Source organism: Arachis hypogaea, chromosome 18 (genome assembly GCF_003086295.3).
Source record: "Arachis hypogaea cultivar Tifrunner chromosome 18, arahy.Tifrunner.gnm2.J5K5, whole genome shotgun sequence".
Lineage (NCBI taxonomy): Eukaryota > Viridiplantae > Streptophyta > Magnoliopsida > Fabales > Fabaceae > Arachis > Arachis hypogaea.
This window is the reverse complement of record NC_092053.1, coordinates 6,042,495-6,095,938: the sequence shown is the minus strand read 5'-3', so window position 1 is coordinate 6,095,938 and position 53,444 is coordinate 6,042,495. Positions and strand designations below refer to the sequence as shown.

The window sequence follows — 53,444 nt, the reverse complement described above, 5'->3', positions numbered from 1 at the left end:
TTTTACTCAATGCAAAAATTCATGACGAGTATCTTATGTTGTGTTGTTAAATTCTCTCCATAAATAATTTTATAATTAATGCAAAATTTTTGATCAACTCTCCTCAACAAAAAAAATCGATTTAAGAGCTTGTCATCCACTCCTATAGGTTATAAGATGTTTGTCTCTCCTTTTAAAACATGTATTTGCGACGAGAAGGTCAAATGTTGAGAAAAAGTCCAAAATAGTTTTATCCTCGATATTGACCACCCCAAAATCATGGCCTCCATGAATACTTCCACATCCAGTCATTTCTCTTCTAACATGGCCAATTAAATATCCTCCTAAGAAAATCTTATCTCTCGAAAGTGTGTCTTGGACCAAACTCTCTAAATTCTCCCAAAACCTTATCTTGTATTGCTCGTCCAAACCCACTTGCGGTGCATAGGCGCTAATCACATGAAAAGTACCTCCTACCACTATAAATTTGATAGAGATGATTCGATCTCCTACTCTCTTGACATCCACTACGTCCTTCTTCCACTGCTTATCCACGATAATACCTATCTCATTCCTATTCTTCACCTTTTTTGTATACCCAAGTTTAAACCCGAAAGTATCCAACTCCCTAACTTTCGCATCAACCCATTTTGTTTCTTGTAGGCACATGATGTTAATTTCCTCCTTGTCATGGTATCCACCATCTCCATGGATTTTCCTATTAAAGTGCTTATGTTCCATGTCCCAAATCTCAACCTTATATTGCTCCGATCTTTACCTTTATATTTTTCTTTGTAAATTAGTTTATTTACCCTCGTTCGTTCACGAAACTGCAGGAATCCTTACTCATTTAATACTATATCCGGGTACCAATGCAATAGCTCTAACTCATTTGACACTGTACGCGAACCATACTAATTATTATAATTTTATTCAAATGTTCTCGTGTAATAAAACAATCAGTTTGCATATATATAAAATTGTTAATGAATCCTGTTTAATTAAAAGATGCTGTATTTATTGCGTGCAACAATAAGATGCTGCCCAAAATTAATAACTGTAATTAAAATCAACATTAATTAGTCTTGACTCTTAATCCGATAAATTACGGTTGATATCACATATCAGTTTTTTCTCGCTATATATATATAGGAGCATTCCGTGGCAGTTATTGACAGAGCCAAACTACATAAAATTTAGTAAGCGTTTTCATATACGGTTAGTTACTAGTTACTACAGCTATTTATTATTTCAATTAGCTATGGCAGAGTTCACAAGTAATAGTGTTGAGGAGTATTTCAAGGGAAAGACCATTTTAGTCACTGGTGCAACTGGATTCTTAACCAAAGGTTATTACCGCTGCATCTATATCCATTCATTAACGTTTTCATGGCGGTTTTTTAAACTTGTAATTTTGTTTACAGTCTTTGTGGAGAAGATTCTGAGGGTTCAACCCAACATAAAAAGGTTATACCTTCTTGTCAGAGCATCAAATCCAGATGTAGCTCTCCAACGCTTGCACACTGAGGTTGCCATTTTCTGTTAAATTTAGTTGTTTCATGATCAATTGCACACTGAGTTTGCACACACACACACACACCGACTCCTTAACCTTTTCAATATATATTCTAACTTATTTTATATTAGATATATCTTTAACTATATGGATCTATTATAGGAATAAAATTAGACAAAATTTATATTGATATATATAGGTTTTTGGGAAGGAATTGTTCAAAATACAAAGAGAAAAGTGGGGTGAAAAATTCAGCTCCTTTTTGTCCGAGAAAGTGGTGGCAGTTGCAGGTGATGTTTCTCTTCACAATTTCGGAATCAAAGATCAAATCCTCGTTAAAGAGATGTTGGAGGAGATTGAAATCATAGTGCACTCTGCCGCAACGGTCACATTTGATGAAAGGTAGGTAGTAAGCTATGCAATAATAATTAACTAGATTTACAATCGTGTAAGGCTCAAAAAACTAATATTTATAAACTTTTTTACATCATCGTAAGAGATAATTAAAATAATAGATAAATTTTTATTTCATAATTAGTTATAAAATAATTTATATCATTCTTGAACTAAAGAATTATATCAAAATAAATTCTATGATAATTAGTATAGTTATATTTGACTATTTATAATTAAAAGTTTGTTATTATTATTATTACAATTTTAATATAGAGAGATGTTAATTACATTAGCCATTGCATTATTGTAATTAAAATACACAACGATATGTAGTAAATATAATTAATTAAGAGTATTGATTAAAGGAATATATTTTTTCATTTTAAAAAAAACATAAGGGATAAGTATTGTTTTGGTCCCTCATGTTGAGGGTTGGAATCGAATCCGTCCTGGTGTATATTTTGATTTAAAATCATCCTTAAAGTCGTATTTGAATTTAAAATCGTCCTTTTTAATAAATTTTTTTAATTTATTCCTAAACTACCCCTATAATAAAAAAAATTATAAAATAAAAAAAAACGCGTTGGTTGGAGGGGGAAGAAAAGGGTATACGAAGGGGGAAGGGGGGAAGGGGAAGGGGGAAGGGGAAGGGGATGGGGGGACGGCGGGGGGACGGCGCCGGCGGCGAAGAGAGGGAGGAGGGGAAGTGGAAGAAGCCGGAGAAGAAGAGGAAGAAAATGAAAGGGACGCGGGTTCAGGGTGGGGGGAAGGGGAAAGGGGGGAGGGGGACGGCGGCGGCGAAGGAGGAAGGGGGAAAGGACGCGGGGTGGGGTGGGGGTGGGGGGAAGGGGAGAGGGGGAGGAGGAGGGGGAAGGGGAAAGGGGGGAGGGGGACGGCGGCGCGAAGGGGGAAGGGGGAAGGGGGAAAGGACGCGGGGTGGGGGTGGGGGTGGGGGTGGGGGGAAGGGGAAAGGGGGAGGGGGACGGCGAGCCACTGCCGTTGGAGTCCGCCTCACGCCTCGCCGCCTCCGCCTTGCGTCTGCCACCTCACGCCTCGCCGCCTCCGCCTCACGCCTTGCTTCTACTTTCTTGCTTTCTATTTTTGTTTGGTGTTGTTTCTGTTTCTGTTTGGTGTTGTTTCCTGCTTTCTTGGCGGTGGTCTTGGTGGTGGTGGTGCTGGTGGTTGGTGGTGGTTGTGGTTGTGGTTGTGGTTGTGGTTGTTGGTGTTGGTGTTGGTGGTGGTGCTGGTGGTGGTGCTGGTGGAGGAGGTAATTGTGTTGGTAGTGGTGAGGGTATTTTTATCCAAAAAGAATTAAAAGGACGATTTTAATACGAAAAAAAACGTTAAGTATGATTTTAAATCGGAAATTACGTTTGGGACGGTTTCGATTCCGACCCTCAACGTAAGGGACCAAAACAATACTTATCCCAAAACATAATCATAAATTTTTTTTAATAATTATCACCTATTTAAAATAGTTGACATGATAAAAAAAAATAATTATGTAATATTAGCTTATTTCATGATAAATAACTTAGTATTAATTTTTATATAATAAAAACAGATAAGCTGTTGTATTTATTTCGTTGGTTATTGTTATGTTGTTTAATCTTTGCAGATATGATATTGCAATGGGTACCAATACAATGGGAGCTTATAACGCTATAAACTTTGCTAAAATGTGTCCTAGAATCGAAGTTTTTCTTTTCGTATCTACGGGTTTGTATATCTCAACTTTATCAATATGTGTAATAACATACACGATATATATGATCTCTACTAGCTAGCTAGTTGAAATCCTACATACAACACATAACAAAAATGTTATTTTCAACAAAAAACATTAGAACTTGGGGAGAAAAAATAATTAAAAAACCCTAAATTTAATTTCATGTTTCTAATTTACATGTAAATATGAGACTAGTGCAAAAGGGGAAAAAAAGAAAATGGCTAAAAACAATTTTTATGAGTATATTTAAATAATGACTCGACTTTTACGAGAAAAAATATATTTCTTTTATATTCTTTTAGTTTCTATAATATGAAAGTGTTCTTTTAAAAATATAAATTTGTGAGTATGTTTGCTAATGTAACGAGATACATAATAAAATATAAAAGTATAATTTTTTTTTAGTTTGTATCATATATTTATTAGTAAAATCTAAAATCAAGATTATTTTTATAGTGTTTTATTTGTAAAGCTAACTCTATGATGGTTGTCGTACCTGGCCTAGTCACTATGATTATGGTAGTTATGAAATTCTAATAATACTTAAAAAAGATAAAACTAAATGTTTTTAAGTGTGCTAGTTCTAATGATACGGAATTTTCGAATTCAATACAAAATGACTTTGCACAGAATCTTAATTTTACAACTACTTTTGTTCAAGACTAAAAAAATCTATTTGACAAATTTTTATTTTTCGATTTATTAAGCTTATGTTTGTGGGAATAAGGCAAAAGGACTAATACCTGAAGAACCATTCCGTATGGGTCAAACAATAAAAACTTCTTCAAAATTGGACATTAGCTTAGAAAAGCAGTTGATTGAGGAAAAATTGAGTGATATCCAAACACGGAATGCAAATGAAAAAACAATCACCTCAATGATGAAAGAACTTGGAACAACAAGGTAAATTGTGCGCGCGCATATATATATATATATATATATATATATATATATAAAAGGTAAAACACACTAATAAATCATTTCAATCTCAAAATTATGTCAATGTTTTATTTGATTTTTATTACAAATATATCCTAAATGATTCTATGTAAATCGAATCAATTATATTCAATTTAGCATGTATATCAATATATGTTATAACAGTAGTAAATCGAATCAACTAGATTCGATTTATTATTAATACAACATATATATGTAAATTAAATCTAGTTGATTCGATTTATATTGAAAAAGTGTAAATCGAATTTAATTGATTCGAAAAAGTATAATATAACACCATCTTTATTTTTTGAGCTAACTTTTGTCCAAAGTTAGATCTACTTAATTTCTTTTATATATATATTTCTTGAATAAATTTTATGGGTAACATTGCGTATGAAATTTATCCAAGAAAAATTTACAAGTCGTAAAAATTTGATTTCCGTATGCAGTGATTGTATTGATAATCCATAGCGTTATTTATTCCTTTATAGCCCCCTAATTTTCTGGTTAAGTTTATAAATATTTTAGGGCAAATTTGCATGGGTGGCAAGATACGTATGCATTTACAAAAGCAATGGGAGAAATGGTTGTGACGAGCACGAAGGGAAATATACCATTGATCATCACACGCCCTACTGCTATAATCGGTACTCATTCAGAACCCTTTGAGGGTTGGATTGAAGGTGTTAGGTAAATAGTTACTTAATTTAATTCCTATATATATTTGAGTGACTAAGCTAAATGATGATATATTTTTGTGATTACAGAACTATAGACTTTGTGTTTGTCGAGTATTTCAAAGGAGCAATAACTAGTTTTGTTGGTAATCCAGAGATAATTCTGGACCTGGTGAGTATGACTCTTCAAATAAACTATTTTAACTTTGAATTCTTTTTATCCATTTGTTTAAATATCACACAAAAATAATAGTGTATGAAGATGTGAAGCTAGTTTAATTTCTATCTTATAATTATTGTGTTTGGAGTATGTTATTAGTTTGATGTTTGAATTAAAGTAGATAGGTTTCTGATCTCTTAATTATGCTTCATTTTTCTTCTCTCACTTGATTAATATTTATATAATAAAAAATATCAAATTGTGGAATTGAAATGATGATGCAGATACCAGTAGACATGGTGGCAAATTCGATGATCATAGCACTATTGGTTCATTCTAAGAATAATTCTTCGAACAATTTGATCTACCATATTGGCACTTCGTTAAGAAATCCAATTAAATCTTCGGATCTTCAAGATATAATGCATCTTTATATTACAAAAAATCCATGGCTAAAAAATTATGCAAAGTCCAGTGCTTTGTATGAAAAATTTACATTCAACCCCAATTATACGGAGGATCATGAATTTCCCCAACACAAGGTATTGGCTCAAATAAATTAAGTTATCATAATTTGTATATAATGGAACTATTTTTTATATATATAATTCTTAATTAACGTTGAATTTTTATTCTATGTTTTAACTAATAATATATTTTCCCCTTGATTGTGATGGTGTAAAGATATCAAGATTGAAGAGGATAATTAACCTTTATCGTCCTTATTTTCGCGACTTCGAGGGCGTGTACGTACCCCAGTACGATATGTAATTGATTATGTTATTGATGTATATATAAAATGAAATAATTTTAATTTATTTGTAACAGGTTTGATGATAAGAACACGGAGAAGCTGCGGATGGCAATAAAGGGAGTTGGCAGTGTTGAAAGGGAATTTAACTTGGATCCCAAGAGCATTGATTGGAAGGACTACCTGATGAATGTTCATTTTCCAGGTCTAGTCAAGTACAGTATGCAACCTAAGATGTAACCTTACAACAACACTAGTCCCTTAGCTTGGTTGGGATCGCATAAGAATGATTAGATGTCTGCAGGAATTGCATTAGAAATTTCGAATTGCCATAGTGTTATTTCAGATTGCTAGTTACGCCCTTTTTGTATGTTTGTAGTGGCAGTAGTATGAAGAAAATAGAATTGGAAATCAAAGTATGAAACTATATATGTTTGTCACGCAAGATCTTAGTCTTGTGGTAATGATGATCTTTGTTTTGCATTATGTGCATCTAAGTTCGAGATTTAACCGAAGCCAATAGTGGATGTGAATCCTTAGTATTTGGTGTGTGAATGTGTAGTGTACATCAACATTGTGATGTGAGATGCTTAAGGTTAGGGATTATCCAACTCATCCTATTGGAAAAAAAAACTATGTTTGGAATTAAAATAAAAAAAAAAAGGAAATCTTTTAATATTTGGTAAAGTGATAAAGTGGAAAATTAGTCACTTTTAAATTAAAATAGTAGAACATATATTTCATAGAAGTTACAAAATAAATGGTGATTAACCTTTTACTTTATCAATTTTTTCGCTTTAGATATAATTACATCAATGAGATTAAATTATTAAAAAATAAAACATGTTCTGTGAAAGGATACGTTTCCGAGATATAACACCAGTGTGGACCAATCAGCAACTCGGAAGCTCTTCCCAGTGGAACCGGATCCTCGGCGTGGAACCTACAAAAGGGAATCCGACGCCCAAGTCAGCTATGGATATAATAATGATAGAATGGGAGCTATAAAATTACGGAAACAGATTGATGTTGTATTGGGTTCGAAGTATTTGTTTTTCGTCCTTTATTTTCGCCCCTTCTGATGAGGTTTGGTCGTCCCTTTATGGATGGTATTTGGAGAATATCCGTTGAGTTTCCATTTGAGTAGTGATATGTTTTTTAGGGATTTTGGATATAAGTTAGGTTACGAGTATTAGTGTTACGAGATTCTCGGTGATGGAGGTTCGCTCGGATGGTTGAGTCTTTCTCGGTTGCTTTGTTATTGGCCGAGGATATCGGTATGGTACACAGCCCCCAAGCTCGGCATGGAGGACATGTTGAGCTTCTATATCCTCCGTCATTAGTAGTTTGATACTGGAGGTGATTTTGTTATTGGTGAAGCCCCCAAGCTCAACGTGTCTCTGCTGCTGGGCTTTCGTTGGGTTTGTTTAATGGGTTTTGGAGTTTGGGTCCCGCTTCTTTTTTTTTTTTTTTTAGCGGGAAGTAAGGTTTTGTACGAAATTTGTGTAGTAAATGGGAGGTGGAGAGGCTTCGTGGGGTTGTGTGTCCTAGTAACTCCTTGTCTGCTGACCGTTTGGCTTCTTGTGATCTTTTGTGTTGTGAAAAAGGATTAGTAAAAAAGGTAAGTGCTTTTGTTTTCTTCTTGTTCCTCCTTGTTTCTTTGTATTTTCTGGTTATGGGGAAAGAGAATGTGGCTGTGGTTGACGAAAATGATCTGTACAATTGGGTTGACAGTGACGTTAGGTCTCGTGTTTCAATTTCCAGTACTGTTGAGATGGTTTCTCAGTTAAGTGAGTCCAGGTGGGTGAGGGGTGGTGAGGACTTGGAAGTTAGGTTTTTACCATGTGGAAAGGAGGATAGGGTATGTGAAAAAAGGTCTGATTGGGCTTATTTTTATGTTTATACCTGCATGTTAGCTGAGTTAGGGATTCGGTTCCCTTTTTCAGACTTTCAGTGTGGTATTTTGTCTTTGTTGAATTGTGCTTCTACACAACTTTATCCTAACTCGTGGGCTTTTGTCCATGCATTTGATGAGTGCTTGATGGAGCACTTGGGGTGCTACCCCTCTCTTGGAGTCTTCTTTTCCCTATTTCAAGCAAAGGGTGTGTAGAAAGGGGGTTGGGTGAATTTGAATAGTCACCCCGGCCGTGCTGTGTTTAGTCTGTATAAGTCCTCCTTTAAGGACTTTAAAGAAATGTTTGTGAAAGTTGTAGTATCTGAGAATTTTTATCCATTTTTCCTTGATTCGATAATGGAGGAGAGATTCCCTGTTTTCTGGTCTCCTGAGCCGAAACAAATTCTGGAGTGTGAGGATAGAGTAGGTAGTGAAGACTATGTTATTGGGTTTTTGATGTCTGCTTTATCTTCGTCTGATCTTTTATCGGTTCCTTCTTTGCTGAGGCTTGAAGGTGATACTGAGACTTTAAATGAGTATTTAGGTAACTGGGGTTATTGCTATTTTTGATGGGTTGTTTTATGGGGATTCTGTTTGATGAATGTGTTTTTTTTTTCAAGTGAGAAGGCTCCCACTCTGACTACTGCAAACCTAAAGGCTTTCGTTTCGAAGGCTAAAAAAAAGGAAAAAGAGGGGTCATCGACGAATGTGACGAAGGAAAGTGAGGTTATTGTAAATCAGGAGGTGCCGTTGAAAAGAAAAAGCAATGGTGGATCATCCAGGGTTGTGGACTTAACCGACTCGAAAGAGGATGATGCTACCTTTACAGCGGAAGAGATTACTGCTGCCCACCAAAGCCAGGTGGTTCTGCATGGGTATAAGGATGGGCCGAAGAATTCTATTTGGTCCCTTTTATGGCCGTTGCGGATGAGGTTGCTCAAGTAGATGCCGATGTGAAAACTATTCACGAGGCTGGAAAGATTGGTGTTGTGTGTTGTGTTGTGTTACACGCTATTAGTGTTGGGGGTTTTGTGAATTATGATTGTTGCTTCTTCGCTTTGTAGGTTATTGGTACTCGTCTACTCTCTATTGGTCGAACATCCAAACTTGACACCATCTTGGAGGGAGACAACAATGCTGCTATTAAGAAGCTCAAAGAGTTTCTGCAGGAAAAAGACTCCCATCTGGAAAGGTCGAGAGCTGAGGTTAGGAGTTTGAAGGAGAAGGTTAAGGATTCCAAGGCCGAGACCAGTAAATTAGAGGGGACTTGGAAGCTAGTGTTGCTGAGAATGAGAGATTGAAGGCTAGAATACCTGAGTTGGAGGAGGAGGTGTTATCAGCTTTTACGATGGGCTTTGACCGAGCTGTGGCTCAGGTTGGCGTTGTTGCTCCTGATGCCGACATTAGTCGTCTGGATGTGACAAAGATTGTCAGCAGTGGTTGACTTATGGATGATGAGACTTTAGCCGAGGATCAAGATGAGAGTGTTTCGGTTGATAAGGGAGCGAATTAGCTCATATGTTTGTTTGTCTTTTGAATTTTTGAATTATATTTGTAGATTGCTTTTGGTATGGTTTTGTTCCATGGAACTCATTTGAACGGCTTATGCGTTTAACCCATGTTGGGTTTGTGTTTTGTATATATATGCTGTTAGACAATTGGATTTGCAGATAAGAGATATAATATTTGCATTTATTGTTTGTAGATTAGACCGTAAATACATGAAAATGATAAGGGGTGGGGGACCTCATTAAAACCTCTCCAAGTAAAACCTAGGGTGGGAAAAACCTTGTGAGTAGGAAAAATAGTGTCTCCCCTAGTCCCCATGCCTATATCATTTTAAAGTAAATAACTTTTTAACGATGATACATTCCAAATACCAGGGACACTTTTGCCTTGTAAAGTTTGAAGGGTGTATGCCCCTTTTCCTATTATCTTTGCGACCATGTATGGTCCTTCCCACGTTGTGGCTAACTTGCCATGTGATTGTTGTTTCCTTGCCTCTTCTGTTCGTCGGAGGACGAGGTCTTCTTCAGCAAATGACCTTGGTTTCACGTGCTTGTTGTATTTTCTTTGTATTATTGCTTGCATTGCCTTTTGTTTCATTTCTGCTCTATTTCTGTCTTCGTCTATTGTGTCAAGCTCTAGTTGTCTTATGTTGTTATTCTTGGTTGTTGTCGTATACTCGACACATCTAGATGTTATGGCGATCTCAACTGGGATCATGGCGTCTGCTCCGTAGACCAATTTGAAAGGTGTCTCCTAGGCTGTTGATTGTTTTGTAGTATTATAACTCCACAATATCTCAGGAATAAGGTTGGCCCATTCTCCTTTGGCGTCCCCTAGCTTTTTCTTTAGTGCATTAAGGATGACTTTATTAGCGGCCTCGGCGAGTCCGTTTGTCTATGGATGCTCTACTGATGAGAAATGGTGTTTTACCCTGCAAGAATTCTGCTAAGCTTTGGTCGGTAAATTGCTGGCCGTTGTCAGTGATTATAGCATGCGGTAATCCAAAACGACAGATAATATTTTTCTAAATAAACGACTTGACCTTTTCAGCCCCAATTTTTGCTAAAGGTACGGCTTCAATCCATTTTGAGAAATAATCGATTGCTACAAGCAAGTATTTTACCTGTCCGGGGGCTCTCGGGAATGGTCCGAGGATGTCGAGCCCCCATTCGTAGAATGGCCAACTTACCTCCAAGGTGTGAAGGAGCTCGGATGGATTGTGTATTGTTGGGGAGTGCTTTTGGCAATTGTCACATCTCCTAACCTTGTTGATGCAATCTTGTTTCATCGTGGGCCAGTAGTAGCCGGCCTGAGCTATCTTCGAAGCTAGGCTGATTCCTCTGATTTGGTTGTCGCATACTCCTTCATGGACCTCGTTCATGACGACCTTACCTTCCTCGTTGTTTAGGCATCGCAAAAGTGGCTGGGAGAACCCTCTCTTGTATAGGTCATTCCCAATCAGTGTGAAAGATGCGGCTCATCTTCTGAATGCTTTATGGTCCGTTATTTCTACTGGTACTTTCCCTGTTTGTAGGTATTATTTGTAAGCTGTCCTCCAGTCATGTCCCTGTGATATAGATAGAATGGTCTTGCTGCTAAAGCTCGGCTCAGCAAGAGTTAGTTGAGATATAACAGATTCAATCATTATTTTTCTGGTTGTTGCCAGTTTTGATAGTGCGTCTGCTCGGGTGCTTTGCTCCCGAGCTACGTGTGTGATCTTGAATGAATGAAATTGGGATATAAGGTCTTTTACCATTGAATGATATTTTTATAATAATGGGTCTTTTACCTGAAACTGTCATGTTACCTACTGAACAATGAGTTGGGAGTCGCAGTATACCTGTAAGTTGGTGATATTCAAGGACTGAGCCAACCTTAATCCTGCGAGTAGTGCTTCATACTCAGCTTGATTATTGCTCGTTTGGAAATTAAAGCGTATTGATTGCTCGGTCTGTAGGTCATCTTTGTTGGTCAATAGTACCCCAGCTCCTGATCCCTCTGTATTTGCGGCACCATCGATGTATAACTCCCAGTTGTAACAACGCTCGGATTGATCTGCCAGTTCAGCTAAGAAGTCAGCTAAAAACTGTGCCTTGATAGCTGTTCTGGGCTCGTAGAGTACGTCGAATTCGGACAACTCTATTGACCATTTGATAAGTCTCCCAAAGACTTCGGGCCTTGTGAGGATTTGTCGCAGGGGCTGGTTCGTCTTGACCACAATTGTGTGGATTTGGAAGTAGGGTCTTAATCTCCTTGCTGTAATTACTAATGCATAGGCTAGCTTCTCCATCGGTGGGTATCGGAGCTCGGCATTCTGCAATGTCTTGCTAACAAAATAAACTAGCTCCTGCTTCCCTTTTTTCTCTGTTACCAGGACAGAGCTTATTGCATTAGATGAGATAGATAAATAAAGAAATATAGGTTTACCTGAACTTAATTTCTGTAAGATCGATGGAGAAGATAATATTGTTTTTAGCTTTTGAAAGGCTGTTTCGCATTCTGTATTCCAATCAAATTTTTGTTGCTTCTTGAGTATGCTGAAAAAATGTTGTGAATGCGTTGCTATTGCTGGCAAGAATCGGGATAGTACGGCTAGCCTCCCATTGAGTTGTTGCACTTCCTTCACTGTCCGAGGACTTCGCATCTTGATAATCGCCTCACATTTTTTGGGATTTGCCTCGATTCCTCTGGAGGTTAGCATAAAGCCGAGAAATTTGCCACCCTTTACCCCGAAGGCACACTTTTCAGGGTTTAGCCTCATGTTATGTTGTCTTACTTGTTTGAATATTTCTTCCAGGTCCGCCCCGTGGTCATTACTTTGATTTGTCTTGACAACCATGTCGTCGACGTAAACCTCCAGGTTCCTCCCTATTTGCTTGCTAAAGACCTTATCCATGAGCCGTTGATAGGTTGCACCTGCGTAACTCTATAACAATAATTTCTTAGTTCAGTAATGAAAGCTATTTTATTCTCATCTTCGGGGTGCATTAAGTTTTGGTTGTAGCCTGAATATGGGTCTAGAAAACTTAAAATATCATATCCTGATGCATTGTCTACTAACTTATCAATACAAGGGAAGGGGTAGGCATCTTTAGGGCAAGCTTTGTTTAAGTTGGTAAAATATACACACATACGCCATTTACCTGATGCTTTTCTTACCATTACCACGTTTGAGAGCCATGTTGTGAAGTGTAGTTCCTTTATGAATCCTGCTTGTAGGAGTTTCTGTGTCTCCTCTAGGCAGGCCGCTCTTTTCTCGTCCCCCATATTTCGTTTCTTTTGTGCGATAGGTCAGACTCGGGGGTCGATTTGTAACTTGTGGCATATAAGGTTCGGGTCTATGCTCGGCATGTCCGCGGGGTCCATGCGAAGAGGTCGGCATTGCCTCTAAGTATATTGGTGATTCATTGTTTAGTCCCTGAAAGGAGAGAACAGCTTATGTAAGTATAATGATTTTCATTGTCATCTATGGTTACCTTTTCGAGGTCATCGGCTGGCGTGGGCCTGTCGCACAGGTCTTCTCTGGGATCAAGTTCGGCTGTGTCCGGGATGTTCGCCACATTGAAAGCTTCCTTTTTGGTTTTTTGTTTGCTTTTCAATCTTATTTTCATGCTTTTGTTGTAGCATCGCCGAGCTTCCATCTGGTCGGAATGTATGGTTGCCACTTGGTAATCCTATACCTGAAATTTTACACAAAGGTGAACAGTGGGTACTATTTACGGGCTAGGGCAATCAACTACTAGAAACTGTATGTCTTTCGTCTCGAACAAGGGAGGCTCTCCCATCGTTATTTTTAACCAGACGCTCCCGAGGATAGATACCCGCTCCCCTGAGAATCCCACTAGTTCCCCTGAGGATGGGGTCATTGTGTTTGCGCTTAACTTCATCTTCTGGAAGGTGGAGTAGAATAGGACATCTGCACTGCTGCCAGGATCGAGTAGCACTTTCTTGACCAGGAGATCACCTGCTTGAATTGAAATGACCACAAGGTCGTCGAGGTTGGTGGCCTTTGCCTGAAGGTCGGACCGTTCAAATGATATGGTAGGTACAGGCGTCTTAGGTGTAGCTATTTCGTCTGTACTTTGGACCATTAACATCGCCCTGTAGCTACGCTTTCTTGTTGAGTTAGTATGTCCTCCTCCTGCAAAACCTCCTGAGATGCAGTTAATGACTCCTCTTGTTGGTGGAGGTTGGCACCTGATCTTTTCGGTGGTGTTCGGGTTTTGTTCTGTTTGAAGTTCGGCTGTGTTCTTCTGACTTTGCTGTATCCTCTTTCCTATGTATTTGTCGAGGTGGCCTTGTCGGGCCAGTCTTTCAAGTAGATCTTCGGCGATTACGCACTCGTCGGTGGTGTGGCCAAACTTTTGATGGAAAGCACAGTGTTTTGACTTATCAACATATCTTTGATCTTGATATGAACAAGCTCTGCTCGGTGGCTTGATGATCTTAGCATTTAATATCTCCTTGATGATGTCTTCCCTTTTGGTATTGAATTGGGTGTAAGCATCGAATTTTGGTGTTAACTTGAATGGCTTCTTGTGCTCCTTTTGATTCGGTGCTTTGTTATGTTTTTCTTCTTCCCGGCGAGGTTGTTGCTTATCAACTCGCCGAGCTTCTCTAAGTTCTTCGATCTCCATCTGGCCAGCCATCTTTTCACGAAACTCCTCCAATGTCCTCGGCTTAGTTATGGCTATTGTGTCCTGGAATTTGCCTAGTCTAAAGCCACTCTTCAACGCATGGAGATGCACTTTGGGGTCGAGGTCTGGGATTTCCATGGTCACCTTGGTGAACCGTGTCATGTAGTCCTTTAGGCTTTCATGTTGACCTTGCTTAATGGTGTTGAGATAGTCTGAGCCGTGCACGTATATTCTCGAGGCTGCAAAATAGTCAATGAAGGATCTTGCCAATTCCTCAAAGTAAGAGATTGAACCTGCAGGAATTTTAGAAAACCAAAGTAAAGCAGTCCCATCCAAATAAGTCGGAAAAGATCGACAAAGTACAGGGTCAGAGGCACCGTTAAAGAACATCATGGATTGAAACTTCTTGATGTGGACACGAGGATCGCCGAATCCTTCGTAAGGCTTAAGCCCGGCGGGCAGCACGAAGTTCTTCGGCATTTGAAAGTTCATGACACTTTCCGAAAAGGGGTTATCGAGCGTGAGCTTCTCCTTTGGCGGAATGATCTCGTCTGTTTCTCCAGCATGTGTATTGCTTCCTCCAGGGTTTTTGGGGTCTTCAACGCCACGGTTCTTGGACGATTGTTCGGCTATTTTTCAAACCTCGGCTTGAAGTTCTGCCATCATCGTCATCAGTTCAGCTGTGGTGGGTTGTTGGACACTGTTGTCTGCCATATAGGCGAACCTGAAAGTAGGGGTGTTCATGGTTCAGTTTTTTCATAAACTGAACTAAAACTGTACTAAATCATTTTAAATGGTTTAGAAACTGAACCAAACTACTTTGTCAAATAAGAAACTGGTTTTAAACCAGTTTACAATACAGTTCACTAATTTAAACCAGTTCATAAAAATAAAACCAGTTTTAATTGAAAAAACCAGTTTAAACTGGTTTACAGGCTAAAACTAGTTTTAACTTTTAACATATATAAAATTAGTTTTTACATTTTCTCTCTCCCCCTCTCTCTCTCCTTCTCTCCCTCTCTCCCCCCTCTCTCTCCCCCTCTCCTTCTCTCTCTCTCTCTCTCTCTCTCTCTCTCTCTCTCTCTCTCTCTCCCCCCCTCTCCCTACTCTCTCTATCTCTCTCCTTCCCTTCTCCACTCTCTCTCTTCTTCTTTCCCTCTCTCCCCTTCCTTTCTCTCTCTCCCACTCTCTCTCTCTCCTTCTCTCCCTCTCTCTCTATCTCTATCTCCCTTCTCTCCCTTTCTCTCCTTCCCCTCTTCCTCTCTCTCTTCTTCTCTCCCTCTCTCTCTTTTCCTTTTTTCTCTCTCCCCCTTCCCCTATTTCTCCCCTCCTCTCTCCCTCTCTCTCTTTCTCTCTTTCTCTCTCTCTCTCTCTATCCCTTCCTCTCATTCTCTCTCTCCCCTATCTCTCTTTCTCTCTCTCTCTCTCTCTCCCTCTTCTCTTTTCCTCTCCCCCTCCTATCTATCTTTCTCTCCCCCTCTCTCTCTCACTCCTTCTTTCTCTTAACATATATAAAATTAGATTTTACATTCTCTTTCTTATCCTCTCTCTCTCCCTCCCCCTCTCTCTCCTTCTCTCCCTCCTCTCTCTCTCTCTTTCTCTCTCTCTCTCCCTTCTCTCCCTTTTTCTCTTTTCTTTCCCTCTTCCTCTCTTCTCTCCCTCTCTCTCCCTCCTTTCTCTCTCTCTTCTTTTCTCCCTTTTTCTCTCTCTCCTTCCCCTCTCACTCTTCCTCTTCTCTCTCTCTCCCCCTCTTTCTCCCCTTCTCCTCTCTTTGTCTTCCTCTCTCTCTCCCCCTTTTTCTTTTCTCTCTCTTTCCCTCCTCTCTCTCTCTCTCTCCCCTGCCCCTCTTTCTCTCCCTCCCCTTTCTTTCTCTCTCCCTTTTTTCCCTCTTTCCTTTTCTCTCATTCTCTCTCCCTTATCCCTCTTCCTCTCTATCTCTCTCTCTCCCTCTCTCTCCTTCCCTCTTCCCCTCCTCTCTCTCTATCTCACTTTCTCTCCCTCTCTCTTGCTCTCTCTCTCACGCTCTTTCTCCCCCTCCCTTCTCTCTCTTTCTCTCTCTCTCCTCCTCCGCTCTCTTTCTTTTTCCTATCTCTCTTTCTACCCTCTTTTTTTCTTTTCTCTCTTCCTCCTTCTCTCTCTTGTTTTGGAGAAAAGAGGGGAGAGAGAAAGAGAGAAGAGGGATATAGAGTGAGAGAAGGTTGAGAGAGAAAGAAAGGGAAGAAAGAGGAGAAAGAGAGAGAGGAGGGAGAAGAAAGAGGGAGAAGAGGAGAGAGAAAGAAGGGAAGGGAGAGAGAGTAAGGGAGAAAATGGAAAAAAGAGAGAGAGAAAGAGGAAGAGAGAAGGGAGGGAGAGAGAGAGAGACGAGGGAGAGGAGAGAGAGAAACAAAAGGGGAGAGAGAGGGAAAAGAGGGGGAGAGAGAGAGAGAGAGAGAGAGGAGGGAGAGGAGAGAAAGAGAAAGAAAGGAAAAGAGAGAGGAAAAGGAGGAAAAGAGAGAGGAGAGGGAGAAAGAGGAGGAGAGAGAGAGAGAGAGGAAGAGAGACGGGAAGGGAGAGGGAAAGAGAGAGCGAGGGAAAGAAGAGAGAGAAGGGGGAAAGAGGAAAAGGAGAGAGAGAGAGAGAGAGAGAGAGAGAGAGAGAGAGAGAGGGGGAAAGAGAGGGAGAAGGGAGAGAGGAGGGTGAGAAAGAGGAGAGAGGGAGGAAGGGGAGAGAGAGAGAGAGTGAAGGAAGAGAGAGATAAAGAGTATGTAAAAACTAATTTTAGAGTTTAAATAAAACCAGATTTAATTTGGTTTAAAATTAAACTGAACCATAAAAACTGGTTTTTAATAAACTGGTTTTCATAAAAACTATGGTTTCAGTTCAATTTTTTATTTAAAAAAACTGATTTATTTAAAACAGTTTCAATTCAGTTTCAATTCAGTTTAGTGAAACCAGTTTTTTTGCACACCCCTACCTAAAAGGAAAAGAAAGGAAGTAGAGGGTGAAGTGTGGGTCAACTAAGTCGGCCCCACGGTGGGCGCCAAATGTTCCGTGAAAGGATACGTTTCCGAGATATAACACCAGTATCGACCGATCAGCAACTTGAAAGCTCTTCTCAGTGGAACCGGATCCCCGGTGTAGAACCTGCAAAAGGGACTCCGACGCCCAAGTCAGCTATGGATATAATAAAGATAGAACGGGAACTATAAAATTATGGAAACAAATTGATGTTGTATTGGGTCTGAAGTATTTGTTTTTCGTCCTTTGTTCTCGCCCCTTCTGATGAGGTTTGGTCGTCCCTTTATAGATGGTATATTTGGAGAATATCCGTTGAGTTTCCGTTTGAGTAGTGCTCTATTTTTTAGGGATTCTGGATATAGGTTAGGTTATGAGTATTAGTGTTACGAGATTCTCGGTGATGGAGGCTTGCTCGGATAGTTGAGTCTTTCTCGGTTGCTTTGTTATTGGCCGAGGATATCGGTATGGTACAAAACTCCTCCTTTAAGTTGATTTAAAATTATTGCAAATGTAGCACCTTAACTTCAAACAGAATCATTCACGTTGAGAGATTTATCGCAAAGGAGGAGACCTCTCTTTTCTTTACCAATCAAGAAAGTTGAATTGTTCTCTTCAACTTGGGAATCCATGATACTAACACTACCATTTGAAAATTCTTGTGGCCCCTTGGCATCCGTTGTGCTATGGTGATTGAAGTTAGGAGTATCCACACTATTGCAAATATTAGCTAGCTTCGGCATCCTGAGAACTTTGACAGGTAATACACAGCTAAGTTCTTGACGGGTAATACGCAGCACACTCACGTTTTACGATCTTTTTTAATCTTGATGAGTTTTTAACATGTAACATAAATTAGAATAGTCTTTTGACAGAATTAATAATTCGCTGCAAGTTTATTATATGGGATGAAACTCCTATGGTCAATAGACTTTGTATCGAAGTATTTGACAGGACAATGAAAAATATATGTGTTAATAGTCTTGAGCAATCTTTTGGAGAAAAGACATTTGTATTTGGCAATTTTTTTCATTAAATACTACCTATCATATTGAAAGGCAACAAGAAAGATATTGTCAATGCAACAATCTAACTCATCATATATATAGGATATAAGGATATTTGCAAAAGTTGTTGTCATTAACAAAGAACATACGACTCAAAGCGGATGATTCCGATAAAAGCAATAATGATCTAAAATAGTTTGCTAAATAGATTTTGTCAATTGAAAATGACAAGTGTGGTGATTCCTTGGATATGCAAAGCAACATACCGAAAATTGTTTGTTGGAAAAAATTGTTTATTGCATATCAAGAAAAGAACTATATTTACACACACTCTTTAAATGGCGGATAAAATCAACAATTTCATGATGAGTTTGAATCCTGCAGAATCTAAAATTTATTATAATTCTAACACCACATATCAATCAGAAGTGCACAATGACATTTTGCCATCAGTACATACTCCTGAGTTCCTAAATAGTATTAGATGTTCTCATAGATAACATGTTAAAATGAGTTACATTGTTATTTATTCAGGATAAGTATGTGATTGATGCTGATTTATCTATTTTTTTCTTTTTTTTCTTTTTCTCTTTTTTTTTTTTTTTTTTTTTTTGCAGCTGTGACAACTGATAATAATCAACTTGGGAGTAATGACTGAATATTAGAATACAGCAGCAATATTTAGTTGATGTTCAAGGTGATTTGTGCCTGTCCTTATTTAATCTTCCAGGTACATGTACGTTTGGTCACTTCTAATATTGAACCATTTTCATTTGTAATTTGAATTTTTTGGAGGGAGATGTTTGCTCTGTTCCTGGTGAATATATGATAAGCTAATTGTTTACATATTAGGGTGGACAATAGGACAAGCTATCATGTACTTATTTGTGTTAGGGTTGGAAGTGAGTCAAGCCAACTCATGAGTCAGTTTGAGCTCGATTCGTTAATAGTTCGATAAGCTAAACTCGTGAACTGGTGAGTCAAGCTTGAGTCTGGAATTGAGCTCATAAATTAAATGAGTCGAGCTTAAACTTGGATAAGTTTAGCTCATTAGCTCGTGAGCTGGCTCGATTTTATATATATATAATACACATATTCTATATGCATTTAATCTATACTTTTAATATTATATATATTAATGATCTTAATTATTTAAAATTTTATATTTGTTTTTTATATATAATTTTGATGTGAAACATAAATAAAAAATTTATAATTTATTGATAGATAAACAATATATAAAATTAATTTTTTAAATTAAAATATATAAATTATAATTTATTGATATAGAATTATATATTATGTTTCTATTATTTGAGTCATCTCGTGAGCTCGAGCCAGTTCATGAGTTTTCGGCAAGTCAAACTTGAACTTAAGAACTATGCTCGATTGTTAATGAGTTGAACTTAAATTTGGTCTAACTCGACTCAACTCGATTCACTTCCTACTCTAATTTTTCGCTAACATCTGGATTTATGTTTTATACTAAGAATTCACCATCAATTAACCACGTGTCTCAAAAATTGAAGTACAACCTGATAATCAGAGGTGACTAATACTTCACGGTTATGTTAGAAAAACATAAAAAAAAATAGTCAGAATTTATTTTATTTAACATTTATTTATTATTATAAAAATTAATGAATACTAAATAAGATAAATTTTTTTTAGCTAATTATTTTTAGTCATTAAATATTTCAAATATTTAATGTTGGTAGATACTATCATGAAAATTTTATAATTATCTTTATATAAAGATAAATCTTTTTTACTATTAGATGATAAATTACAAGGTTTAATTTTAATATGTTATCAAAATATTTTTTTTAAATGTGATTATTTAAATAAATAAGATATACTTTTAACACAAAAATCTTTAAAAAAAATATTTTTAATATCTTCATTTGAGTAAGTACTTTTAATGTTTGCCTATTTTGCTCACAGATAAGCCCATAGTCAATAAGAGTTTGGAGATGCATATTTATTAGTAGATTCTGTTGATAGTTGCCTATATGCTCGATGGTAATACCTGTAATTATAGCATTCAATTGAACTGCAAGAAGTTATTTTTTTTCCCTATAATACATTTAAAAGCTACAGCTACTCTTGGCAAAATGAAATCATAGAATAATTAGTAACTATAATATAGCCTTTTAATTCATTATGTTATCCACTTGTACATAAACATATATAATATTCGACATATGGTAGTGAACAAATCACTAACTGGGAATGTATGCAAGTGTTCCGGTATGTCCAACAAGCGCCACAATGTCAGCATTGAGATAGTGTTCTGGCAGGTAAAAAATTATCCAATGGTGATCAGTTAATCACCAACTAATAATGTGTAGACGCAGAATAGTAAAGTTTAGTGTTTCTCTTGTGAAACAACTAATACTACCGGTATTGCTAACTGCTAAGTCAAAGATTGGGGAATATACTAAAAATCAGTATTTATGGTGTTTGTCCAATCCAACTCCAATTTTATTGTTGGGTTTATTGGGTGGATTTTACCTTTTATTTTTTCTGAAATAGGCTAAATTGGACTTGTATGCTCCAAAAATATTTAAAAAAAAAAAAAACTAACTTTAAAAGTTGGTGTGTATTTTGAAGAGTTAGCCTAGCATTTTTTCTCCAAGTCAAACAAATCAAAGTTATTAAATTTTTTTATTTTCACAATATAATTTATTTGGCCGTCGCTCGGAAGCAATGCGCTATATGGCTCAATAGTATAGTATCAAATGAGCAAGAGTCGCTACATCGGTACCCGGATGTAGTGTTAAATGAGCAAGCGTTCTTGCGTTTTCGTAAACGGACTAGGGTAAATAAACTAGTTCACAAAGAAAAAGGTAAAGGTAAAGGTCGGAGCGACAGAAGATTGAGATTTGGAACATGGAATATAGACACTCTAACAGAAAAATTCATGGAGGTGGTAGATACCAAGACAAGGAGGAAGATCAGCATCATGTGCCTACAAGAAACAAAATGGGTCGGCGCGAAAGATAGAGAGTTTGATACCTCCGAATTCAAATTTTACAGAAAATGTGAAGAATAGGAATGGGATAGGTATTATCGTGGATAAGCAGTGGAAGAAGGATGTAGTGGATGTTAAGAGGGTGGGTGATTGGATCATCTCTATCAAACTTGTGGTGGAAGGAGGTACTTTTCATGTGATTAGCGCCTATGTACCGCAAGTGGGTTCGAATGAGCGACACAAAATAAGGTTTTGGGAAGATCTAGAGAGTTTGAGTCAAGACATACCTTCGAGAGATAAGATTTTCTTAGGAGGGCAAAACTATTTTAGACTTTTCCTCGACCTTTGACCTTTTCATCGCAAATATATGTCTTAAAAAGAGAGACGAACATCTTATAACCTATAGGAGTGGCATAACAAGCTCTCAAATCGATTTCTTCTTGTTGAGGAGAGTCGACCGAAAATTTTACATTAATTGTAAAATTATTTCGAGAGAGAGTTTAACAACACAATGTACGATGCTCGTTATGGATTTTTGCATTGAACAAAAGTTGAGGAAAAGACATCATACGAAGAACTCAAGGACGAGGTGGTGGCAGATAAAAGGTGAGGAATAAAGAAGCTTCCTAAGATGGGTAGGAGAAGAGGCAAAGTGGGAAGGGAGTGGAAGCACGGAGGAGATGTGGAGGGAGATGAAGAAGTTATTAGAAGAACAACAAAAGAAAGTTTTGGTGAATCTAGAGGGATATGACCAAGAGACAAGGAGTCCTGGTGGTGGAATGCGAGTGAACAAGAAAAAGATAAAGACAAAAAGGGAGTGCTTTAAATAGTGGTCTTTGTGCCGCAACGCAGATAATTGGGAAAAATATAAGGTGACTAAGAAATAGACAAAAGTGGTTGTAAGTGAAGCAAGAACAAGAGCATATGAGGGTTTCTACCAGTCTTTAGGCACGAACGAAGGAGAAAAAGGTATATATAGAATTGCAAAGAGCCGTGAAAGAAGAACGAGAAACTTGGATCAGGTTAAGTGCATAAAGGATAAAGATGGAGAGGTTTTGGCTCAAGATGAGAAGATCAATGAATGGTTGAAGAGTTACTTCTACGAGTTATTTAATGAAGGACAGAAGACTCTTCCGAGCGTTGGTCTGTTATGCACGAGGTTAGAAGATCAAAACTTCGACTCTAAAGCGGATGAAAAATGGCAGGGCAGTAAGACCTAATAATATTCCGATTGAAATTTGGAAGGACATTGGAGATAAATGCATCAATTTGTTAACCAACCTTTTTAATGATATTTTAAGGTCAAAGAAGATGACAAATGAGTGGAAAAGAGCACCTTGCTACCTATCTACAAGAATAAGGGGATATACAGAATTGTGAAAACTATAGAGGAATCAAACTCGTGAGTCATACTATGAAATTATGAAAAAGAATGATAGAACGGAGGCTGAGACAAGAGACACAAGTAACAGAGAACCATTTTAGTTTTATGCCAGCAGGCAGATCCACCATTGAAGCTACATACCTGTTAAGAAGGATAACGAAGATATATCGTAGTAATAAAAAGGATCTACATATGGTATTATTGATTTGAAAAAATCGTACGATAGGATGCCAAGGGAGGTCTTATGAAAGGTTTTGAAAAGGAAGAAAGTAAGGATCGCATATATTCGTGGAATTAAGGACATGTATGATGGGGCTACAACTAGTGTGAAGACTCAAAGTGGTGTGACAGAGAAATTTTCTATTTGTATAGGATTACACCAGGGATCATCCTTAAGTCCCTATTTTTTCACATTAGTTTTGAAAGTACTCATAGAGCATATCCAAGAGCCTGTGCTATGGTGCATGTTTTTTGCCGATGATATCGTCCTTATAGGAGAGTCAAAAGAAGACCTATATAAGAAATTGGATTTATGGAGAGAAGCTCTAGAAGTGTATAGTTTGCGCATAAACCATAGCAAGACAGAATATATGGAATGTAAGTTCGGCTGCCGAAGGAGAAACCCTAATAATAGAGAGGTGATGATTGGAGAAAACATCATACGAAAAGTTAAATGTTTTAAGTATCTTAGATGTATCATACAAAATAATGGAGAGATTGAACAGGATGTAAATCATAGGATCCAAGCAAGTTGGTCAAAATGGCAGAGTGCGTCTGGTTTTAAGTGGTTGTAAGTGAAGCAAGAACAAGAGCATATGAGGGTTTCTACCAGTCTTTAGGCACGAACGAAGGAGAAAAAGGTATATATATAATTGCAAAGAGTCGTGAAAGAAGAACGAGAAACGTGGATCAGGTTAAGTGCATAAAGGATAAAAACGGAGAGGTTTTGGCTCAAGATGAGAAGATCAATGAATGGTGGAAGAGTTACTTCTACGAGTTATTTAATGAAGGACAGAAGAATCTTCCGAGCGTTGGTCTGTTATGCACGAGGTTAGAAGATCAAAACTTCGACTACTATCGAAGGATTCGAGACTTCAAAGTAAAAGAGGCTCTAAAGCGGATGAAAAATGGCAGGGCAGTAAGACCCAATAATATTCCGATTGAAATTTGGAAGGACAAGAGATAAATGCATCAATTTGTTAACCAATCTTTTTAATGATATTTTAAGGTCAAAGAAGATGACAAATGAGTGGAAAAAGAGCACCTTGTTACCTATCTACAAGAATAAGGGGATATACAGAATTGTGAAAACTATAGAGGAATCAAACTCGTGAGTCATACCATGAAATTATGGAAAAGAATGATAGAACGGAGGCTAAGACAAGAGATACAAGTAACAGAGAACAATTTTAGTTTTATGCCAGCAGGCAGATCCACCATTGAAGCTACATACCTGTTAAGAAAGATAATGGAGATGTATCGTAGTAATAAAAAGGATCTACATATGGTATTTATTGATTTAAAAAAAGCGTACGATAGGATGCCAAAGGAGGTCTTATGAAAGGTTTTGGAAAGGAAGAAAGTAAGGATCGCATATATTCGTGGAATTAAAGACATGTATGATGGGGCTACAACTAGTGTGAAGACTCAAGGTGGTGTGATAGAGGAATTTTCTATTTGTATAAGATTACACCAGGGATCATCCTTAAGTCCCTATTTTTTCACATTAGTTTTGAAAGTACTCACAGAGCATATCCAAGAGCCTGTGATATGGTGCATGCTTTTTGCCAATGATATCGTCCTTATGGGAGAGTCAAGAGAAGACCTATATAAGAAATTGGATTTATGGAGAGAAACTCTAGAAGTGTATGGTTTGCGCATAAACCATAGCAAGACAGAATATATGGAATGTAAATTCGGCTGCCGAATGAGAAACCCTAATAATAGAGAGGTGATGATTGGAGAAAACATCCGACGAAAAGTTAAAAGTTTTAAGTATCTTGGATGTATCATACAGAATAATGGAGAGATTGAACAGGATGTAAATCATAGGATCCAAGCAAGTTGGTCAAAATGGCAGAGTGCGTCTGGTTTTATATGTGACAAAAAAGTGCCTTTAAAACTTAAAAGTAAATTCTATCGCACTGCTACCATACCGGTTATGTTTTATGGTATAGAGAATTGGGCGGGCAAAGGGGAGCACGGACATAATTTAAGTATGACAGAGATGAAGATGTTGAGATGGATGAGTGGTCATACAGATAGAATAAAGAACGAAGATGAGAGAGAGATAGAGAGAGAGAGAGAGAGAGAGAGAGAGAGTTGGAGTAGCACCTATTGTGAAAAAAATGGTAAAATCGCGTCTCATGTAGTTTGAACATGTGAGAAGAAGACCGACAGAGCAACCAGTCAGGAGGGTGAATGAGATGGAAGATGGATAAGAAGTGAAAGGTAGATGAAGACCTAGAAATACCGTATCATCCATAAGGTAGTTAAACGAGATCTACATATAAACAGTCTTTCTGTAGACATGATACATGATAGAGTTCAATAATATTGTTTGATCCATGTAGTCGATCCTATCTAATGAGATAAGACTTCGTTATTGTTTTTTTTTTTTTTTTGTTAATATATTAAAATATAAAGCGTTCAGTATATTTGGCAAATATTATGGTTGTGGATAAAATAAGGTGAAGCTAGTGTCCTATTTGTTAAACCATAGAAACAGAAGTACACACTAAACAAATCCACACAAATTCATTATTAACGAGGACCACGAAATGACATGCAAACACCAACAATAATAATACAAAGTGCACATCATTTATATATAAGATAGAAAAATTTTAAATATATCTAATTTTAACTGTTAATTTTAATTATTAAAAATATATATAATATATATTAATCGAAATCAATAGTTAAAATTACTGAAATACCGATATTTTAGATATATTTAAAAAAATTTCTATAAGATATATAAAGCTCATAAAAGATTGAGAAGAACACTTAGGGACTTAAAAAAAAGAAAATTAAAGATACATAATAGGAAAAAGAGTGGACGTGGCTAATTTGCTAGGATATTCATATTGGTTCGTGCTTGACTTTTCTTGCACATATATACAACGATAACTCATTTAGAGATAATGTGATTTACTTATACAATAATATACATTATCAAAATTTAATTTGATCGATTTTGACGGTTTTATTTAGATTTATGTATGCTTATATATATATTTCTGAGGTAGTTTGAGTTGATTTTCAGGGTTTTTATCATTTTTTTGTTCTCTCACACAATTTCGTAAAAATAATTTTCAAATGATTAATATAAAAAGTCATACTTAATTAATTCTTTTAAGTTATACTCATTATGAATTTTTTGTCCATTGAACTATAATTTTTAGTTTTGTTTATTGCGTAATATAATTAAAGGGATAAACAATAAAAATACGACGTAACAAGCATGGAGTATCCAACTAAATACTAATTTTAACAATATATTTTAAAATAACAAAAAAGGTGAAACTAGTGTCTTATTTGTTCAATATCGGAAAAATCACAAAAAGGCAACTACACACTAAAAAAAAATTCCACAGTTTAGTATATATATCTATATATATAAAACAAGGACTAAGTAATAATGACACTACACACAAAATAAATCTACAAAGTGGACTTCATTTTATAGAGAAAACAAATACACGGTAAAAGAATTCCACAATTTAGTATACAAATTACAAAGTCTCCATCATTTTTTATGGATAAAACAAAATACGCACTAAAAATTCCACAATTTAGCATACAAACATTATTAACAAGGACTGAGAAATAATGACACAGAAAACCCACAAAATTAAAAAGTGCACATCAGTTATATCGATAAATACTATAAAAATTCTACGATTTAGTCTACAAATAACTACAAAGTGCCCGTCATTTTTTATAGATAAAATAAATACACACTAAAAAATTCCACAATTTAGTATACAGACATTAATAAGGACTAAAAATATTCCACAATTTTGCATACAAACATTTATAAGGATTAAGAAATGAGACACCTCAAAATTAAAAAAAAAAAAAAGCTACAAAATGCACATAAATCATAATCTTTTATAGATAAAACAAATACAAAGTAAAAAATTCCACAATTTTCTACTATATACAAAGATTAATAAAGGTTAAAAAAATAATCCAATTATATTAATTATATACTAAAATTAATTATTAAAATTATTCATTAGAGTATAATACATATACATTAAAAATTAATTAAATTATATATATTTATATATAAATATATAATAATTAATTTTTGTGGCTAATTTTAATATATAAATAACATTTTTAAAATGACCTCACAAAGAAAAATAAAAAACTACGAAATGCACGTCACTTTAAATGGATAAAAGTCATGATCGTGCATTTATTTTTTGGGAGTGAAATTGAGACTGAATTGAAATTGAGCTATGAAGCATGACACTTTGTTGAGTTGTTATGTTAGTATGTTAGACACATTTTAAACACGATATTCATCGACATTCGTCATCTGACACGCGTGTCTGTTGTGTCTAATCATGTCTTAATATATAAAAAATAAAAAATTCTTTTTCGGACACGCTTGGACACACTTAAATACCATTACGTATCAGCGTGTCTAATTTTATTCTTAACATATATTCTTGAAATAAATTTAAATATAGTATATATTATTATTTATTAAAACAAAAAATATTTTAAATACTTAATATAATTAAAATAAGACATTAAAAATAATTGAAAAAGTTAATTTATATTTTAATATCAATAAAATATCAAAATATCATTACGATTTATCTAAAAAATACTTTATATTTTATATGTATACGTGTCCCCGTGTCTTATAAGATTTTAAAATTTGTGTGTCGGTGTGTCCTGTGTCGTGTCGTGTCCCGTGTCCGTATCAGTGTCCATGCATCATAGAAATTGAGTATTATATTTGGTATTTAGAGACCGAAACTAAAATTTTAATCCCGAGAGACATAATTTTAATCTCTTCAAGTTTAATTTCAGTATTTCTAGAAAGTATGAATATATGGGACGACTAAAATTTTTAAGAATGATGATTAAAATTTTAATAATATTTTTTTTAAAATACTCTTATTTAATTTTTTAAATTTTAAATTTATCCTTCAACTTCTATATTTATCTTAAATCAAATATGATACTAAGATATAACTCATTTTAGTATATTTTATACTAAACATAATACAAAAACTTAATTTAATTTTTATTTCTCAATTTTCGTCTCTTAGTCTCAGTGTCTCTCACAAACGCAACATATAATCCTATAGCAACCTCAAATAAGAAAATTGAAGATACGTTGTAAGGAAAAAAAAATTGTTCCAGTATTTTTTAGAAATTGGAGGATAAATTATCTTAGCTTGGATTTATCATTTATTATTGCATAATAAATCTAATAACGATTCACATATCTAACACGTGAAATTAATCTATTTATATATTTTATTTAAATATAATATATGAAATATCGTGTTTAAATTAAATTTTAAATAGTTAATTTATCTATATCATTTCTATTCTAAATAGACAACTATTTTGAATGGAATGGGGGAAAGAAATTTGAAAAGTAGTACAAATTAAAGCTCCTAATTAACTAAAAAAGCCAACCCTACTTTGTCTCCTAGTCCCACTTAGCTTGGACTAGTGAATTATTCTAAGGTTTAATTATTCTATGACTTCTTATGATTTTATTAAATTTATAATTAAATTTTTATATTATTTTTAATTTTATAATCAAGTTTTTATTAGTAAAAAAAATATTAGAATCAATAAAATATTTATCTGTAAATTAAAAATAATTATAATTAAAAATATAATTATATTAAAACTTTGATTATATATTTTTTAAAAGAAATATTTGATTAATTTTAATATTTTTTACATAAAAAAAATCTAATTACAAAATTAAAAAATTATTTATAATATTAAGAATTAGAATTCACTCAAAAATTTAAGTTCTTTTCTTTACTTTAGAACAATTAAAAATAAATTATTTGAGTTTTTTTAAAATTTTTTTTTTTATTTGTGAATCAGACTAAAATGAGTCTGATTTCCAAATCAATTCTCACACCCCTCAAATTTAATATGTTAAATGTAAAAAATATTTTTATTATATTTATAACTATTAGTAAAATAACTTTATTAAAGATAAAATTGTAAAAAAAAGAATTTTTAATTCATATAAAAATTATTCCAAACTAAATAATTAAATTCTATTCTATTAATATATTAAAATCATTCTGAAACATGGAATTGAGTTTGAAATAAAAATAAATTCTTTTCTTAAAAAAAATAACATTCTGTTCTCATATTAAAAATTTTTTAAACAAGTTCTAAAAATAGTGTAAGAAATCAATTTAAAAAATAAATAAAAATTTAATTATTTTATAAAATTATAAGAGAGACTAAAAGAATAATTAAACATTTTGCTAAGACTATCATTGTTTACCCGCCTTTTTAGATCCCACCGCAAGTATAGGGTACCAACATATTATCTGCTAACTTCTACCAACTCTTATTTATAATTGTGTTTCATGGAAGTATGTTCGTGGATGTGTCTAATAATTAATATATTTTAAATACATATGTAAAGAGACACATCTAGAAAATATATTTATAAAGACACTTCTATTAAACACAGATATAAAAAAGATATTTTTATTAGACACATCCACGAACACACTTCTATAAAATACAATTATAAATAAGAGTTGGCAGAAATTGGCAGATATGCTGTTGGTAACGTAGCAAAACCGAAGTCTATAAGTACTAATTTCTAATTCGAAAATGTTTGGTAACCAAAGAAAATTAGACAAAAACAGCCATAACTTATTTTATTTAACATTTATTAATTGGTGGGATAATTAATAAATGCTAAATAAGACAAATTCTGACGGTATTTTTTGTCTCCCTAGCATTACTCTTTCTAATTATAGATTCATTGCTTTTGGATGAGAGAAAAAACTCAACATTAATGTGTATTAACTATTAACTCTTAATCCTACAAATTACGGCTGATATAAGACTCTTTTTTTTTTTCTTGCTATTATATATAGGGAGTGGATCCTCTCCAGTAAAAAAAAGATGGTGTCAATTGTGATCTTTCACCCTTTATTACACTCTCTTTCATATTTAATTTTGGCCATATTTATAAAATTAATGGTGAGAGATCACACTGCATTTTTTCAAGTGTTAAAAAAACTGGAGATGATTCATTTCCTTATATATATATATATGCATGACCATTCCGTGGCATGCAGTTATTGACATACAGAATCAAACTGCATAAAATTTAGTACGCGTTTTCATATACCGTTAGTTATTTATTATTTCATTCAGCTATGGCAGAGTTGAGAAGTAATAATGTTGAGGAGTATTTCAAGGGAAAGACCATTTTAGTTACTGGTGCAACTGGATTCTTAGCCAAAAGTTATTACCCTGTAATCCTGTATCTATACTCCTTAAGGTGCATGAAATTAGTCCAATAATTAAACTTCTGATTTTGTTTACTGTGCAGTTTTGTGGAGAAGATACTGAGAGTTCAACCCAACATAAGGTTGTACCTTCTAGTAAGAGCATCAAATTCGTATGTAGCTACCCAACGCTTGCATAATGAGGTAATAACTAGAATTGTCAAAACAATTTGGTTAAATAAATGAGTTAACTAACACAACATTTAAAAGGTATTAACTCCACCCTGCTTTTACTATTTCAAATTATCATATATTAATTTTTACAATTTTTTTTGTTTATATTCATTTCAGCTATATTAGGTAGTCAATACTTGAGTATAAATAATTATATTGATGCATGATTCATGTTTGTATTTCTGTACGCAAAAACTAACAAATAAAATACCAGAAGTTCAGTATGTTGATAAACTATTAATAAAAAATAGTTTACCTTCTAAAATTTCTAAAAAAAAAAATTTATATTTTTAGTAGTTTTTATTTCAATATAATCCTAATTTCAAACCGGCTTAATTAAACTTTGTAAGCACTTGTACTAAAAATTATCCTTACACCTAATAGTACATAGGATGTGCAGCATTCAATAATGCCTCATTCATTATTTTTATCTATGTAGGTTTTTGGGAAGGAATTGTTTAAAATGCAGAGAGAAAAGTAGGGTGAAGAATTCAGCTCTTTTTTGTCCAAGAAAATGGTTGCAGTTGCAGGTGATATTTCTCTTGACAATTTTGGAATCAAAGACCAAATCCTTATCAAAGAGATGTTGGAAGAGATTGATATCATAGTGCACACTGCCGCAACTACCAGGTTTGATGAGAGGTAAATAAGATTGCGTTATTTTAACCAATAATTATTCACTTGTATTACGTGTATCGGTATAAATTATATATATATATATATATATATATATATATATATATATATATATATATATATATATATTACCAAAAATAAGGAGACTCAAACCTGCGACCTCTTAAGTTACGGGGAGACTATGCCATTTGAATTATAATTCATTGACGTATAAAATACATGTTGAAATATAAATAGATATTGAAAATTAAAAAAAAATCATGTATTTATATACGAATATATTATCTAGTGGCTGATTTTAATGTCTAAATAGATTTTTGATAATTATTAAGCTGCCATACTCTTTTTTTTATGGATTTACCTAAAGAGGGTTTTAAAAATATTAATCGAGAGAATAAAACTTTTTCTCTTTGTAGTTATTTTTTTGGAAAACTTTCAAATATACTAAGAATACTAATAATTTAATAATTTTAGCTGTTGATTTTAATTAATATATATTTTATAATTAAAATCAATGACTAAAAAATTCTTTCAATTTTTTTATTAATATCTTATTTATTTTATGCAGATATGATGTTGCAATGGCGACAAATACAGTGGGAGCTTATAATGTCATGAACTTCGCTAAAATGTGTAGTAGAATAGAGGTTCTTCTTTATGTATCTACTGGTATGCAATTCCATAATGAATTAATCTGAAAAGTAATAAAAGTTAGTGAATAATCACTAATCAATCAATATATATAAATTTTAAATATGTAATTTTTAAATTTTTAATATATATATTTTGTGGTACTCACATGTAAATAACAAACAGGAAGAGCCTCCTATGTTGCGTTTAAATATAAGTTGGTCGATTCATCATATGCAAAAGAAAAAAAATTGTTTTTAATAATCTCCTTAATGATGAATACAAATTCTCATATTATCCATATTGCTCAAGAAAAGTCAGTAAAAATCTAAGAGATCTCAAAATCTAATATCAAAATGATTTTATTATAGTTTTACGGAAAATGCTATGAGTTAACATTTTTAGTAGAAAAAAAATTTGGTTATTAGTCTTAGCTTTAAATTGGTCAATATTTCTCTAATTTTAGAAAAAATGTGTGCGTGCGCGTGGTTAATTGTATTTTGGTTTCAGCTTATGTTTATGGAGAGGCAGGACTAATTCCTGAGGAAGCATTTCATATGGGTCAGACGTTAAAAAGTCCTTTAAAATTAGACATCAACTTAGAAAAGAAGTTGATTAAGGAAAAACTTGGTGAACTCAAAGCACAGAATATCAATGAAAGAACAATCACCTCAATAATGAAAGAATTTGGAACAATAAGGTAAACTGCAAATTAATATAAACTCTAATTTAATTTACTCTCTTTTTACTTCTCAGGTAAATTGTAAAAGCTTGATTAATTATCGGTGTTTTTTGTTTCCATATAGGGCAAATTTTCATGGGTGGTCAAACACCTATATATTTACAAAATCAATGGGAGAAATGCTTGTGACAAATATGAAGGGTAATCTACCGTTGATCATCACGCGTCCGAGTTCTATAATCGGAACTCATTCAGAACCCTTTCCGGGTTGGATTGAAGGTGTTAGGTAAATAGAATAATCGTTTAATTTAATTAGCATGTATAATAATATGATGGATACATGATTATTTGAGAGTGTAACTAAATGACATAATTTTGCAACTTCAGAACTATAGACTTTGTGTTTGTTGAGTATTTCAAAGGAGCACTAACTAGTTTTGTTGGCCATCCAAAGACAACTATTGATCTGGTGAGTCTCACTCTTCAAATCATTTTACTTTGAATAGTTTGTATACAAAAGTAGACGAATTATTATCTTTGGAGTAGGTTATTGTTTGATGTTTGAAGTGGATGCTACATTTTTCTCCTCACTTGAGAATTGAAATGATGATACAGATACCAGCAGACATGGTGATAAACTCAATGATCATAGCGTTGTTGGTTCAGTCTAAGAGTAATTCTTCCAACAATTTGATCTACCATATTAGTACTTCGCTTGGAAATCCAATTAAACTTTCGGATATTCAAGATATAATGCATTGTTATATGACAAAAAAACCGTGGCTAAAAAATTCTGGGAAGTCAGGGGCATTCTATGAAAAATTTACATTCAACCCCAGTTATACGGAGGTTCATGAATTTCCCCAAAACAAGGTATTGGCTCAAATAAATTAAGTTGCCATATTTTATATTTAATGGAACTATTTTGTTACATAAAGGTTTATTAACGTTGAATTACTATGCTATGTTTTTAACTAATAATTTATTTCCCCTTTGATTGTTACGGTGTTAAGAGATCAAGGTTGAAGAGGATAATCAACATTTATCGTCCTTATCTTCACTTCTCGGGCATGTACGTAACGTAATACTGTATCTAATTAATTATGTTATTGATTCATATATAAATATGCAACATTTTAATTTATTTGTTAACAACTTTGATGATAAGAACACGGAGAAGCTGCGGATGGCAATAAAGGGAGTTGGCAGTGTTGAGAGGGAATTTAACTTCGATCCCAAGAGCATTGATTGGAAGGACTACCTGATGAATGTTCATTTTCCAGGTCTAATCAAGTACAGCATGCAACCTAAGATGTAACGAACACTTGACCGTTTGTTTCAAGTTGGAACAGCATAAGAATGATTAGGAGTATTGGTATTGTTTTACATGTTAGTATTAGATGTTTGCAGGAATTGCATTGGAAATTTCGAACTGCCTTAGCGTTGTTCCAGATTGTTGGCTACGCCCCTTTTGTGTATTTGTAGTGGCAGTGGTGTGAAGAAAATAGAATTAGAAATCAAACAAAAACTATACTCGGAATTAAATAAATAAATAAATAAGAAACTCTTCAATAATAATCTCTTGCTTGGTTATGAATGTCAGCCACCATGGTTGCCATGAAAAAGTAACACCTTAATATTAAGCCTGAATCCATCGCCTCAACAACGATCAAAATATAATTACATCAATGAGATTAAATTGTATAGATTGAACTTGGGTGGCCAAAAAATAAAGCCCCTCCTTTAAATTAATTTAAAATAATTGCAAATATAGCACCTTAACTTCAAACAGAATCATTCACGTTGAAAGATTTGTCACAAAGGAGGAGACCTCTCTTTTCTTTTACCAGTCAAGGAAGTTGTGTTGTTCTCATCAACTTGGGAATCCATGATACCGACACCATTTGAAAATTCCTGTGGTCCCTCGGCATCCTTTGTGTTATGGTGATTGAAGTTGGGAGTATCCACACTATTGCATACATTAGCTTCGGCATCCTGAGAACTTTGACGGGTAATACACAGCCAAGTCCTTGAAGTTTCATCACCAGTGTGCAGTGCTAAAGGCACATGCCATGACCCTTTTTCTGATTCCTGAAACATACAAACCTTTTCAGATTTTTTTAAAGAATTTAATTCATCAGCAAGTCTCAAGAAACAAGTCGAAATACAATAAGTTGAGACTCATTTGCATACCAGCATCTTGGATGACAATACACAAGATTCGATTCATTAAGACTCTATAAATACAAAAACTCATCCTCACAACAATAACAGTCCCTCTAAAAGTAGCATTAACCTTTATGAACATTACAGAAGCTTAAAAATATACTTAAGTATCAAATCTCCCAGCAAACACCAAAACCTAGAAAATCCTGACCGACACACATGTAGAGTGCAAAATACTTCTGCATACCCCGCAAGTACAGAAAAAGAATATTACCTGGATGACCAATGAGTATGGTGGTGGCATCTGAAGTTTCAGGTTTCCTTTAACAAATGTGTAGTGAACCTGTAGATGAGGAAAACAACTTATCACATGAATAAGCACACAATAAAAAACTTGAATGAGCTAGAGAAATTTTTTGCAACTTCAGAAGTATAAACTTGGATGACTCTATCAATGTGAAATAACTACTGCTAAGTCGAATATTGGAGAATGTACTAAAAATCAGTATGGTTTATCCAACCACATGAAAATTAAAACAGATCAAACTCCATTTTTCTCCAAATAATCCCCCTCCCACCAGAAATTTCACAGAAAATTATAATACACTAAAGAATATAATAAGAATATGCACATGAATGACAACAAAAAAGAAATAATATCATAATAGAATAAACACTTTCAAAAAGAATCTACATGAGTGAAAGTGCTCAAACCAAATTACAGGACAGAACAAACAGGGATGTAATAAATTTGAAAAATTAAATGAATAAGAAATAGACTTCCCATAGAGGATTCAGTCCATTTGAAATTGTGAACAGGAAAAAACTCGCGCATTATGCTAGAATAAGCAATAGCTTACTTGATGTCTTTCTTTCCACTGGTTAAAAAAGTTGCTTCCTATGAGTTCAAATATGTGATCCCGCATTTCATCATTTGTCACAAGCAAGCATCTGAGTTTTACAGCAGCATAAAGCCAATACCTGAAATCCAGAATAGTTCATGGTAATAATATCAGTACACAAGGAAAATGAAATGAGTTAAAATGAGAAGTGTAACTGTGTAAACGGTACTTAAATGGAATAATCTAAAGGAGAATTTGCAAATTAGTGATCAAAAGAAATTTAAAACAAAAAATTTAACCATATAATTGAATTGGTGCCTAACAGAGAAAGAATAATTATCATGCATATGTGACTAAATACGAATAGTAAATTAAGCATATTTGAAAAAACGGAAGAATACTCACTAAAGCTAATTTTCCTTAAAAGTTTAAAAAACTAATATATTATTAATCTTAAAGGAAAAGAAATGGTCAAACAGTAAAAGAACAATGCAATCAGTAAATTAAAAACAAAAGCAAATTGAAAGAAAATAATTTAGCAATTCACCAATCATCATTGGATCCAGTTGGAGTCGTATAGAGCGCACCATTATTCATCCACTCCTCTACCACCCTTCTGCTTGATGGATTATCCATAAGCCCTCTCATTCGCTTGTTATGCAAGATGACCAGTGGCCATTTTTTCCCGCTACAATTGTAAAGTTCTTTTACTACATCGTCAAGCTGAACTATTACAAAATCGACATGATAAACACAATTAGCTGCAAAAACCAACAAAGCTTGCTCATCACACAAGAGAGCAAGAACATGAAACATCGGCATACAACCTGAGAAATGCTAAATCCACCATCTGCAAAATTTTGTTGGTAGAGCCCAACATTCGCTCCATCCACTATAGCATCATAACACGCATGTTTTTCAAGCCAGCCCTATCATGAAGGTAATAAAGGTACCAAAACTGAGTTACTACTTACTACTATCAATTACCAACATAAGTGCTAAAAATATTCACACATGAAACCGATCTGTGTTTCAATGAGGGGACAAGATTAACTCACCTGAAATTCACTGAAATTAGCTTTGACCTCTCTTTCCAGAGCCAAATTAGCAACAGAACGTGCAAACTTGTCTGTCTCCTCATCATCGATATCAACACAAACCAATTGCTGGCTGCAACCACAGCAACGTCCTTCAACACTAACATTGGTCCTTCTAACAAGCCAGTCCCCTTTCCCAACCCACCCTTGACCATGCCACCCTCCCCCATTTCGCAAAACCCCTTCTTTCACACGAGCCAAGTCCTCCAAACCAACCTCAGAACCCTTTCCACTGTGAAACCACTCTTCAATCACAGACGCCGTCGTTTCACTAACGCACCTCACTGAGCTCCTTAGCTTGTGCAAATACTCATACACCTTATCTGCATTCCCGTTCTTCGCACTCACCTTCAGAAGCGCCGTGAGTTGTGGTTCCTCGAGTGTCACACCAGAACCGTTCACATGCTCCTCCACCTCATAAGCCTTACCGGAATTTCCAAGCTCACAGAATCCGAACAAAGCAGGGTCAAAAGTCCTCAGCCTAGGGGCAGAGCCATAATTCTGAACGGCCTTCGCGAGCTCAAATGCGCGGTCGGCATTGCCTTTCGCGGCGGCAAGCCTGGCGACAGCGGTGAGGGTGGCTTCATTGGGGTTTATTCCGAGGCTGGTCATGTGATCGAAAATGCGGAATCCGTGGTGCAATGCGGTGTCTTTGAGCGAGTCGTTGTTGACGGAATTGGAACAGAGGTAGAGTAAGGCATTGAAGTGGTGCTGATTGATGCGAGTGTTGGTCGAAACGGCGTCGTCGTATACAGAGATGGCAGCGCTTAGATCCTTGGATTTGGAGCATGAGTTGAGCTCGAATTGGAACTTGGCCTCTGGAGTTTGTGCCTTCCTCTTCTTCTTGCTGTTGTTGTCCATTGATGCAGTTTGGTTGGGTATTTTGGTGTTCAAATTTTGCACCATTTGAAACTCTATAAGCGTTAACTTTTTTGGTGAATCTATATAGCAGTTACCTATATACTGGTAGAATCCGGAGAATTAGAAGAGGATTGTTCAGCACACACAAGGTTGTCAAGAACAAGTTCCTATATAGGCACGGAAGGTTAGTAAGCAGAGCACAGAATGTAAGTGCCTACAAAAATTTTAATCATGGCACGTAATATAAGAATGTAGGCTCAAATAGAAATACATGTACTACATAATGATAAAATAATCATCAATCTCATATAATAACACAAATAGAGAAAGTAATCACAAATACCATAAATATATTACGTTATAATAGTTCAAAATGCATAGAGTTTAACTTGAAAGTATTCAGCTCCAAAGCTAGTAGTTAAATATCATAAAATATAAGTCACAAACCATAAAATAAAAAACACATCCACAAGTTTTTGACATATATTAAACTAAGATGAGAAATATTCAAAATATCTAACACCAGCTATTAATCAAAGTGACATCTAAAGCAGATCTTGGAAGCCATGACCATCATCATCTTCATTTTCATCTTCTAAATATATAATGTAAGGCAGTATGTTAATAACTTCACAATAAAACAACACTAAAAAAATACATAAAAAAACATTAAAACAGTACTACAGGTCTATAACAGATTCACAATTGAAAAAAATAACTAATAATAATTAGAGCATCACAAACCCTATATTAATAATTTCATATATTGAATTATATACATAATGCAAGACAGTAAATCACACACTCTGCATCAATTATTGATTATTGGCAGAGCCAGGCAACATTCACAAGTCAGAACAAACCTGAAAGTGAAAGCAGACCGTGAAGACTGGAAAAATTCAGGGGCGGTTCAGGAACAGCAAGCGACGGCCGAAGGGAGCAATGAGTTTCGCCGCCGACGGAGAGCTACAGAGTTCAGACTCCGCGAGAGGCAGCACGCGGCCAGACTCGGTGGCGGCGCCCTGAGGTGTGCTTGTGCGGCAGTGGTTGTGAATGAAAAACACAGAGACGCGGTGGTTTTGCGTTCTGCTTGTGCGGCGGCTGCACACAAATGCAACATAAAATGGCGGTGGCGAAAATGGTGATACGAAATTAGGAACACTTTGTTGCTGTGGATTGGAAGTTATCGTTTTTATTTTAAAGGAAATTAGGATTTTCTTTTGTGGAAGTTATGAATTTTTCTGAATTGGAAGTTATGAATTATTTTTTATTTTTTTTTTGGACGGGGAAGTTATGAATTATGAACGAAAACTTAGGACTACTCGATTGGGCCACTTAGGCCTTGGCCCATTTTGATCTTTACAAATACTTTCGTTTTAGTCCAGCCTAAATATTTTGGGCCTTAATTGAGGGTTTGTTCTTTGTAACAAGAAACTCATGCTAGAGCGAAGAACTAATAATATTTTTGGAAGTCTTGAATTCAATCAACCTAGCGACCTGGTTGGTTGAATAATATCTAATTAATATTCTACATATATATTAGATAAGGTTTAGTAATCTAGCAAAATGAAAAATGGGTTAATTACTAATATAGTACACGAAAGATTCAACTGCTAATCAAATAGTCCTAAAATATATTATTGACAAAACAACCCTTAAATGATATGAAAATACGAAAAAAAAATTCAATAAATATTACATTTTTTGTAAGTAACAAAAATTTTTTTATATTTAACAAAGACTTATCAATTATATCTAAATTTTTGTGGCATTTGAATAAATATTTAGAAAATTCACAAAAAATTTCGAAACAAAATTTGATTTTTAAATTTTTTTTTTAAAAAAATATGGTCATTCATAATAAAAAAATTTTAAAAATTTACTTGACAAAAAAGTGCAAAATTTTAAAAATAAAAAGATCTTATTTTTTTAATTATAATTGTAAAAATGTGTATTAAAATTTGTTGATATCTAAAGTTATGTTTTAGAACATATTTTTAATATTTATTATTTTTTTTGCAAATTTATTTATCATCAACATTTTCGATACAAACTTTTAAATACTATTTTAATAGTTCATTGAACGAAAGAAAAAAAATTAGGGATCAGCATATATCTTGGTAGATTATAGGTAGCAGATAGAGATTATTGCTCCACTGGACTCTGACCACTCCAGCTTTTAAGACGTGTGTTGATTTTGTATGTCGGTTCCATCCATTTGAAAAATGATTCGTTTCATTATTTATAATATTGTAGATTCGTAGTATCATAGCACCAGCAATGTATATGATGAATTGATACATGTGAATTGTTTTTACACTATCTCAGTAGTCCTTCTTTGTAGGAGCGAGTGCCAATAATAATTTAAAGACATATAATATTGTTTAGTTACAATAATTGATAGGTTACGGTGTTAATTAGCTTGAATAATTAATATCTTAAGGTGAAACTCTAACTCATATAGCATGCATAAGCCTGTGTCACTTTCATCTAGAGATGATGACGGTCGCACTCTAACGTACACATGCCTAATCATTCTCCGTCTCATTCGGATCCAAGTGATAAATGTCGCCTTCAGTTGTCACGGAAGTAGAATGAAATATGCATGCCTCACATTTTTCATTTATAGTGAGTTTATAAAAAACATTAGTCATAAATATCTAATTCATTTTATAAAAGACAAAATCTATATGTATATGTTAAACTATTTAATAGTCCAGAATAATATAAATTTTACATGGAGATATCTTTACAAATTAAAAGTAGTCGCCATTTTCTTTTCCATCAAATTTTGGTTTAACGTGAATGTCAGAATTGGAGGGTTGAACAACCCAAATTGTTCAATAATTTTAATTATTAAGATGTTGAAACTTGAAACATTACTTCGTCGAAAAGGGGTTCTCCCATACCGAAATTGTTGAAACTTGTATTGAAACGTTACTTCATCTAAAAAGGGTTTCTAATAATAGATATCAAAATCCTTAATTACTTCATCTAAAAAGGGTTAAGTAATTATTAATAATTACACATACGTAATACATTACCAAAAAACCACTTTTTCAAAAAAAATTAATTAATAAGAGAAAGCACATAGTAGCTAAATTTCTAACACGTTTTTTTTATGTAAGATTTTTTTAATTTTGTGATTTTTTCATAAACTTTCTTTCTTTTTTTTTTTGTTGAATTTACGCTATAATTCTTTATTCTAGAGTGAACGATAATTAAACTCTAAATTTTTAGATTATAAAAGTTTTAATATCATGTCACAATATTATATTTTTTAAAATTTTAAATAAAAAAAAAACCAAAAATAATTATATTTCTAACACTCTTTCACGCAAAAATCTCTTTTATTGGCCACAATTATTTCTTTTAAATAATCAACAAATATCGAACTCTAAATTTTTAAGTTATAAAAATTTTGAGATCATGTTATCATATACCACTTCTTCAAATAACTTTTTCTAGATGTGAAAAAATATTATAAATTTTATATTTTTCAAAAATAACTTTTTAAAAAAATTATAAATATAAAAAATTTCTAAACTAGTAGTGTCATCAAATACAACTCAAATCATTAATACATATTAACATGTAGGAAAAAAAAAATTAAGTTACTTGATCAATAATATATATAGCACACGTTATAATTGCGCGGCAGAATTGAAAAGAAAAAAAAAGAAAAAGAAAAAGAAAATGATGTTTTCTACATGCTATTTCTTTCTTTTCTTTTTGTTGAGCGGACTTTCGTCAATATATGTATAAGTTCTCTGTATTAGCTTAATTAAGGAACCCACCATAGACATTCTCTGCATCACCTTTTCCAAATTGTCTCATATAACTTTTTTGGGCATATACGTGAGTAACGTGACACGTTTTGCTTATTTTATATATACATATATATATATATATACTGACTCAGGGGTTAGCACCAATCTCCTCATGCCCAATTGATAGAGACATAAAACGGTCAAAGTGCAATCGAATTGGATTTTGGATAAGAAGAAAAGAAAAAGAGAAATGTCACTTTAACCATTTTTATTAATATTAGTTAATGTTTTGAATTAATATTTTATTTTTTATATTATTAAAATTTAAATTTTAAAAATTAATATTTAAAATTTACTAATTGAAATTTTGGCTAAATATTATTTAAAAATAATAAATTTTATTGATGACGTAATATTATTAATGGTGTGGCTTCTAGATATCTTTTCAGCTTTAATTTTTCATAGACTAACAATGTGTGTGATGGGAAAATATATCTATGTTTGATCTGCATTAATCAACATAGCTAGTCTAGCTACTTTGTGTGGCGAATGAGTTTACACAGTAATAATCCTTCTACCGATGAATATAATGAGGCAATTTATTTGAACTAATCTTATCTATTTTGGGTTTGATATTTAGTGTATACTATTCCTTATGAACATTAAAAATAATGATTAAAATAAAGAACTATACTACTATTAGATATTAAAATTGAAAATGAGTCGACTTAATTTTATTTTAAAGTCAGCTTATAGAATAATAAAAAATATTTTATATTTATAAATTTTCTTCAAAAATTTTATTTTTAAAATATGTGAGACTTATATAATAACAGAGACAAAGCAGATGGTATCCATATCTATGTAGTTTTACTTGTATTAACACATGCATGGTTCGTCACCTGAAAAATAGTGTACTACACACTAATAAGAAATCCACTTTTTCCCTTAGATGACACTATATTTATTCATAACTTAGGGTCACTTGATGAGTATATTCGTATTTAAGGGGGGCCGGGAAAAAAAAGAAACGAAAAAGTGACGCTTATTGGAGTAAAGGATGCCGACATACATGCATGGGTTAGACAAGCTTGACCACACTTTTCAATTGCTGAATCCATGTTCAAAATACAAATATTTGCCCATCTATCTAGCTAGCTAGCTAGCATTGACGAAATCTGTTGAGGTACAGATTTTTTTTTTTTAGTGAAAAGTAAGCTAGAGAAGAAAGAAATATATCTATTGTATTAGTGAAAAATTACATCTTTACAGAGATAAAAGATACGATTATATATAATTAAAAAGAAAGAAAAAATAAAAAAATAAAAATTATACTAACTATTTTTTTATATTTTATTATACAGCTGTGAACTACTAATATCATACAATATTCAATAAAAGAGCTAGTAATATTTATACATTAATAGCCTCTTTTAAGTTGGGAGTGTATAAATTATACATTTCAAACTTATTACATACCTCTTCAAAAAGACCTGATGGAAGTGCCTTTGTAAGGACATTAGCAATTTGTTCTCTTAATGGAATTGGGATGGACTTTAAAGAACCGTCTTGAATTTTCTCTCTAACTTTGTGACAATCAATCTCAATGTGTTTTGTCTTTTCATGAAACACTGGCCGCAATATATCTAGCAGATTGGTTGTCACAAAATAATGTCATAAGAGCTGGTAACTTGATTTTGAAGTCATTCAAGATGTACATTAGCCAAATTCCTTCACAAGTTGCAAGAGTCATTGCTCGATACTCTGCCTCCGAAGATGATCGAGCAATTCTTTGCTGTTTTTTACTTTTTCAGGGCACCAAAGATCTTTCAAGAAAGAAGCAATATCCGAACACTGATCTTCGGGTATCCGAATATGTACCCCAATCAGAATTTGAAAAATCACGGAGGGACAAGTCACAAACAGACTCAAAAATTAATCATTTTTCAGGAGCTTCTTTCAAGTACTTCAACACATGTAAGGCTACTTTGAAGTGCTCATCTCTAGAACAATCTAGAAATTGACTTAACTTGCTAACAGCAAAGCTTATGTCAGGCCTGGTATTAGTGAGGTATGTCAACCTTCCAATGAGTCTTCTATATGGCTTAGTATCATTCAACAATGTTCCTGATAACTTTGAGAGATGAATTGAATAATTCATAGGTGTGCTGGCTGGTTTTAAATCTAATAATTCATACTCTTTTAGAAGATCAAGAGTATACTTCTTTTGATATAAAGCTATTCTCCTTTTTCTCCTTGCAACTTCCATGCCCAAGAAAAATTTTAGTTTGCCTAAATCTTTGATTTTGAATAAAGTATCGAATTTCATCTTCACACGTTGGATCTCTTCTATGTCATCCCCCACTAGAACCAAATCATCGACATAACCAAGAATATAAGTGAAACCTGTTGGAGAAGATTTGGTGAAAAGAGAATGATCTGCCTTTGATTGTGAGTAACCTGAAGCAATCAAGATAGAGCATAACTTAGAGTTCCACTGGCGACTTGCTTGCTTAAGGTCATATAAGGATCGTTCCAGCTTGCAAACCATTTTTGACTATGCATTTAAACAAGGGAGAAACTTCATATAGACTTCTTCAGGTAGATTACCATAAAGAAAGGCAGTGATCACATCTAATTGATGAATAAACCAGTTCTTACTAGCTGCAATTGCTAAGAGTACACGAAGGGTAGTCATTTTGATTACAGGACTAAAGGTATCAAAATAGTCATACCCTTGTGTTTGAGTGAAGCCCTTGGCCACAAGCCTTGTTTTGTGTCTTTCTATAGTCCCATTAGAGTTATACTTGGTTTTAAAAACCCATTTACATCCGATTGCATGCTTCCCTTTCGGTAGAGTAGTAAGTTTCCAGGTCTTGCTTTCCTCCAATGCTTCAAGCTCATTGCTTTTTGCCAACAATCACTCAGAATAGCCTGTTCATAGTTCTTTGGCTCCGAATTTGTAAAAATTGTAATGGAAAGTGCTTTGTATGATTGTGACAGGGAATTGTAACTCAAGTAATTGAAAAGAGGATATCTTTTTAAGATTGATGATTGGATCATGCTATCAGAGACAGTGGATTGCATACATTCATAATCATCAAGGTATCTTGGCTTGTGTCTTTCTCTAAAAGATCTTCTTAGTGAAGGAGGTGGATTAATATCAGTAGGTTGGGAATTAGATGGATTTTTTTCATATGATGGTGTAGTACATGATGCTGGTGCTATTGGTAAACTTAAAGATATGGGTAAGGTTGGCTGTGGTTGAATATCAATTGTATTGGAAGGAGTATTTGGCAATATATGTTGAATGTGATGTAAATCTAAGGTATGGGAAGATAATGTGCTGCTATCAAAGACATATATAGAATCATGATTATGTAATGTAGATTTAGTGTCTTGATTAGAATTGGAAACATATTCAAATTGATGAGAAACTTGATTATTCTTATATGGAAAGAAATTTTCATAAAAAATTACATTTCTAGATATGAAAATTGTTTGTTATTTATGTCCATCAAAAGATATCCTTTTGTTCCTGTTTTAAAGCCAAGAAAAATGTATTTTCTTCCTCTTTTATCTAATTTCTTTCTATTTGCAACTAAAGTTGAAGCAAATGCAAGACATCCAAAAATTTTAAAGTGTTGAATGTTTGGCATTTTACTAAAAAAAATTTAATAAGAACTTTTATTATTAATAGATGAACTAGACACTCTATTAAGAATATGTACAGCATGAGTGCAGCATGTCTCCAAAAAATTGTGGGAAGATGAGTCTTAAAAATGAGTGCTTTAGTAATATTCAAAATATCTTGATATTTTTGTTCTATAATTCTATTTAGTTGAGGTGTCTCAACTCTCAACACATGAAGTCTGATGAATTATTCCCTGTTTTTCATAAAAAGAATTCATGATGAATTCAGCTTCATTATCAGTTCTAATGTTTTTTATTTTTGTTTGAAATTGGGTTTCAATTAGTTGCACAAATTGTTGGATACAAAAAGAAATTTCACTTTTATTTTCATAAAAAATAGCCAAGTGAACCTACTTTTATCTTCTACTATTGTCAAAAAATATTTATGACTAGCAAAAGATGGAGTAGAAATAGGTCCCCAAATATCCATGTGCACTAAATCAAATAAATTGACAGATTTTTTTTGACTCAAATGAAAAGACAATCTTCTTTGTTTTGCATAATGACATAGGTTCATCTTTTAATGGACATACAATAAAAGGATAATTCTTTTTCATTTCTTGTAACCTATCAATTGAGACATGTCCTAACCTACAATGCCAAGTTTCATGATTTATAGTGTCCGTGATAGCAACAACACTAACCGAATTGCTGGTGTTGACTAGTTCTCTATTCTTTGCTTCTAAGTTGACATAAGTTGCATCTGTATTGAAGATATATAAGCACCTCTTTGTCTAGCATGACCAATCATCTTTAAGGAAAGGTTGTCATGTATCTCACAGTGTGTATTGTTAAATAAAAATTGACAAGGTAAAAAATTAGTTGTTTCAAACATAGATATGAGATTAAAGTTAAAAGAGGGCACATATAACATATTTGTAAAGTAAAAATCACGGGTTAAAATTATAGTTCCACTAATTGTTGTTGTAGTCTCAGTTCCATTTGGACATTTGATTAACACAGGATCTATTATGTGATGAGAGTGAAAAGTATCAAGAGAAAAAATAACTTGTGCAATTACACCAGTGTCAATTATCCAGTCATGTGTATGCAAAGGAATGCGAAAAACTGATAAAATATGGTGTATACCTGATGAAGGAGCTATCACTGTGTTTATGGCTTGTGTTTGAAGAGAACTATGAGCAGGATCACCTTTATCTTGTTGGAACAGAGAAATCAATGCTTGTTTTTTATCTTCGAAAAATAAGTTGTCTAAATTTTTACTATTCTCTTCTTGAGTTGAACGCACATCAGGTACGTTGCCATCTCCACATGTTTTCTCAGCAACAATCATATTGTTCACATTTGCTACTCCAAATTTCTTTTGCAACTGAGGAGGAAATCCATGCTTATGGTAGCAGGTCTCTATGGTGTGTCCAGTCTTCCTGTAATGAGAGCAACTTCTCATTATTTCTCTTCCACTACTAACTCTATCTCGGCATCGGCCACGTCCGCCTCTGCCACCTCGATTTGTGATACCAGAATTTGCATTCAAGGTCATACCAAATTTTCTGTTGTTTTCATTACCAGTTCCTCCAATATTGACAGTATTAACTAGCATCCTTTCTTCAGTTTGATATTAGTTGATTAATTGTCTTTCTTGTTGCAAAAGTAAAGAATAGATGAAATTCACATTGGGCAATAGCACTATCAACATAATTTGTGATTTTACTATTGTGTACTGCTCATTTAACCTTCTCAAAATTCTAACAGCATGTTCTTGGTCTCTATATTCTCTGATGATCTTCAGTTCACATGAGCATGATGCTCCACAGGCACAAGATGGAATTGGTTTGAACTCATCAAGTTCTTCCCAAATTCCCTTAAGTTTAGTGAAATATGCAGTGATGGATAGATCTCCCTGCTTCATCGCAAACATCTCTTCTTGAAGATCAACTATCTGAAACAAATCACCTTCATAGAATCTGTGCTTGAGATCGTTCCAGAGTTCTGAGGCCACGTTACACCAAAGAACACTCTGAAAAATCTGTGCTTAGAGAAGAATGCAACCACGATAGTATAAAAGTATTGCATCTGTCCAGGCTTCACAGGTTGAGTCAGTTTTTTCAGGTTTCAGAATACTTCCATCAATGAATCCCAACTTGTTTTTCGATTTGATGGATAGCCAAACCGATCTCGCCCATGAGTGATAATTTTGAGTTGTAAGAGGAGTTTGAGTTAGTGATAAATCTGGGCTTTCATTTGGATGGAGGTAGAAGGGGCTTGTCTGGTCTTGAATCGGGTTCAATGTTGATCTCCATACTTGCGTTTGAAGGCTGACAAGTTGATTCATCAATCTTGTGAGATTTTTTAAATCACTCACTGAAAATGTTTGCAGTTGCGAATTTTCTGGATTATCCACTCCAACTTCTCGATCTGCCATGGATATTGCAGAAAGAAGGGAACAAAGTTCACAATTCTTGCTTAACAATATTTGCAACTCTTCCACGTTCACCGCACCATGATGAAATCTATTCTGAGCTGCAAATTTCTTAATTAAAATCAAGCTAAAGAATAGAGAAATGTGTCTATTGTATTAGTGAAAAATCACACCTTTACATAGAACAAAAGGTACAACTATATATAGCCAAAAAGAAAGAAAAATAAAAAAATAAAAATTATACTAGTTACCTCTTTATATTCTATTATATAGCTGTGATCTACTAATGTCACACAATATCCAATAAAAAAAGAATACTGAGTACTAGTAATATTCATATATTAATAAGTATGCATCTATAATTTCGTTAACTAACATTTGTAATATTTAATTATGATAGTTGTTATATACATTTATAATTTAAAAAATATTAGAGAGTAAGTAAAATTTATTATTTTTTATTAATAATTAGTCATTAATGTTTAAAAGTGTGGACTAAATATATGTTGTTAGAATATTAAATTAAAAAATTGAATTAATAACTAAATAATGATGGTCAAAAATAATATATTCTAATTTTTAAACATTTTTTTATAATTTATTTCAAAATGAAAGTGAAATATTACTTGAAACATGCACTTATTATCACAAGTTGTTAATAAATTATATATTTTTTAAAAATTGGATAAAAAATAGTTAGTTTAGATCTCATACTACATATACACTATACTTAATCGAATAAAAAAAATTGATTATGACCCATTATGTAAAAAATTTCGCTAGGGAGTCAATGGAGTATTTGTACAATGTGTATAATGGGCTATTTATTTGGCCCAATATAAGTTAAAAAATGAACATTCAGAATAAAATACTACTAATTTCTCAAACACAATACACCCATACTATCCAGAATAACCATTCGGGTACTAGAGATAATAAACATCTGATATCCTACTGAATCGAACATCTATATGCCCCATTGTATACATTGTATAGATACTCCATTGGCTCCCTATACTTCCTTTTATGTAAAATATCTGATGATAATCAGTGGCTAAGAGAAGGGGGATTGAATCTTAGCTTCCTTTCTCACAGAGTATTACTTTTACTTTTTCAACAACCTTCAGGTTCACTTTTGTCTCGTAACAAGTTGAGAGGCATTTTTCATTTCGTCTCCTGAGAACCAGAAACAGAAAAGAAGCAGAGAAGAGAGAATCACACTAAGATGTATCCTGGTTCAGCTGTTAAGTGCAATGCAGCTTACATCCGGTCTCCATCACAACAGTGACGAAATTTCACTATCTTTAACAGATTACAAACACCAATTCTTTTCCTAAGATCTACCCAATCCTATCTGGGACAAATCCAAATTCTAACCTCAATCTAAATTTGACTTGGACTGAAACCAAACTTTCAACAGCATAGTGCTAACCCAACTTGTAAAAAAATTTCCACAGGATCATGACACACAACAGAAAGATGTTCAAAGAAACTCTAAGACATTTATGACTTTTTCTCTAATTTTAATCACTGTCTTTTTTCTCTCACTGACTTTTTCTCATAAACCTCACCATGTTTGTCTTTTTCACCATGAGACTCAGACAGACAAAACTAAAAAAAAAAATGAACTTCATTAAAGGAGAAGAACTCAGGAAGCTCAGGTAGCTATGAGAATTCTGTGCTTTTTCACTTACTCTCCGTGATCTCAATCCTTGACCGTTCACTCTTAATATAGAAGGGGAAGCTTTTAAGATTAAAACCGGTTCAACCAACCTAGTAACATCTTCTCCAATTTTAGAGTAGTAACGGTTCGAACTGAGAGGAGAGAGAGAGACAAAGACGGATACATGGAACAAGTAGAGGTCTAGACCCCCAACTTTAAAAAAAAAAAAATTAATAATAAAAGTTAAGAAGCCTAACCCAATAAAATATAATGATATTTAAATAAGCACTACATTATCGTGCGTCCTCAGTACCAAAAAAAAATAAAAAAAATACTACATTATTTTTCTTCCCTTATTCATTTTGATGCTTAATATTCTTTTCAAGCCATAGGCAATTAGCCATGCCCAGGACGCCCTCCACTTTCAAGTGTCACAACGGTTGTACCGTATAAGGTACAATATGCTAAACACTTTTTTATTATACATGTATAAAATTGTTATATTCTACACCTGGCGTGGATAGTGCATTATAAATGGAATTAGTCTTTGAAGTTTGATCCAAAGGCCGTAGAAGCTCCAAATAATTCTAATTATTTAGTAATAAATTAATGGGTAATACTAGGTAAACAAAAAAAAAAAACAGTTAGAACTTGTCTTATTTAGCATAAATTAATTGTCACAACAATTAATGAATGCTAAATAAGGTAAGTTATAGCTGTTTTTAGCTGATTTTCTTTGGTTACCAAACATTTTCGTAAACTAATAACCGATTTTCTTTGCAAGATAGCATCCTCATTTGTGTGTAACATCTATCATGACCAATTGACCACCACTTAACTATTGATATGGATTCCATTGATGCTATACCGCCTGTACGCCTAGTAGTTTTTGAGCAAACACTATGAACAAATGCCACTTTGAGTTCTATTCTATTGATGCTGTACGTCTAGTAGTTTTTTTTTTTAAATATTGTTAATTTGTTATTGATATTTAATTAATAAAAAATATTTAGATTTTGTTTATTCATGTAAGTATATAATAATTAAAATTTTTTTTTAGGTAAAAAAAATTAGAACATTTTACGATGAGAAAGCAAAGTAAGTTGATACAATTTTTAAGAGAAAAGCTACTGATAATATTGGAGTTTAAACAAGTCAATCCTCTAATCTTATTTTACAAGAAGTTCAAGTAAGTGAACTCTCTAATTTTACTCAAAATACACATTAACATGAAGCTAAAGTTCCAAGATTAGAAAGAGATGTTAACATCTCTTTACTAGAAAGGGATCTAGGAAAGCGACGTCCAATTTGATAGTATAATACTATAATGTCAATGAACGTGATAAGATTCGTAGAGCATACATAATAGCTGGGTCATACCAAGCAACAAATATTAGCTATCCAGCTTCTGGAAATAACAATCACCGTCGATATTTTCAATTTTCTTAGTTTAAGAAATTTTCAAGTTGGTTAGAATATTCATCAGAAAAAGATGCTGCTTATTGTTTGGCTTGCTATTTGTTTAGTAAACATTATGGTGCTCGCAATGATGGAAAAAATGTATTTTCAGAGTTAGGATTTAGTAATTGGAAGAAAGTAAACAATGGAGTGAATTGTGCATTTGTATGTCACGAGGGTTCTATTCCTAATTCTCTCCATAATTTATGTGTGAAATCTTGTGATGATTTAATGGCTCAATCTAAACATATAGACAAAATTTTTGATAGGCATGGTGATGAAACTATTATAAATAACCGCTTAAGGTTGAAAACATCTATTGATGCTATTCGATGGCTTGCATTTCAAGCATGTGCATTTAGAGGCGACGATGAAAGTCCTGGATCTTTGAATAGGAGGAATTTTATTGAGTTAATTAAGCTTTTAGCTTCATGTAATCAAAATATTAATAATGTTGTCCTTGAAAATGCTCCTGGAAATGCTCAATATATATCTCTCGGTGTTCAAAAAGATATATTGCATATCTTTGCTAAAAAAGTGCGTACAAAAATTCGAGAAGAAATTGGTGATTCTAAATTTTGTATAATTATTGATGAAGTAAGAGATGAGTCAAAGCGAAAACAAATGTTTGTGGTTTTGAAATTTGTAGACAAGCACGGTTGTGTTCAAGAAAGATTTTTTGATCTTATACATGTTTCTAATACGTGTTCTTTGACATTGAAAACAGAAATTTCATCAGTTTTTTCTCGTCATAATCTTGATGTTCAAAATCTTAGGGGATAAGGGTATGATGGAGCTAGTAATATGCATGGTGAATGGAATGGATTGCAAGCTCTATTTTTGAAATATTGCCCTTTTCCTTATTACATTCACTGTCTTACTCATCGATTACAATTAGCACTTGTTTCTGCAGTCAAAGAAGTTTGCTATGTTCATCAATTCTTTTCAAAACTTACACTAATTGTGAATGTTGTGACTGTTTCTCCTAAACATCATGATCAGTTAAGGGTTGCTCAAGCAAATAATGTTGCAAACTTAATTGCCGATGATCAACTTATGACAGGTAGTGGACTTAATTAAATTGGTACTTTGTAAAGAGCTGGAGATACTAGATGGGGGTCTTATTTGAATTCTGTACGTAGCTTGCTATGCATGTTTGATGCTACTTGTGAAGTTCTTGAAAAAAGCACTGAAGAAGGTAATTTCTCCACTCGTGGTGATACTAGTGCTGCTTATGATGCTATCACATCCTTTGAATTTGTCTTTGTTTTGCATTTGATGAGAAATATTTTGGAAGTTAATCATGATCTTTGTCAAGCTTTGCAATGAAAAAATCAAGATATATTGAATGATTTAACTCTGGTTTCTACTACCAAGACTTTAATCCAACGAATGAGAGAATCAAGTTGGGAGGCTTTCATAAAAGAAGTTATATTGTTTTGTGAGAAACATGAAGTTGAAGTTCCTGATATAAATGCATTGCATATTCCTAGAAGATGCCGAACTCGCAAAATTATTGACCAAATTTTAGTGGAGCATCATTACCGTGTTAATTTATTTCTGGCTGTAATTGATACACAGTTGCAAGAGCTTAATGGAAGATTCAATGATAATATGGTGGAATTTCTTACTTTAAGTTCAACTTTAGATTCCAGAGATAATTATAAGTTCTTCAGTGTCAACAAAGTATGTGAATTAGTAGAACGGTTTTATCAAGGTGACTTCAGTGACCAAGAGAAATTTCATATTAGAATGCTAGCTCAATATTATGAACTTGATATTCCTAATCATGTTGAATTAACTAATTTGTGCACAATTTCGGAGTTATGTCAAGGATTAATGAAGACAGGAAAGTCTTTAACATATCATTTGATTGATCGTTTGGTATTAATTCTCCCTGTTTCAACTGCTATAACTGAGAGATCTTTTTCAGCGATGAATATTGTGAAGAATAAACTCAGAAATAAAATGGAAGATGAATTTCTTGCTAATTGTCTTTTGATTTACATTGAGAAGAAGATTGTTGAAAGATTTGACACCGATTCTACTATCGATGAATTTTATGATATGAAGAATCGACGTGTACCACTTTGTTAGTAAAAAGTACGCATATTTTTTTGTACTTTAAATATATATTATTCTTTATCGGTATATTTTTGTAATGCATCTTACATTATAATTTATTTGCATATTTCTTTAATATTATATATATTATTGACCCCCACGATAATATTTCTATATCCGTCCCTCGAGAGAGGAAACCCGAACCTGCTTGCATGTACCTCTCTCATCCTTTTTCATGCATCTTCTTCAATCTTGGTCATTGATCTTGATTTTGGCCTCAAGAATTGATTTTGAGCGTTGATAAACATCTGACCCAAGACAGCTTCATTATTTTCATTTTTGCTTCTTCCCCTCTTGAGACTCAGAAGCTATCTTCTTCTTCGTGGAACAAAAACGGAAATAAACTTTTTACCAAGATAGATTTGCTTCCTGATCGAGGCCGATCGTTTCTTTTCTTGGCAAAGAAATCTTTGAGCCTTTCTTCAAATCTTTCTTTTTGTGGTAAAAATCTTGCTTAGCTTTTCTTCAAATCTTTTTTTGAGGCTTCATTTTTCTTCTATATTTTACCTTGAAAGATTGACGTGACCAAAGCAAAGGAGAGAGGAGAGAGAAGAGAGAAGGAAGAAAGCTTTCGGTGGAAGCATTAAAATGGAATTAAACTAAATTAAATTTCCACTTCTATTACCCAAGACATAAAGTAATGTGTAAAACTTTTGGTTACCAAGGAATGAAGTTAATTGAGTTGAGATTTACGTTCCAATAACCAAGGCATGGAGCAACCGAAACATACTTTGAAGTCGTTGGACCATTTCTTTCTTTTTTTTTTTATTTGTCAAAATTAGTTCATAGGCTATTGATTTGGGTTTGTCTTAATCTCAATATTCAGTCATTTGATTAATTTAATTTTGCACAAGACTAAATTAATTTACTGATCAAAGTGGATTTCTTTAACTTTTTGGCCTATTATGAAAACTGATTTTTCTGCACACTAATAAAAACATTACACAAATCATTAAAAGTAATTTGAGCATTTAATATTTTAATATTTTTTAATTTATATTTAAATAATATTTAATTATCATTTCAGTTTTTCAAACTCAACAATATTACGTAATAAATCGTATTCAGCAATTATATTAAGAATATAGAATTAAAGATTTTTTGTAGATCATAAATATTTTTTCGGATTTTGCTTTTAGGATGCAAAAAGATTTTTTTTTTTTTTTTTTTAATACTTAAGA

At 33.7% G+C, this 53,444-nt stretch overlaps 5 protein-coding genes across 5 annotated transcripts; 2 read left to right on the top strand and 3 right to left on the bottom strand.

Moving 5' to 3' along the window:
- The first annotated feature begins 1,240 nt into the window (after positions 1-1,240).
- Positions 1,241-6,390, top strand: LOC112769466 (probable fatty acyl-CoA reductase 4). Its single transcript, XM_072224739.1, has 10 exons — positions 1,241-1,328; positions 1,404-1,507; positions 1,695-1,897; positions 3,510-3,610; positions 4,328-4,523; positions 5,091-5,252; positions 5,330-5,411; positions 5,684-5,941; positions 6,084-6,145; positions 6,228-6,390. The coding sequence occupies exons 1-10, from the start codon at positions 1,241-1,243 to the stop codon at positions 6,388-6,390; spliced, it is 1,419 nt and encodes a 472-aa protein (XP_072080840.1).
- Positions 6,391-13,269: 6,879 nt separating this feature from the next.
- On the bottom strand, positions 13,270-14,670 carry LOC112769465 (uncharacterized). Its single transcript, XM_025813980.1, has one exon. The coding sequence runs from the start codon at positions 14,668-14,670 to the stop codon at positions 13,270-13,272; it is 1,401 nt and encodes a 466-aa protein (XP_025669765.1).
- Positions 14,671-29,865: 15,195 nt separating this feature from the next.
- LOC112769462 (probable fatty acyl-CoA reductase 4) lies at positions 29,866-33,787 on the top strand. The gene is made up of 10 exons (XM_072225374.1): positions 29,866-30,043; positions 30,132-30,231; positions 30,701-30,903; positions 31,466-31,566; positions 32,038-32,227; positions 32,334-32,495; positions 32,597-32,678; positions 32,825-33,082; positions 33,223-33,281; positions 33,378-33,787. The coding sequence occupies exons 3-10, from the start codon at positions 30,776-30,778 to the stop codon at positions 33,403-33,405; spliced, it is 1,008 nt and encodes a 335-aa protein (XP_072081475.1). The 5' UTR covers positions 29,866-30,043; positions 30,132-30,231; positions 30,701-30,775; the 3' UTR covers positions 33,406-33,787.
- Positions 33,777-38,437, bottom strand: LOC112771427 (proteinaceous RNase P 2). The gene is made up of 7 exons (XM_025816177.3): positions 38,039-38,437; positions 36,276-37,342; positions 36,045-36,146; positions 35,765-35,940; positions 35,236-35,356; positions 34,650-34,718; positions 33,777-34,300 (listed from the first exon to the last, which is right to left on the bottom strand). The coding sequence occupies exons 2-7, from the start codon at positions 37,218-37,220 to the stop codon at positions 34,025-34,027; spliced, it is 1,689 nt and encodes a 562-aa protein (XP_025671962.1). The 5' UTR covers positions 37,221-37,342; positions 38,039-38,437; the 3' UTR covers positions 33,777-34,024.
- A 7,780-nt stretch (positions 38,438-46,217) lies between these two features.
- Positions 46,218-47,021, bottom strand: LOC140181218 (uncharacterized). The gene is made up of 2 exons (XM_072224738.1): positions 46,962-47,021; positions 46,218-46,625 (listed from the first exon to the last, which is right to left on the bottom strand). The coding sequence occupies exons 1-2, from the start codon at positions 47,019-47,021 to the stop codon at positions 46,218-46,220; spliced, it is 468 nt and encodes a 155-aa protein (XP_072080839.1).
- Between the last annotated feature and the right edge of the window lie 6,423 nt (positions 47,022-53,444).

What these genes read in the sequence shown, in the direction of transcription:
- LOC112769466 (XM_072224739.1), top strand. Translation starts at nt 1,241, where the DNA reads ATGGCAGAGTTCACAAGTAATAGTGTTGAGGAGTATTTCAAGGGAAAG. An exon ending in ACGGTCACATTTGATGAAAG is followed by an intron (nt 1,898 to 3,509) that starts GTAGGTAGTAAG and finishes TAATCTTTGCAG; the next exon opens with ATATGATATTGCAATGGGTA. An exon ending in CAGAGATAATTCTGGACCTG is followed by an intron (nt 5,412 to 5,683) that starts GTGAGTATGACT and finishes ATGATGATGCAG; the next exon opens with ATACCAGTAGACATGGTGGC.
- LOC112769465 (XM_025813980.1), bottom strand. Translation starts at nt 14,670, where the DNA reads ATGCCGAAGAACTTCGTGCTGCCCGCCGGGCTTAAGCCTTACGAAGGA.
- LOC112769462 (XM_072225374.1), top strand. Translation starts at nt 30,776, where the DNA reads ATGGTTGCAGTTGCAGGTGATATTTCTCTTGACAATTTTGGAATCAAA. An exon ending in CAAAGACAACTATTGATCTG is followed by an intron (nt 32,679 to 32,824) that starts GTGAGTCTCACT and finishes ATGATGATACAG; the next exon opens with ATACCAGCAGACATGGTGAT. An exon ending in ATGAATTTCCCCAAAACAAG is followed by an intron (nt 33,083 to 33,222) that starts GTATTGGCTCAA and finishes TACGGTGTTAAG; the next exon opens with AGATCAAGGTTGAAGAGGAT.
- LOC112771427 (XM_025816177.3), bottom strand. Translation starts at nt 37,220, where the DNA reads ATGGTGCAAAATTTGAACACCAAAATACCCAACCAAACTGCATCAATG. An exon ending in CTAATTTCAGTGAATTTCAG is followed by an intron (nt 36,147 to 36,275) that starts GTGAGTTAATCT and finishes CCTTCATGATAG; the next exon opens with GGCTGGCTTGAAAAACATGC. An exon ending in CATACTCATTGGTCATCCAG is followed by an intron (nt 34,301 to 34,649) that starts GTAATATTCTTT and finishes TGTATGTTTCAG; the next exon opens with GAATCAGAAAAAGGGTCATG.
- LOC140181218 (XM_072224738.1), bottom strand. Translation starts at nt 47,021, where the DNA reads ATGGCAGATCGAGAAGTTGGAGTGGATAATCCAGAAAATTCGCAACTG. An exon ending in CGCAACTGCAAACATTTTCA is followed by an intron (nt 46,626 to 46,961) that starts GTGAGTGATTTA and finishes CTCTAAGCACAG; the next exon opens with ATTTTTCAGAGTGTTCTTTG.